This window comes from Xiphophorus hellerii, chromosome 22 (assembly GCF_003331165.1).
Source record: "Xiphophorus hellerii strain 12219 chromosome 22, Xiphophorus_hellerii-4.1, whole genome shotgun sequence".
NCBI lineage: Eukaryota > Metazoa > Chordata > Actinopteri > Cyprinodontiformes > Poeciliidae > Xiphophorus > Xiphophorus hellerii.
This window is the reverse complement of record NC_045693.1, coordinates 16,475,851-16,539,694: the sequence shown is the minus strand read 5'-3', so window position 1 is coordinate 16,539,694 and position 63,844 is coordinate 16,475,851. Positions and strand designations below refer to the sequence as shown.

Below are 63,844 nucleotides of genomic sequence, written 5' to 3'. Positions count from 1 at the left end.
TATTTGTGAAAGCAATGAAAAAAGCAAAACATAAGGTGGTAACATTGTGGTGTAACTTTCACAATACAGTTGTTATAGTATTGTGAAAACCTTTAAGTCTGAGCTTATATTTAAAACAAATTCTATCATAGTGATATAGGAAAAAGAGAATATTAATCTAGAAATGGGCTAATATCTGGAGTAAAGCCCGTTTGAAAATGGCATGTAAAAATGTTAGGGCTCTGATAAAGAAGAGCACACCTCAGCAAAAATTGCCACACATCAGAGTTTGGCCTCCCCTGAGAGAGCTGCTCTCTTTCTGCTTCCTCCAGCAATAAATCAAAACCTATATGTAATTCTGTTCGAGCTGCAGCTCCGGGTGATGCAGACTCGTAAAGCTACAGAGAGTCTTGAATCCAGCATTGAAGGATCCAATGACAAACAAGAGAATCATATGACAGAGAAATGACATGCTTACAAGATGAGGTATTTGACAAGGAGATGGAAAGCTTCACTGTCATCTTTGTTTAAATAATCCCCTCATTATTACAGAACCCTGTTGTTGCTATACTCACAACTATTAAAAAAACACATAAAAACCACTGAAATCTGAATTAATGTTGGCATTTTTATACAAAGGTTGAAAAAGAAGCAGACATATGGTCCAAAAATTACATTTATTTCTTTGTTACATTCAGGTTTGAGTAAATAACTGCTCAGTAGAAACTGTCTTTATACATAACCATTTAGCCGGAGATCCAGCGCACATAAATTACATCAGCTCAGGCTGCCCAGAAAAACAGCTCTCCAAGGCTAATATGAATTGCAAAACAGTCTCTCCCTTTTCACGTTTACATTTTTTTTCTCATAACAGAATGAAGGTAAACAAAGATAAGAAGTGTAAAATGATAACAAGGTCTGACCTTAATTAAACATACAAATTGGATGATAAACCGGGGTTGTATCCTGATCATGATCTCAGCTACTCAAAACAAAACACATGCAGTCACAAGGTGCTTTAAACGTCATCAGCAAGCACTTCAGCGCCACCTTGTGGTAAATTTGCCACTTCAACCATCCCATCTAAGCTATTAAAGAACGCTGGTTTTAAAACACAAGTGTTTTTATTTCTCTTCCACTGTGTTTAATTTATGTTAATTCACAAGATTGTTGCTAATGAGAATGAGAGATTATAGAATGATAAATCTAATATAAGTCTCTAAAGTTCAACATAAAAAAAGAAACAAGTGATTTCTACACATATGGATTCTGGTGTTATTTTTCTTTTAAATGTTTGATTTGTGTGGTGTTTGCTCCACGTAGATTTTTAGCAATATTTTTATAAAGATGTGGATGTGGAATTTATTCCACATTTTTCTTTTTTGCTAAGAAAAGCACATTCTTCTTCTGTCATTGGCTTACAAACTTACAAAGACAATTTTCCATTATTTACAGAAGAAACTTCCTGAAAGTCACCATAACTGTGATGAGTTATTTACTCATCACAGTTGAGTGATGAGTTATTTACTCATCACAGAAGAAACGTTTTCCATTATTTACAGAAGAAACTTCCTGAAACTCACCATAACTGTCTTTAATCCAGGAGGTACCCTAAATATAGATCACAAATCAAGCCAGTGGTCACCTCCACTAATGTTATCTGTCAAAAATCACACCATCAATGGAAGGAGATGAAAAGTGGAAAAGTTTGGGAACTTATTAGAGAAAATAAGTGTCAACTCTCTAAGATTAAGCACATTGGTGGGGTTTGATACATTTCAGTTTTTATCTGTTTGTATTCATAGCAGCTAGAGATAAAACAATACTTAGCTGAAGTCCATGGATCCATTCTGTCTTGGGACACCAATATCTCCAGAGGGGAATTGTTGACAAACATTGTGTGTTTCAATGATTCTTGCATGTTTTCACTAAAGATTCACCTGCTAGCTGGAAGCACAGACCAACTGGAATATCTACCTGATACACTTAAGTCAGGAAGCCAGTTTTCCCTTTCAAAAGCTAATACAGGGGCTGTGAGTACCTCGCTGAACAATTTAGACAAGTAAAGCCAGTAGACTGACTTTAACCCCCCTCACTGTCTCTTTCCTTGTATAAAGAACTGACAGGTGAAAAGACCTTTCAGTCCGGATTTGAATAGTTTTGTAGAAAGACCCGTAGGGCAGGGGTGTCCATACTTCTTCTCATGCGGTTCAAAATTGTCAAGGAGAAGGTATTCATAAGCCAAAAATATATGTATTTAAAAAATATTTTAATCACATAAAGCTATTGTGATATTTTCCCCACCAAGTTTTACAATTGCATGCAATTTTTAATAGCCTGATTTTTTTTTTTTATCAAGAAACATGTGTACGTGTCTACAGAGATTTGCTTGTTTGCCTTATTAGGGGAAAGGTCTCTATTTTCTTTGGACTCGCTTGAACAAAGCAGAAAACAATTCAGTCTGTTCTCAGCAAAAAGAAAAGTATTTTGGTCACACTTTGTTTGAGCTTATAATGCAATCAATTAACAATGAGTTAACTATGTTACCACGTTGGCATAAAAATCCTGCATATATCAAACATAACTTAAAAGAAATTTGACTTTCAAATTTTACGCCTCTGTCTCTTTAAGAGGCTCCTGCTCTTTCCTGACCCTCCTTCAGTACGACACTGCTTTTCATCATGCCGTTTACAACCGATTTTAGGGGCATTAGACTGAAAATTAGTTTGTCTGATGAACTCAGCAGATGCGCATGAAAAAATAAATAATAAAAACATTATAACGTGATATAAAGCTCCAAAAAGTAAATTTTACATAATATCGCCCCCCATTTAAATTTTGAAAGAACATTTACATTTGTATATAATATTTTGCCATAATTAAAATTAAAAATAAAATCGGTAACACTTTATTTGACAGGGTGTGCATGAGACTGACATGACACTGTCATAAACATCGACATAACACCTGTCATGAACATGAAGGAGTCTTTATGATTGACTGTTGTCATGAGTGTGATTCGGTAAACAATGACACATGCAAAGTTGCTTTAAACGTTGCATTCAAATTTCATTAAAAGTGCCAACTTTGTATTATTTTGTAAATAATGATACTTTAATGCAAAGTTGGCACTTTTAATGGACTTTCAGTGCAACTTTTAGAGCAACTTTGCATTAAAAGCGTCATTATTTACCAAATCACACTTCATGTCATAGACATTCATAAAGACTCCTTCATGTTCATAACAGGCGTCATGTCATGTTTATGACAGTGTCATGTCAGTCTCATGCACACCCTGTCAAATAAAGTGTTACCAAAAAATCTTAACTGCATCAACCCCATGTACTGGAAGATTTGCATAATTTTTGAATTGCAGTCCAGGGGCCACAAATGGCCTCTGGGCCACACTTTGGATTCTGTTTTAAGACTTTAGGACTCCAGTGAACCACACTGAGAGCTATTTTGGATTAAACATTGAAACAATGGTGAGCATCTCAGGAGCTGGAGGCCAACCTAAATTTCTGGCTGATTAGAAATAAAGGAGGACCATGTTGTTTTTAAACTACCATAAATAAAGAATGTTGTATTTTCTAAGTTTATCTCTGTTTGAGACAGAGAGTTGTTCGCCACTCTGAAACAACGTAAGAGCAACACAGGAATAAATCAGCGAGCAGAAAATTTTTTACAGCACCAAACATATTCTTCTGCAATGCATTAAGTGTGCAAAGATGTAAGCAATTCCCATGAAAGCAGAAGGGAAACCCATGTAAAGTAAACAGGTGGAGGAGAGAACTATCCAAACAGAAGTGACTGAGTCTTATTTTCTTGGAGGGCAGGGGAGGGGGGTTGAATGGAAGTACGTGCTAAATGACAAGAACTAGAGGAGTTACTCATAAAGTTTGGTTGTTTGGTTTAGAAAGGCTCTCTGAGATGAAATGTTTTCCCATATTTTCATTTATGTTTTTGTTTTAACCAAAATAAAACAATGCATCCGAATGAGATAGCCATGAAGACTGCACTTGTTTTCTAGAAAGATTTGTACTTTCTGGAATATTCTGGAATAATCTGTCCCTGCAGTCGCTTTAGACTTTATTTTAGATTCACCATAAGACTCCTTGTTTACTTCAGAGCCGTTTGTAAACGTGCAACTGAGCTGGTTAACATTTGCCAGTAGAAAGGCGGAGCCCCCCTCCTTCTGTCCATTAACAAAAAAACGGGCTCTACGTGCAATACGTGCCTCGCGCAACTATTCACAACAATTGATTCATCAGCTGCGTCTTCCACCGTGTTTTTCTAGTTCTGCTCTGTGCTGACTGGATTTCAGTGTTGCGAGATTTACTCTAGGCGGCGTCTGTAAATTCGCTGTCCAGGACGGATTAATGTCCAACTATAAAATGATCAAGAGTTCAACTTATGAGAATGAGATTTGTGGGGCTCGTCGCTTGCCTCTCAGCCGTGGGGGAGGGTATCTCAAAGGGATAACAACGGTAACCAGGCAGGATACTGCGCTGAGGACGTGAGCTAAAACCTCATTGGCTAAGAAATCAGATGGACGGGGCTAGCGTGCGTAGGTATTTAAAGCTTTGTCCCATTGTTAGAGAGTGTGTTTCCCAGCTGATCCGACTCAGGAGCAGGAGAAGGACCATCTGTGACAGCCACCATCGCACTTCTTTCTTTTTGCTCTTTTTTTTCTTGTTCTTTTGGGAATAAGGCATTTGTTTTATAAATGTCTTTTTCTTCCAACCAAAAGGGCAGGAGCTCCCAGAGGCTGTCCTGGAGCAACCTGCTGCAGAAGCTGACTGAGCTGAAGGGGCTCAATCAGAGGCCCTCAGCAGGTCAGTACTGCAGGAGTGAAACCGGTGAGTATGTTTAGTTTTCTTTATTATTTTCTGGAAAAACACAAAAGCAGCAAAATGAAAACCTTTTGCATCTTTAAAATTTTTTATTTCAGACTTGAACTATTCTGCATATAAATGCAAAGCAAACTGCTCCTTGGGGTCAATAAAAATAAAGTTGATCTAATCTATTTTTATCTTTGTTCCAGGATCTGTGGCAGACCTATCCCTGTCGGAGTCCGACAGTAGCTTCTTCTGTTACCCCCTCGAGGAGACCTTGGCTGCAGAGGTGGTGGGCACAATCACACGAAGCCTTAATAATGCGTCACCCATCCTGTGCTGCTCCAAACTCATCCAACCCGACCGTCTAATGTACAACATCAGCCGAGAGCTGCTCCATCTGGCAGTCAATGAGCCCTGCGGACTGAGGGGGGCCATGATCGACCTGTGTGTGGAAAGGGGGGATCAGGGATTGTTGTGCACTGTGGATCAAATAGCAGTAGATGCCAGCCTGGTCCCGACCTTCCATGTGACCCTGGTTCTGAGGCTCGAGTCCGGAGGACTGTGGCCCAGGGTGAAGAAGCTCTTCAAAGGTGGAAAGCCTCCGTCGGCAATGTCTCTGAGGCACCACAAAACCCTGAGGCTGAGCAGGAGTTTCAGGGCCATCAAGAGGAAACTGTACAGCTCAGAACTGCTGATTGAAGAATGCCGCTAACCCAAGAGCACTTATGTGCCTTTCTAGACGAACTGAACTGCTTTTAATCCACCTTTACTGCAGATTCACTTAAAAAGACCCAACAACTTTAATTGCACTGACATCAAGGTCCTAAAACAATTGTAATATGTGGTAAATCGAAGGACCAAACTATCTCATGGCAGCTACTCGCCTGATTGCAGGTGTCTGAACACGAGTCCTTTTTCTTTTATATGAATGTGGATTTCCACTTTTTAAAGGGAATGTGTCTTCTAGTATTACATATTACCTGCCTGAAACTGTTTTGTATCTTAAAAGATTATGAGAGAATAAATTATTTTCCTTTACTCTGTGATGCTTATTTCATTTCTTTGTTCACACTATTTTAATTCAGGATTTACTACATTATATTATAGGGTATTTCCAATGCTTAGTCTCCTTTGTTCCTTTCCGTCAGGTGGAAAAATCAGAAGCCTTCAAAATTCACTTAGCGTACATAATTTTGAAAGGGTTTCTGCAAATGTCAAGACTAAAGCACATTTTATATTTAAGAACTCACTTAGTACCCTATATTTACTTTGCAGAATACTTTTATTTATTGAAAAACTGAATAAATAAATGAAAACAAATAGGACCTAGCATTGCAGTTCTGGTCACACTTATGTCTTCATCTTAGTGTCCCAAGGATTACATTTGGGAGACTAAGAACATTATGATCTAAATTTATATAAATAAATCTGTCATACTATGGTGAATTTAAGCATACTCAAGTCTTAGAACCTAAAAGGACAATGATTTAATTTTATAAACCAAATATTTAAGACTGACAACCAATGAATGAAAAAAGTATATTTAAAACCCAATTTAATAAAATGCAGGTCCCAAGTTCTAAAACTTCAACTGTTCAAAATCTTCAAATGAGTGATCAATTTTTAAGGACTATTATGTATTTCACAAGTCCAGTGCCATTTTATGGGACAATCAAGTAACTTTTACCTTCAGCTCTTAATTTTTTTTTTTTAATCAAATGTGACTTAAAAACAAGTTGACTTTGTAATTTAACATCTTGTCTCTTTAAGAAGCTCCTGCTCTTTCAGAGACTCCAAAGTTCCTCCGTTGAGCCTTTAACATCGTTCTTAGAAACGTACTGAGAAGTAGTTTGCATGATGAGCTCAGCAGATGCGCAGTTTCACCAGGCGTTTGCTAACTACTGACGCCGCTGGACTTAAGCAATAAGAGGGGGAGTCGCGGGGAAATGGTGCTCTGTGAGACCGCAGCTCCAACGAAGAGCTGTGCGTGGAAGGCGAAGCTCAGTGAGAGCAAGCGTTTAGGTAACCCATAATGGTTGCCATGGGAGATTACAGAATTTCTACAAACATGCATGAAAGAGTCAAGCCAACTATCCAGGTATGTTTATGATGAGGGAATAACATTATAACATCAAGTAAAAAAAAAAAAAAATCTATTTTACATAATACCCACTAAAAAGTCTCATACATAGATTTTGTAAAAGAGAGTTTAAAAACAAGACACCAGTCAATCATTGGACAACTTTTATTCAAATAAATGTATAGAATTTTAGGTTGTTAATTTAATAAATATGCTTTCCTTTTATTTGTGCAACAATTGTTACTAGTTATGATCCAACAGGCTACAAGCAAATTCACAAAACAGTTTTGTAAATGACTACCATCCCCTGCACTGTTAAGTAAAATGAGTATTTACATCGGTAAGAACTATAAAAATGACAAAAACTTTTTATTCCTCACGAGTGGCTCAGACTGTCTTATCTGTGAAGAAAGACCTTCAGGTTTCTTCAGGAAAAATAAAAAATAAAAAGATCAGGACAGAGGAAGCTAATCTCAGCAGCCTTCTTTATCATTCAAACAGATAGCACGCTCAATTTCCGCCATGACGCCCGTCGGACTCTCACCACTGGTTGAGACAGGAGAGGAAGAAAATGTCAGCAGGCAGCTCGAAGCTTCTCGCAGCTCTACAGGAAGTGGATGTAGTGGCAGGGAGGCCCCTTAAAGAGGCGCCTCTGCACACAGAGTGTAAGGCTTGTTAATATTCTCTTGGTTTGCTGCAGAAATATGCTCCAATTAGAGTGGGCTCAGACACATTTCTTCCCAGTAGATTCAAGTACCGATGAACTATAAAAACAGAGACACCAGCAAGAGTTAGATAATTACCTTAAAATACTGATCTGGAATTTTGTGACAACAGCAATGACACACATAGGCAAAACAGCTACAAAAAACATAAATAAAATGCCTTTTTTTTCTTCCTACCACACTTTTTCCTTCCACTCTGCTTTCTATGAACATGCTTAGAGATAATATTAAAGGGTCAGTTTCCTACAATGACCTTTCAAGGCTTGCACTCCATGTGGAGGGTGTCAATGGACAACGGTCAAGGCAGCAGTCTTTACCATGATTATGTAGGTCTATAAAAATAGTGTTTTTATTTGTTTTAATAAAAAAAAAAAATCTAATTTCTCTTGCTGTAAGACAATTATCAAAATGAACAGAAAGAAATACTTTATATACATTAACATATGTGTTTAAAGAATCTAAATAAGTTTTACTTGTTTAGTTGTACTGTTAAGACAAATTCATTTTCAACGATATTCTATTTATTTAAAGGCAGCTTTAACAAGCAAACATCTGGAGTTTTATCCTTCAAATAGCAAGACGCTACTTTTAAAGTTTCATAGGTTTGTAAACTTATTACCTAAGTCAGAAGTCTGTTTTTCAGAACAAAAAACAAAACCCAACAATCACCGTTTTGCAAAAATGTGACCCTTGCTCAAGATCCATGAAAGTGACGTATCAGGTGACGTTTTTCCTCCAAAAAACAGAGCTGACCCTTCAGTATCAGGAGTCGGTTCCTGCTTGCAGCAGCATTAACACGTTAATAGAAAAAAAGCTGACTGAGGTGTTTCAGTTAATTATGGTGAATGAATAAAATAAGGAAAGGCAAATCAAAGAAGAAAAAGCTTCTGAGTAACAAGAAAGTGGGAGTAAAGTCTGAGTAAAATTAAAAGCTATTTCTTAGAAAAAAAATAATAATAATGTGAGTGAGCATACCCATGTGTGGGCAAGTCTCTCCTAGCCATCCAGTATGACCTGAATCTCAGATAGTCTGGAACAGCTAGGGGTCCCCATTCTCTGGGCCCTTTGGTACAACTCTGAGTCCCCAAAGTAACGAGCACGATACAGCAAGCCTTCCTCTGAAAGACAAAAACAGCATGTCAAAGGTCAAAGGTACAATACTTGGTCTAACAAACCAAGTGTCCAAACCTAGTATTTCAATATAGTCATATTCCAACAGGCTAACCTGGGGAATGTAAAAGACTTACTCTGCTGCTTCTCCTTCCAGCAGTTGTTTCTTAGGTTAGAGATATAGTCTTCTTCTACACTTCTTTCAACAGTCTTCAGGTTATTGCCTGTAAATTCTTCATTGAAACGGTCCCCCACAAAGAAAGGCACCTTTAGGTGTGGCGTATGCCTTTTGTGAATATGTCCGGCTGATCTGACAAACGGAAAGCAGGGAAGGTCAGACAGATGTTGAAACACTTTTGGCGTAACCACAATCCCCCTCCCCACCATACTTACGGACGATAGCTAAGGCTGTACGGAGGCTGCGTGACCATCAACTGACTGAGAGCAGAAACAACGATGAGAATTAAGATGGGCATGAGCTGGACCAGCAGAGCGAAGCCGCCCTGTTCAAAGAGAAAAAGAGATGCCGTTTAATGACAAAGTATACAATTATTCAAACTAGGCGTTGCTAAGGTATCGCAAATCCAGCTTACATCTCTCTGCTGTTCTCTTCTTTCTTGTCTATTCTGGTGTGCAAAATGCATTCTTCCATTCCTGTAAACATGGACGTTACCTGAGAAGAAAACAAACAAAAAAAAAGTTGTTGAACACAATCACGCGACAGACTGGCGACCTGTCCAGGGTGTACCCCGCCTCTCGCCCGGAACGTTAGCTGGAGATAGGCACCAGCACCCCTCCCAACCCCACTAGGGACAAGGTTGTTAGAAGATGGATGGACATAATCATTATCTGACTGAATAATATTAAATATTCCTTTAAAGAAATCTACAAATCTACAGGACTTCACTGCAACTTTTGGGATACTGATTTGAGTGAAATACTGCATTGCATATTTAGTATTTTGTTGTATATACAGAACACGCTGCACATTTATTCTGCATACAGCAGAACTGTAGGCCAACCAGTCATTATACTTTAAATATGTAACAAAACAGAATAGGCCTGTCATGATAAATTTTGCTTGACATAAAATTCTCCCACAAATTATTGAAATAGATGATAATATTGCTATTTTGAGACAATTTCAACTAACATAATGGTAATAGCATTATAATGCAAATATATCCTCTCAAAGATCAAGAAAACCATAATTTCTAAAACACATGACACAAGAACTGGAAGACATTTTTAATATCCAAAGGGTCTAAACAAACAACAAAACAAAAATGAAACTAAAATAAAAACCTACACACAACCGAAACAAGAAATAAAATAGATTATTAAGTCTCTGAAAACAAAATTTCCCTTAGAAAAACATTAATCGTTGGTCTCAGATGGGGAAAATAGGCAAAAGTGCCAGTTAGGATTTTTGTAAACAAAAAGTGCAAACTAACAACAGAACACTGCATATGAAAAACTCTGACTCACTACTCCTAGCAGGAGTCTCATGCTATCAGACCAGGTGCCTGATGCAAGAGTTCACAGCTAAGGCAACAAGAAGAGGAGTCAGTCAAGACTGATGCACCAGAGCGAAGCCTTTTATCACGTAGTCTGGTAGAAAGACAAACAGGAAGAGAATGGCGCAATTTGATTTGTCACTTATTGTGACAGGCTGAATCATGCAGCAAAGTTGTACCAAATCTCTGAGCTGTAATTATGTTACAAAATATTTTTTAAAAAAGTATTGCTTCAAAAAAATAAAAAATAAACAAACAGCAAGTCAAATGGTTCTAACTATCCTCGTTCGTCCAGAGAATGTTTGATAGTAAAAGCTAACAAAGCTCATTAAAAAGATAATGGTATAACGAACACTGACATCATTGCACTTTGTACTGAAGATGCCTCTTACTTTATCCTCTCACTAGAAGTCAAGCGATATGTTATCTCCCTTAAAAGGGGCCATCATACCAGTGACCATATGTAACTTTGTCAGACGTTAATGCTTTACTATAAAGATCAGGAAACAAACAGGAAATATAACCAGCAGTTCTCCAGCACTTCAGCAAGTTTGCTGCTATTTAACTAAAATCCTGAACTCCACTGACCGCAATAGGTTTGTTCAAATGCACTGATTTAAACCAATGTGATGATAGCTTTAGACACAGACTTTTTTTTTTTAAGAATGACACCTATAGTCTCACTTGATTTGATTTCACTTTGAAATATTTTGTGGTAGAGCGTCCAAATACAAAAACAACTTTGTAACTTAAAAACACCTGCTGCTTATTGCGGGGTAGAGTTTGACTGTGCAGCACAGCCATAACACCTGCACTTAGAGCTGTCATCATGTGTCATTAGTGAGTGTAAGCAAGTTCTTATTATGTACTAAGAGACGTCTAGTACCAAACGGATATCATTTTTACGAGGAAGAAACATGTTCAAAAATGTTTTTTTGTTTGTTTTTGGAACTGTTTAGTTGTAATACCCCACTGCCCAAGAACACAATAAATTTAGAAGCAGCCCTGTACATCCCTGGCATGTTTTTAATATAATTTTGCCTCCACTTACTTGTTGGGAAGCCTCCACCAAAGAACATGTTAAAAAGGTCCTCAGGAGAAATGTCTGCTTCAAAATCGTGATGATGTCTGTGTCTGCTTGGTTGTGTTCGCTCCTCCCCATACTGGTCATACTGTCTTCGTTTTTCAGCGTTACTTAGAACAGCGTAGGCGTTGCCAATGGCTGGAAGAGACACACAGAGGAGTTGTTAGTACAAGCTCCCAGAAACGGCACAGAAAAGACATGGAGACACGTAACTTACCTTTAAAAGCCTCCGTAGCTCCAGGCGCGTGATTTTTATCTGGGTGAAATTTCAGGGCGAGCTTCCTGTAGGCCTTCTTAAGGTCCTCCTCAGAAGCTGACTTTTCCACTCCCAGAATTTGGTAGTAATCTTTACAGCTCTTAATCCTGAATTAAACACAAAAGTCTCTGTTACGACATGAACGGAATTTACTTTGAAACAAACAAAAGAAAAGAAAGGAAAAGTGCAGGGGTCAGGGACAAAGCAGCTCAATTGACCAACTAAGGTGATGGAACCACAAGGGGTGTTGCAACTACTCGGAGATCACACTTCAGTTTCCATTGGAAAATCCATACTGGGATGTTGCAAAGAAGAATTTAGCTGACAGTAAAACCTATGATTCAGGAGGAGCAATCTGGCTGTCTTGACCTGGTCACTGAATAGATAATCTTTGACTTTGCACAGAGTAGAGCTGATTAAGGAAAAAAAACAAAACAATGATAATCATGTTCACAGGTAATTCATAGGTTTTTGTTGGGTGTGAATAGAAGCAAAGTCTCAGCTCAGTGTTAATTTCCATCATCTGCTCCTTTTATTTAGAAACATTTGAGAAGTTAAGACATTCCACTGCCTACAGGTAACAGATCAGGAAAACTTAAGTTATAACATAATGTTAAGTTACCGAAATAGATAGGACACGCTCAATATAATTTAGAGTCATCAAACATCGCCTTCTGTTGAATATCTTAACTGAATGAAATTTTGAAAAATGATTAGAGGTCTCTAACTTATCTATGTGAAGCTGACACCCCACCCAAAAATCCAGCAAATAGTCTGAGTGACTAGTGCTCTGTTTGTGCAGGTTTGTGCCGTTAAAATTTTTGCTTGTGCAGCTTGGTTTCTGAGATATTAAAAATGATTTTTTAGGTCATCCAGAGTTCACCATCCCCCCATCTTGCTCCAAAACAAACCAAAGTGGGCTACTTCGTTAGTGCTCCGTTTGTGCAGGTTTATGCTGTTAAGATTTTCGTTTGTGCAGCTTTTGTTTTTGAGATATTAAAAGTTAGAATTTTGGCCGATGACGTCACCAGCCCCCCATCAAAGTGTACTATTTTGTTAGTGCTCCGTGCAGGTTTGTGCGTTAAAACTACTGCAGCAAAGTTGTTTTCAAGTTGGATATTGGATACTAATGCTCCGCGCAGTGAGCAGCACCTGCCTGAAGGTTGATCCGATTTATGAATGCTAATTTCAGCCAGCTGTTCTCTACCGCTCCCTCCTCAAGCGCTCGGAGGTTCACTTAGGGACTGTCAACAAATTTTCGAACCAAACACTCCTAAGAAACAAATGTAAATAGATATCTTGCCTTGTGACCAACTGACACAAAATTCATCCTGTTACACAAGACGCACTGTTCTCTAGAGAATTTTTAAGTCATACTCAATATTTGTAATAATTGTAATATTAAAAAGTATATATTTTTTATATTTTTTTTCTTAACAAACCTGCACAAACGGAACACTAACCACTCAGACTATTTGCTGGATTTTTTGATGTGGGTGGGGTGTCAGCTTCACTCCGCTCTCAAAGCTCAGTCCTCCAGTTCTCCAACTGTTAAACGCATCCTGAGTCCAAAACAAAAATGTGTCCCAGTACCAACAAACCTTAATTTAATTTCCCTTTGGGATTAAAAAAGTATTTTAGAATTTAATTAAAACCACAATTTGGGTCTCCTCTGTCCTGTAAATGTCAAGATTGACTTCTTTTTTTTTAAAACTTACAGACAGATCTTTCTTAAATGATATTCGTGATATTTTGTGCTTTAGGATCGCAACCGTTCACATGTTTCAGAGTAAACTGAAGAACTAAATCATCCCATATTTAAAACTTTTAAAACACACCAAGTCTAATTTGGGAAACTGTGGCTGAGCGGTAGAGTGTTACAATTGGAAGGTTGGGGTTTGATTCCAGATTCCTCTCATCATATGTCCATGTGCCCCTGGACAAGGAACTTAACCCCAAGATGCCTACTGATCTGCCTATTTGTGTAAAAATGTGTGTTTGTGTGGGAATGGGTGAATATGCCTGTAGTGTAAAGCGCATAGAGAGGTCGGTATGAATGGAAAAGGCGCTATATAAATTCTGTCCATTTTTATTCTACATACATGATAGTGCAATCATTAGTGGGCAATCCTGGTCTCCAGGGCTGGTGTCCTGCAACTCTTAGATGTCTCCCTGGTCCAACACACTTGAATCCAATAGCTGAATCACCTCCTAAGTGCAGTCAAGTTCTCCAGAGTCCTGCTAATGACCTCATTATTTAACTCAGGTGTGTTGAAGTAGAGAAACCGGCCCTCGAGGCCTGGAGTTGCCCTCCTCTGAATACTTGTTCGGATGAAAAGTTTGACCTGAATCACAACTCTTTTGATAAAAATATCGCTAATATACCAGGAAATGAAGTTCAGCATTGTAAATCACTAACACGAGAATAAACACTGCAAATATGTCAACATACGTGTTAACATATGACCAGACCGCTTGTGGTTAAGATAATAACACGCATCGGAAAGAAAAATAAATGTGCTCTCACTTTCTGACCGCCTCCAGCTGCTCTGCTGTGTAAGATTTATCGGACTCCGAGGGGCCCTGAGACGCATTAGCTCCGTCTCTCTCGCCGCGGTGTCTCAGGCCGGGTCCGCCTCCGTTTACAGCACTGCCGTTCTCGTCTGGAGGCTTCCCATTCTGCGCTAATGACTCCAACAGGTCTGCAAGAGGGCGCACATTACCAATTTGCTGCCGTTTTAAGTTGCTTGCCTTTTGAGTTAATCCGCTGCTTTAGAACGCTAACATTTAGCATCGCTACCGTTACAGAGAACTTCAGCACCAGCAGTGAGTAAGTTAAGCTCGATTTAAGGTTACAAACAAGTAAAAATATTAAATAAACAATTGGTGGTAGCTTTAAAAAAACTACAAGTACCAGTTACGGCCTGTATCTATTAATGACAGCTATGTTAGCATTAGCTTGTTCGGTCTGCCAGCTCTGGCCCTCCACATTAGATAGCGTCGCAAACAGGAGTTTATTCGACTTACTTTTAGCCTTATCTGTCGGAAATAGGCGCTGAGCCTTCTCCAGAAACTTTCTGGCTTTGTCCGGCTGATTATTACCGATTGCATTTAATGCTATTTTAATGCAACGTTCCGCTTCGTCCTTGTTTGAGTCCATCGCGACACAGCGGAAATGTTTACTTGCCCCGGGACGCAAGGAAATGACGTCGACTCACCTTCGGTCTGGGAAAATAGACGTAACAAAACGTTGTTTATTCCATACTGAAGTGTTTTTTAGTTAGATAATAATAAAAAAACCCCAATTAACTAACGCATGAATTAATTTAATGCATTAATAAATAAAGCATTTTTTTTTACGAAATTCTAGCTGAATTTCTTATCAAAATAACACTTATCAAAATAAGTGTTCATAAGTTCATAAGATTGAGTCATGTACACCTTGGAGTTAAGGGTGATCAAATTAGCTGCAGCAAAATGAACTATCAAAACAACTGTTGAAATGACAATGGAGTTTGTAATGAAAAGTTTTTTAAAAGGACAAAAGGTTTAATCACTGATGCCCGTGTCACAATTTTTTTCCATCTTTTAATATGGTGAATGTGGATATTTTCTATTTCTTGCACTGTTTTACAAGAAACAGATAAATTGAGCAGATAAAATCTTATATAGGCATATGCGAATTTTAAAGGAAAAAATACAATTGAAATTCAAATATACATTGGGCTATTTATATTTATTTCTAAAGAATTGTTGATCATAAATTAGAGTTGAAGTCTCTTTAATTTAACAACGTAAGACTATTTTACCAGGAATAACACGCGCGCTGTTTTCCTTTTTTGCTCATCGTTCACACTCCAGTCCAGTAGGTGGCGTTAAAAGCGCCAAAAGGTGACTTTCAAACAAGAAGTTAGTGTGGATCTGAAGCATGTTTTCCAAGCTCCCGAGACTCTGATGCAGTTCTTATTGTGAGTTTTCAATGTTTCATAGTCTCGCACTTTTCTCGGAAACATGTCTTTAACCGCGAAATGCTGCAGGTCAGTCATGGCTTTCAGACCAAATATATTTTATCCGAGGAGATCCTGCGTGCTGTTTTCAACTAGCGTTAGTCCGGCTGACGAAGGGACAGCGGGGTCGGGGTCGCAGAAACGACGGAGAAGACGGCAGAAGAAAGCGGCCTGGACCGACGACCTGTCCTGGGAGGAGAGGCTGGCCGATGCGGTCACTCCTCTCTGGAGGCTGAGCTATGAGGAGCAGCTGGAGCTCAAGCAGAACAATCATCGGAGGATCCTGTCTGAACTCTCAGGATCTCTTTCACCTGATCCCAGGTCAGGTTTACCAGCACCTGCCTCAGCTAAACTCAACTTCCCTGTCCTGCCTGTTCTGCCCTCCCCAGTCAGGGATGGCTACCGCAACAAATCCACGTTTTCAGTCAACAGAGGAGTGGATGGGAATCCAAAAACAGTTGGATTTTACCTAGGGACGGCCAGTCGGGGAAACATTGTCTGTGTGAACGGAGATCACCTGCTCAACATGCCGGAGAAGCACACACTAGTAGCCAGATGTTACCAGGACTTCATCCGCCAGTCCTCTCTGGAGCCCTGCCTGCTGTTCCACACCGGGGGTCACTGGAGAGAGGTCACCGTGAGGACCAATGCGCAGGGACACACCATGGCTATAGTGTATTTCCACCCACAGATGATGACCGCAGAAGAAATGGCTGTTCATAAGGCTGAGCTGGTGGAGTATTTCTCAAGGGGTCCTGGGTCAGCCTGTCAGCTAGACTCCCTGTTCTTCCAGGAAAGCACCATGACTCGCTGCACGCATGAGGAATCCCCGTACCAGCTGCTGCACGGTCAGCCATATTTGTATGAGGAGGTGAGATATTCTGGATTTACCCAGAATCTGGAAGTTTACTGCTCAAACTCTGCAGTTCCTTTCAGAAGTATCCATAACCCTTGAACTTTCCACATGTTGGCACGTCTACAACACCCAACTAAAACATGTTTTAATGGGAGTTTATATAAGTTTTACATAATGGTGAAGTGATAGGAAAACAACTCCTGGTCAAACTGTTATAGAGAAGGAAATACTTGAGAAAATCACTAAATAAGTTTTCCTGAGCAGCCTGAATATGTTCATAATGCAGTATACTCAGATTTTCTTATCCCTTAAAACTTAAATATGTACAGTCAGTTTTTTTTACTTTGTCATTTTGCATAGTTGTACAAAATGCTCAAGGCACAAAATTAAAGATGTTTCTTATTAAATTAAGTACAAGATGAGTGTGCTTCAACCACAAATGGACATCATCTCGTCTTATCATTACATCAGCATCCTTGCTAGCTGATTTGGCAGGTGTCTATACTGTATAACCAATTACACACTGGTGGACTTTGAACTGGGCAATAAATCCATTATAACATTTTATTGAGGGAACAGAAAATTCTTATATCAGGTTTCAAAATTCAACAGTAGCTACTGCAGAAAACTTAAGACTCTGTACGTTTAGATTGCAGGTCCATTTTCGACTCAGGTTCTCTTATACTTATTAAACACTGAAGAGAAAGTATTGTCCGATCTGATGTGTTTCTGTTCTTGTATGTATTTTGCAGGTCCTGGGCTTCAAGTTCCGCATATCTGCCGATGCTTTCTTCCAGGTGAACCAGGCAGCTGCTCAGGTGCTGTATAACACGGTCAGAGACCTGTGTGTCCCAGGAGCAGCACAGTCAAAAACAGGAAGTACTCTGCTCGACGTGTGCTGCGGCACAGGCGCCATCGGCATTATCTCTTCTCCCAGAGTGGACAGGGTTATCGGTGTTGAGATCATAGAGCAGGCGGTGAGAGATGCCGCACACAACGCCGCTCTCAATAACGTAGAAAACTGTGAGTTTCTCCCTGGTAAAGCGGAGGTGGTGCTCCCTGCTCTCATGTCTCAGTTGAGCTCTGCACCCGGAGTCCTTACCGCTGTGGTGAATCCGTCTCGAGCGGGCCTCCATCCCAAAGTAGTCAGAGCGCTGAGAAACCAAGAGGCTATCCGCAGACTGGTCTATGTGTCCTGTAAGCCGGACGGAGAGGCGATGAGGAACTTCAAGGAGCTTTGCTGTGCTCCTAATCAAGAAAAGAAGCTCACAGGAGACGCTTTTTCTCCCACTCTGGCTGTCCCTGTGGACATGTTCCCACATACTCCTCATTGTGAACTGGTGCTTCTGTTTGAGAGGTAGCGCGTGTCATTTTTTCGTACTTCCTTTCTTAACTAGCCTGACTGGATTAATGGTAGATTATGGCAGATGAATTTATTGTTACATTATTTTAATATGTATGTTTTCAGAACTCTGTGGTGATATAAAGATGCTTTAAATTATGTTTTTAAATGAACATGTTGCTCAATGATCAATGAACAAACATTGAGCAAACATGATAATGTTTGCTCAATGTTTGTTCATTGATTTGGTTTTATTGCACATGTAAGCAAAGACAAGTACGGTGGATTTCCTTCTTTTTATTTCCAGCCCGAGCTTCAAAACTGGCAGATATCAAATAAAAATGAATATATTGTTTAGGTTTTTCATCTCATATTTGTGATATAACTTGCAATGTTAATATTCATGTTGTCTCAGCTAATATTCAGGCTAACAACATGTGAGTTTTTATCCTTGATTTAAAGGAACTCCGTGTTTCAGTTGTTTAATAGTTTTCTGGAAGGTTGTTCCAGAATTGTGGTTGATAGAAACTGAATGCTGCTTCTCCATACTTGGTTATGTTCATGCAACCAACAGTAATGGCGTTAACAAATCTTAAAGCTGATTTAGCTCTTAATGTCTTGTTTTTCTTTAGCCTCACTAATGCAGCATTAGCAGCAAATATGCAATAAAGGGAATAAAATGGCATTAAACCCTGTTTCAGTCTGCTCCAGACAGGCAGTACCCACATTTATACAATAGAGGGTGCCATTACCTCTTCTCCAGATTCTTTTAGTCACAAGACTCGCATAAATCATCTGATTTATGATTATGAGCTCATCCCACTTATTCCAGTTCACTAAAGGTCAGAACACAAGCAGGGTACAGTAGGAGGGCAACAGGTGTTCTCCAGAGGTTACCTTCGTTTATCTGAGGTCATGTTTCTGAACTAAAGTTGCCTTGTTTTGCTGGATGAACGTTTTCAGTGTCAGCATATGGAAAAAGGACACGGAAAGGGACTTTTTGAAGTTTGCATAAGCACTGGCAGAGTAAAGGTTCAGAATAAGTCAAGGCCTAGAGAATCTTTGTAAGGTTTAGCATTTATGGATATATTTCTTTGCATTTTTTAAAGTTGCATCATGCAAGGCAATGTGTATTTTTTTTTTCTTGGTTGCAAGGTTTACACAAACTATTTTAAGTTCAACTGGAAGGTAAACCGAATGGAACCAAAATAACACGTTTTCCACATTCCCCATGTATCCCAGCAAAACATTTCTGAACTTTATATTGGGAAAAAAAAAGCCAAATTGATCTGTGAACAGGGATAAATTGCACAGGTATAATGTCATGCAACAGAACTCATTGCTGGATGACATCATGGTGTGAAATGGAAGACCTTTGTTTGCAACCTCTTGCAATGATTAATCCTGACAACATCAGCCGGAGATGCTCGAGAAGATTGGGTAAGAGCTCCAGGTTATATAAAGATTTAGTTGGAGGAAAAAAAAAAAGTTAAACATTGGTGAAACAAACAGCCAATAGAATGCTGATACCTGCTGACATATTTCTCCAGCAGGATGTTGGTTTAAAACCACCTCAGGGCAAGAGACGAGTTGCATCTATTACTGTTGCCTACATCTGTCCTGGTGCAAGAAGAACAAGCGGTAAGAAGTTTCTCCAATCGCAATCATGTTAACAGCAATTTCCGTTGTTCTAGTAACTGCTCTGAAATATGTATCTTATCAATGAACTTGAGTCTGAATGTTTATTTTCTCCGTCGCTCATTATCGTCCAACCTTTCTGGAAAGAAAACAATAATATAACATTGTGGCAAAAGACATTTATCAGAATCTGTTATTGCTGTGGCATATTCTCACCCTGAACCTGTTGGGGAAATCTTAAATATTAATTTACTGATTGAAACACTGAATGTAGAGGCATTTAGTGTTTAACTGTGGCCTCATCTGCTTCTTTTACCTTTTTTTTTTTTTTTAGCAGTGAGATGAAGCCATTGCGGTTTAATGCAATACTTCAGTCTCTTGGTCAACCCCTTTTGACTCCTCTCTTACAAATCGTATCTGGCCTTGAACAGTTTATGGTGAAATTATGGTCTTTTCTCTTCTGGATTATGCCTGCAGCTTAGAAAAGCAGCTGTAATGTTATCAGAATGTTTCTCAACATTTAGTGTTTTTTTTTTTAAGGTTTCTTCAGTTACTATTAAATCAGATGTTATTGGTTAGCACTTACTAGAGTTTTCTAGATGCTGACAGATTTCAATAGATTTTTTGGCTTTTATGCTTTTTTTTTTTTAAAGTCATTTTTTTTCCAGGTGTTTCAATATTTACTCCCTGTACCGTCATGTCATAACAGATCACTTCATACATGGACTAATTTGTGTTTATTCCATTTATGGACTGCTTTAGTTTTCACATCCATCTAATGTGAATTCCAATGGAAATGTTAAAAGTGTATTTACTGGGGAAAAACTTTGACATGTACAGTGCTTGTTTTCCGTTTTGTGTTGATCTTAAGGAAAACATCCTGTTTAAGTAAGACAAATGCGTGTTGGTCTTCATAAGGCAAGAAAAAAACGACAACGTTTTAAATGATCAAGCCATGAATTTCTATTTCCCTCTTGAATAAATGTGACCCACTTCTTATTAGCCACTTTTCTGTGTGGGGAAAAAACAAGAGAACATAACATTCAAGTAACAGGTGGGAGGATGGTCTACACCATTTTTACACATTTTTGTTTGATGTGCCAATAAATATAAAATATATATTTCCTGAGTTGACAACTAGTGCAAAAAATTACAAAAATATAAGGAAAGAGTCAAGTAAAATTGGTGAATTATAATAAAAAAAAAAACATCACAGCAACACTGGCAAAAATGACGTAAAAATCTACTTATAAGCGATGGAGAAGTCATTTATAATAATCGGGCAGAAAAACATTGACTGCAACGAGAACGTTCCTGTTGACGGCTGGTAGTCCAGCTGCAGCTGCCCGCTGTGGGCGCTGCAGGGTACATGAGCGCAGCTGCCAGCCGCCGTGCCTTCCTCTCTGTCTGTCCGTCCGTCCGCATCACGCTGCGCAGCGCATCAGACGGAATAACACCGTCCCCTTGTTCTGTTCGCGCTGTGCTTCCCCGCTGCAGAAACATGACCGAAACCAGGATTCATCGCGCCGACAAGCAGCAGAACGGAGACGCCATGGCGGAAACGTCGACCGTGGACGATGTTTTTGACGACACCTACAGAGAAAAAGAGGGGAAGAAGCCGCCCAGGATCCTGGTGTGGAGAAACATCATCCTGATGGGTTTGCTGCATGTCGGAGCGCTTTATGGACTGGTTCTAATCCCTTCCGCATCGTGGTTAACTCTTGGATGGAGTGAGTATTTGCTGATTTTTGTCTGAATAGAATGCGTTGATGCTGTGTGAGCACTGCGAACCACAGAGCATACTGCCTGAGGGGATCAAGCCTGTGGGAATAATGGAGAATGAGTCACTCTGGCCTAATTTTAATGAGAGGGCCTGTATGAAGGTTTTCAACCCACTGATTATCTATCTATCTATCTATCTATCTATCTATCTATCTATCTATCTATCTATCTATCTATCTATCTATCTATCTATCTATCTATCTATCTATCTATCTATCTATCTATCTATCTATCTATCTATCTATCTATCTATCTATCTATCTAATCAATTTAATTTTCAGTCAGATGACACCTTCAAATGGCACCTTGAGTAAATAAAGCTAATATAATCTATTTCCAAATATAAAGGCAATCACCTTTGCACCTCATGATGTTACAGCTAGTTGTGTTGTTTTTGGAGGGGCTTCTTTGGAAAGTTTTCTAAGGTGTGACCAAATAATCTCGGGGTGACACACCTAAACTCAAGGCCAGAACTGATTTTCTGGACTTTAATAAAGCTGTTATAGGGGGGGAAAGGGCAGAGTTAGAAATGGGTGATAGAAATTGGCATCCGATGCAGGACATTAAAGTGAAAATGGAATAAAGGTTGCAACCGATTGAACCATACTCTCTCCTGTCTTAAATTAATTTAAAAAAATAATATCTATACGGAAGACTGTGGTTGAATGACTAGAGATAGATCTTTATTGTTTTGACTGAATTTTGGCTTGGTGCATAGAAACTAAACTGAATCATTGTAGATTTTTGGAGGCCTAACCAAAAACATTCAGGATACATTTTGGGCCTCTAGGAAGTGGACTCTCCTTTGCTTGAGCCTGTAAACTGTGAGACACAGTTTACCTAAGAATAACTTTCATTTATAGCATGCCTCTGGATCAGCAATAGATCTTAAGAACAATACATGCTGACATCTTTGTGTCTGACAGATGAATTTAGCATGCTATCAATTAAATGTAGGTCTGGACTTTGACTGGGGCATTCCAGAACATGAATATTACTTGATCTGAACCAGCTTATTGTCGATCTGACTGTGTGTGGGGTCGAGGTCCTGCTGGAAGGTGCGCCACCGTCCCAGTTTAAAGTGTTTTTCTACAGCCTGTAGCTTTTTTTCCCCTGGTTTTTAAACATACTCTATTCAACTCTGGAAAGCTTCCCTATCCCTTGTGAAGAAGCATCGACATAGCACTGCTAGTGGGGATTGTATGTTTCCTTCCTTTGTAGCATACACCCATGACCATGAAGCAGCACTGGGCAACCACGCACTCACACATCCATGACTGACCAACCAATGGTATTTGCACCATTGACTTGGATGAATTTTGTTCAGTTTTCAGCACACTGGCCTGCAAAACAATTTTCCAAAATGCTTGAGACTGTGATACATTTCAGAAAAATCTGTATATTTGTGGCTTTGGGGTGAAGACACCAAATTTGCATCTAAGTTTCTTCCTCATTTGAGCCCAAGTTGTAATATCTTCTATTTTTTCAAAGCTAAAGAAATATTTCAGACAAAAGTTTCTCAAGGTTGGCATAAGAAAATTCATACAGGGTACACCGGATGATTGAAAAATCTTCACTGCACAAACCTTAAAGATTCCCTTCACATTTTCTATAGCAGTCCAATCCCCATGCTTCTGGAATGTCTCGAATTAGAAATATTTTAATTTCTGTCGTCCAAATAGTTTGCTGATTAATTTGTGACCTATATATGTGGACTGTTGTGGCGTGACTCAAGTCCCCCAACAATCTCTACTCTGTTTCTAGTCTGGCTCTGCATTTTTTTTTTTTTTTTGCTGGCTTTTCTGGGCTTAGCTGCATATTATTTCACAGGAGAAGACAAAGCACAATCACTTCCACTCAAGACATCCCATTGTGAGACTCATGGCACTGCCTCAGAATGCTCGTTGCCAGTCAGCCCCCAGATCTCAGATCCTGGCTAGTCCTGTCTAGGCCTCACAGAGACATGCATTCACCAGTTTTCCAACAGCCAAAGTGTGAGGGCTGACCTGCACACTCCCAATGTTTCTCTAAAGAAGCAGAGGGTTATGAAAATGAACATGGTAGCCTAGTGAGTCAGGTCTCATGGGTGTAAAATTCATCTGAAGTGGAGACAGTTTCCCTGTAAGATACCTCTCTCTTTCTTCCAGCTGCTGTGTGCTACATGATAAGCGCTCTTGGTGTGACTGCTGGTGCACACAGATTGTGGAGCCATAGGTCCTATAAGGCTTCTGTTCCCCTGCGAGTCTTCCTCGCTCTTGGCAACTCCATGGCATTTCAGGTAAAACACGCAAACATGTAAACATAGAACATTCAACCGTGGTTGCAAGTCTTTGCAAAAGACTTGTTTTTGTTTTTACCCCTTAAACCTTTTCACATTTGCCAAGTTACAACTTCAATGTATTTGATTGGAACAATGTGTGATAGAGCAAAACAGCAAAACAAATTAGAACATAATTGTGAAGTGTCAAATTTCTCTTGATCTAGAGACTGACTGTGTTATAAATTTTATTTTTTCAAAAAAAAGCTCAGGCTGTATCAAAGAGGATATGGATAAGTCTTTCTCAGATTCTCAAGTGGTTGTAGGTTTGAACTTTGAATCAACCATTCCAGGAGCTGGCTGTGCTTTTGCACTAAAACATCCCATTGACTATTTTTAGTTTTTCCTCCCTGGAAGGCTGGAAGGTGAACCTCGACCTTTTGCTGCTCCTAACAGGTTTTGTTCCATGATTGCTCTGTATTTAGCTCCATTAATATTCCCATCAACTCTGCTGAAGAAAAGCATTTCATTGCCTGCACCGCTTTTCATGGTGAGGGAGCTTTTTTTTCCCCCAACAAAGTCAGTTTTTCATCCCATATAACAATTTGCATGTAAGCCAAGCAGGTTTGTTCTTTTCTGTCCAAAACATCCATATTTTTGCTGTGTCCCATACATGGCTTGTAGGCAAACCTTTCACAGGACTTCTTGTAATCTTTGTTCAACACTGTATTCTTCTCGCCACTCCACTCCATTAAGGCCTACTTTATGGAGTGCACAACTAAGACCGTCCTGTCAACAGTTTTTCAATTTCTTCAGCTTCTCCAGAGTTAAAATGATTAATGCACTCCTTGCGCTGCCTATCTATTAAGGTGGACAGCCATATCTTGGTAGGTTTGTATATTCGTTACATGTTTGATGACAGTTTGAACAGTTTTCTGCTTCAGGCTCCTCTTCTTCATCAGCGATCTCTCTGTGCTCCTTGGTTTTTAAAAAGCCGTTTGACCTTTAATACTGTCTAAATAACCACTGGCGCATTTTATTTATACTGAAATGAAATTACATAAGTGGATTCTGTTTACTAATTAACTTCTGTAGACAAGGGGTTACATTGGAGTTTATTTAGGTGTATCAGAGCAAGTAGGGCTGAAGAAAATTGTGGGCGTCACTTTTGAATTTCCCTTTTTCATTCTCTTCACAATTATTATCTACTTTGTTGGTATGTCACGTAAAATTTCAATAAAATACGTTCAGGTGAGCATAACAAAATGCAATAAAAAGATCAAAGGGTGTGAATAGTTTTACAAGGTGCTATACAGTTTAACTCGTCTGCCATAAAAAATGTTCTGAAACAGCTTTATCATGAAGGAAAAAGTCCGTGGTTTTCTAAGCGTTTAGTATTATCCATGGAAGACATGGAAGGACACTGCATTTGTTGTAGCATCAATATTTCAGTAAAAGTTCTTGCCCTGTGTAAACCCTCATGAATCTGGTGGTCTGAGATCTCCGTGTGTATCTGTCAGTGATTTTCACAGTCGCTTTTTTTTCTCAATGTAAAGAATGACATATATGAGTGGGCCAGGGACCACCGTGTCCACCACAAGTACTCAGAGACAGACGCAGACCCTCACAACGCCAAGCGGGGTTTCTTCTTCTCCCACATCGGTTGGCTGCTGGTTCGCAAACATCCCGATGTCATCGAAAAGGGACAGAAACTGGAGCTGGGAGACCTGAGGGCGGACAGAGTGGTGATGTTCCAGAGAAGGTGAGGAAAAATTCAACTGTTGCGACATGCAGCCCCCTGCCAGCAGGAGGCAATACTTGGTAATGCTTTTAATCCACTACAACCATTAGCGATAAAGATGTATCGTACATTTATGCAATGCAGTATGATGTTGCAGTATGATGTTACGAATGATGTTGTAATTCATGTGACAACTCTTTGTCTGGGTAAAGTGACCAATGTGATAATAGTGTTATTATGACAACATTGTTTCCACTGACTGGACATTTGTCCTCATCCTTGGTCAGTTGGAAGCAATCCCACAATTTCAGTAGTTTTTCAGCAATAGCATAGTAGTATAAATGTTGTTCCAGCCACTGTCTCGGGTGGCTCTTATACTGTGGACTAGTCTTGCAGTAGATACTTTTGTGGGCATATAAAATTTTTCTGCTCTTATGATACTTAATAGCTTCACATTGTTCCAGATTTGCATTTTTTCGACATGCTTATGTGACGCTTTGTGACTTTTGATGTTATCTCTTTGCTCTCCTTTAGGAACTACAAGCTGTCTGTTGTGCTGCTCTGCTTCCTTGTCCCCACGTTGGTGCCCTGGTACTTCTGGGGCGAATCCTTGGCTGTGGCTTATTTTGTTCCTGGACTTCTGAGATACACTGTGGTGCTCAATGCAAGCTGGCTGGTGAACAGCGCTGCACACATGTGGGGCAACAGACCATATGACAAGACCATAAATCCAAGGGAAAATCCACTTGTAGCCATTAGTGCCATAGGTGAGCATTCATTAATTATTTTTAGCTTTTCAGTAATGATTTTGTGTCTTGATGCGGCTGAAACACTTTTAGGTTGTCTTTCAAAGTCACCCAGGCTGGGGCTCTGCCAAAAGCGTTTGCATGTTGTCATTTGCAAAAGCAGAAGCTTTTCTTTTTAGCTGTAGCTGAACCAGCTATTGAGCTCAAATGCGCAGGAATCTTCCTAGAGAATTTATTAATAAAAAGACTTTAACCCCTTTTCAATTGAAAAGTTCTTTGTGTCAGGATTTTTTGACTCTTAAGATATTTACATTTGAAGGAAAGACACTGTCAATGGTGAATTTTCAATAGTGAATCTACATTTGAAAAAGAAAAGCATGAAGATGTTTCAGTAGTCCAATCAGAGACTAAACTTCAACCCGAGTGAAATGCTGTGATGTGACCTTCGCAGTGTTGTGCAGAAACAAAAGTTAGCAGGCCTCAATGAACTGAACCAACAGACAAAATTCCTCAACAACAATGTGAAAGACCAATAAAGTCAGCAGTTTTTGCTGCTAAGAGTGGTTCTGCAAGCTAGTTAATGGGTTTTTACACAGCTCTTTCATTTTGTCCTCATCTGTCCTTATCAATAACACCAGTGGAGTGGGCTATGCATTTCTGTACATTTGACGTTTGTAAAACTTGGTAAAGACCAGATTGTTTTCTTTATTATGTTCTAATATGTAAAGACCTTGGATTTAAATGGGGTATATTTTTATTATAGTTTTTCTTAAAAATAAGAGCTAGAAGCTCCTGCATCACAACGACAAACTAAAGTGAGCACAATGTGACGATAAAGGATAAAGGACGGCAGAAGCACTAATTGAAATATTTATATGCAGATGTGCAACTGTGAGATTAATCACAAAAGTATTTTCACTTCTGACAGAGTTACCAAGTCATCAAAGTGACCATCTGACTTCACATTTATCTCTCATCACGCTGGAGGAATCTTTGCTGGGAGGGTCACAGATTAACTCTGAGATAGTCTAAATCTGATGTAATATGTGAAATTAGATTTGGGAGGCTTGTGAACATCGTTATAAAACAGTCCACCATTTTTGGCTTTCCAGATTCTAACTTAACTCTCTGAATTGCTTCAAATCATGCGCCACATGGTGCATTTTACCCTTTCTTATTATTATTATTATTTTTTTTACAAATAAATTGCATTGTTCTTGACCTTATTTTAACCTAAATTGTTTGCTAATAGACAATGATTCATACAACAAATTAGCTGAACATATCAAATAGACTCAGGAGACAATAGACCATTATAAACAGGAATATCTATCCTCTGATGTTTTTAAAATCCTTCAATTGGATTAAGCTGCACAGCTTCAGGTCCTTTTTTAAAGGCGTACTCAAGGCGTTGTACAAAAAGACCTTTTTCCAAGTTCTTCACCGACTGAAAGATCTGTGGGGAGCACATCCTTTAGGTAATGTACAGGAAACTGGATAGAGTGGCAATAAACCAATTAGCTGAATGAAACCTCTAGCATCAAATTTAGTCGTCTACAGCATTAAAAGATTGAGCTATTATATGATATCATTTGTGTTTTCTCCCAGGCGAGGGCTTCCACAACTACCACCACACATTTCCCTTCGACTACGCTACAAGTGAGTTCGGCTGCAAGATCAACATCACCACCGCCTTCATCAACCTCATGTGCGTCTTGGGTCTGGCCAACGACCGCAAGAGGGTTTCCAGAGACATGATCGCCGCTCGCATTCAGCGAACAGGTGACAGCAGCTACAAAAGTGGCTGAGTACCGGGGTGAAGCCGCGCTGCAAACTCCCAGAGTGAGCCGACACGACGGACCGAGACAGAACGTAGCAACAAGTGCAGCAGCAATTTCGCTGGTGGCAATTACCATGCTTCTTTGTGAGACTAATATCGGCTTCAAAGAGCTGTTTCCTTTAAAAGTTGTGAACCTCTTTTAAGTTTTGAAGTGTCTTCACCAAGTGTTTTTTGCAACTAGTAGAGATTTGACCACATGTGCAAAACAGCTTTTTCATTATAATATTAAAGTGTCATTAAGAGAATGGATGTATTATTATTTTGTTTTTGGACCAGATGAAAAACAATATAAACAAAAATATATAAATATAAAATGTGTGTAAGTTATGTCTATAGGCAGTAATTAATTACAGAATGATTTTCTGCACATTATATTTCTACATTTACTTGCTGGTTATTAATTGTCTTTGGCACTTTGGAAGCTTTATTAAAACCTTTATGGTTTCTCTGCAAGCAAGAGTGAAGTCACTTTGCTTTAAGTCAGTGGTGCTTTGGTGCGCCCGAGAAGATGTGGATTTTTAGCCTGTTTTTTTCCCCGCTTAGTTTTAATTTGCTTTTGGTGATTTAGTCTGACTAACCAATAGGCTGACATGTTAAAAATTAAAGTCAGCTCAACCAGGCCTCCATTTGGCTGTTGCTTACTGTGGCCATAGAAGAAGACCGTTCCAAAGTACCATGTGGGGATGCTTTGACATCCATAGTGTCAATTTTTCTTCTCATTAAGGAATACGTTAGCTGACGTGACTCATTTTTGCTCTCAGTTAGATAAAAAGCCACATCAGACTACATATTTAACTCTCCCCTGAGAAGTGGACCTTTCTCTTACATTACCAGAAAATACTCTTTCAGTTATTAATGTTCCCCATCTCAGTCAGATATTCCAATGAGACATGGATGAGATGATTTATTCTTTTTCTCATATGTTAGAGTATGGAAATGTTTGGCCCAAATGCCTTATGAAGGTTGTGCACCTCCTTAAAGCTCATAGTGAATTATACAAATAAAGCAGGACCAATTATTAAGTGTTTGGTTTCTTTAAGCTTTTATTCTGCAATTATATCCCCTGTCAGCCTAGTTTGTTTAACGTGATAGACAATGAATAATTAAAATAATCTATTTAAACTTTTCTTTCACCAAACAAGAATTTGCCCGAGAAACAAATAAAACTTTTTATGACATTTTTGAAAGTACCATTGTAATTTTTGTCAAATTTTCTCTATAACAAAGCAACACTTGTATTGTGTTGGGAAATGGCACTTTTATTTCAAATGAATGTTTTGTATCTACTGTATGTAAGGTAAATAAACCAAACTTTTATGCAGCAAAATTGTACTTGTTTTTTAATGAGCCTATGTATTATTTTTTTTTTTTTATATTCTGAACAGGAAAAATATTTATACACCCACTCCATTTCTCGGAAGCCACAGATTAAAAGTGAGTATGTAAAGGACCCGGATTCCTGCATGATGGAGATGACGGCAGAAGCTCAAGCGTGAGACAAAAGAGAGAGTGAGGAAGTGTGTGTGAGGACTGGGACGCTAGCCTCACACACACACAGCGAAGGGCATACAAAAAAACCCATCCTATCACCTGATCCACATGAGCGTCATGCACATGGCCACAAAGCCAGCAAAAGTTTGATGCACACAGTTATGTTTTGACCCCCCAAAAAAGCCATTTGTTCAATATAAAGAGGGGGAAAAAAGAAAAAGTTGAATAATTATAATGAAGATTAAAAAAAAAAAAAAACTCATTCAAGTGTGCTCAATTGTCCATAAATTAAGGTAACCATTTCTCAGTGTGGGAGGTGAAGGAGTTTGAATCTGCTTGTCACCTTGCATCAGCTCTGTTTGAGTACTCTCCGGCACCAAATCCTCTCCAGTTCTCGGTATTTAAGCCTGATTTGCTCAGAGGTGGGCAGAGGTGGAAGATAATTCCCTTGCTGGGGTCAGCAAAGAGGCTTTGGGGTTTGCTATCAAGACTGTCCAAACATCTGAAGAATTTTTAATCTTGCTCCATTTGTTTTGGGACTTTATGGCAAGTGGGCAGTACTGCACAGTCCATCCTCCCTATGGTGTGAGAAAGCAACCCAGCCTGTTTGCTTTTTGCAACAGTTTGGTCTGCCAGTTTGTGTTTGTGTAGCTGTAAATGGCAGCTACCAGCCTGAGTCTCGTCCAAATCCACTATAAGTGGAGTCACCACTGCTGACCTCTGTCACCCCGACAGTGACATCAACCCCTCCGCTCATTGGCTGCTGAATGTCATACCACCCTTTTCATGCCATGCAATACCACTGGCAATTCCCTCAGGCAGACAGTTTCAGAGGGATACTGGTGAACTTGTGTAAGAAGGTTTGCCAACTAATACCTGTCAATGTGAGGACTCTAACTCACAGCAGAATTTGAACTGCAGTTTTACAATATAGATGTAAAATAGAGTCCTGATACTACTATTACTACCACTAAAAATAGTAATAGATATCACTGCTTCCTTCAAGAAGGTCCTGAGTTTAAATTCTGGTGTAAGGCTTTTCTACATGGAGTTTTTATCTTCTCCCTGTGTGTGCATGGGCTCTCTCTGGCTTACTCCCACAATCCAAAAACGTGACTGTTGGGTTAATTGGCCTGTATAAATTGTCCTTTGGTGCAAGTGTGTGCGTTGTTGTCTGTCCTGTGTGTCTCTTTGTTGCCCTGTGATTGACTGACAACCTGTCCGGCATGTACCCTGCCTCTTGCCCAGTAACCTCTGGAAATAGGCACCAGCTCCCCTTACGACCCTGCAAGCACAAGCATGTTTAGATAATGGATGGAAGGATACACTATTATTATTGTTCCATTCATCCACTGGGTGTACCCTGCAGGGGTTTGAGCGGGGCTGGTGCCTATCTCCAGTGGTCATCAGGCAATCATTGGGATACGCCGTGGACAGGTCATCAGTCCATCACAGGGCAAATAAAAACAATTATAAACAAAGTCATGTTGTTAATAATTCTAATTATTTATTCAATAGAGGGGGGGAAAAAATAGTTTTTTAATTTTTGCCAAAAACACCGGTGCCAAAGTAAGTGGCATCCCTAAGAATTCACATAGAATAAGTGTGTCTTCTTAAATTATGTAGAATAGTCTGTAAACTTTTACTGGTAACATCTTCTCTTTTCCCGGAGTGTAAATATGATGTGACACGGAGGCGTTTTGTTTTATCTAATCTTCAAAATGGAAAAGAGAAAAGATCAATAGTTGCTTGCCTAAACTTGTCCTTATCCAAGGTCAGTGAATTCAAAATTTTTAAACATCTGGAACTGTGGCAGAGAAGACTAGGATCCATATTTTATAAGAATCAAATATTCTTACTTGTTTATTGTAAGAATAAACAAGTAAGAATATTACTTACTTGTTTCCTTTTTTTGCCACTTATGTTGAAGGACTAATACGAGACTACACTCTTTAAGTAAGATACAGAACTGAAAAATAATAAAAAATGAAACTTTATCCAAGAAAATAGATTTTTGATATGGATATTGCTCTTATTGATTTAATATTAAAGTGAAACTAATGTTGATTTTCAAGAGATAATTTGTTGGCTATTCTGTCAGTTCACTATCTATTATGGTTCATCACCCCTTCAGATATTTGTGTGCGTAAAAATTGAAAGAACGTGTGAAAAATAATAACAACAACAATAAGGAAAACACATGGAACCATCTGGGAACGAACTGGTCTATTGGTGACTGCAAATAACACTCTAACATTAAAAATGGTTTATTGAACATCTTGTTTCTTTGTTCTGCTGCATTGCCATGTTTTCCATAAACTGTGCTCCTCAGTTCACTCACCTTCCCTTTGAATCACTGCCATAGCATCTAACCCAATCTTCTGTAACTGTCAAGCAGCTGAGAGGATCTTTGACCTTTGACTATTTTAATGCACATTCATACATGATGTCTTTTTGCCATTTGAGAAATTGGCATTGGTGCCAAACAAACAACCTTATTTATAAGGTTGCTTTTTTTTTTTCAACAAAGACCGCATGGGTCTTTCTTATTTTCTCTCATCTTGCTGATCGTCTCTCCTTAAACTTTAATCCACAAACATCACCTAGAAATCCCCCATCACCACCTTCCAAATAACCTTTTTCTCTCTCTCTTTCTCTGTCTGTCTAATCCTAATTTGCACGCAAGAAGTTTGCAAAAGGCCAGCCTGAGCCGAAAGGAAAGAGACCTGGAGGTCAGACGAGGTTACTGGGGAATAACCCTTCATCCAGTCAGGAAAGGATCGTCTGGATTAGTGATGGAAGTGGTTCCATATCTGATCATAGCTCGGACTTCGCTCTGTTCTACTTCACTTTTTTATGAGAGAGCTCAAAAGAGGCGCTTTAATACATTTGAATAAACTTTATTTTAAAAAAAACACTTTCAATATAGGTTTAATTACAAAAGAGTAACATTTTTTTATTACTATGTATTTGTCTTCTTTATAAACCGCTTGCTTGTCTCATGGCAGGACGCAAGAAACCATCCGCTCAGGTGCTGTCTGACACGTAAATATGCGGAAATATTCTTTTTTTCCCGGCAGTTTATTTCGAGATATAAAATACCTTCTAGCAAATTTGTGTGAATAACAGCTCCCGAGTTTCGGGGCGATACGCCCTGATTTAATCACCTTTGTTAAACCTCAAATTACTTCCTAATTACAAATTTATAGGCCTCATCATTTCCTTTTCGCTGTAATCTACTAATCCTAGCAATCAGCTCTGCGATAGATATCTTAAGTAAACTTTTTTTTTTTCATGAGCAGAATTTCGCAGGGATCAGTGTTACCCTTTTCCTATAGGATTAAACTGATCTTCCTCTGCTGCTGAATGGAGGCAGGGGAGCCATCGTTGCCCGGCCCTGAAGGCCCAGGGTGCCCTTTTGATCATTTCAGTCTCTCCTCGGTGCAATACCTCTGATTGGCCAGAGAGCTAAGAGGGGGGAAAATCTTTAATTAAGCAGATAATCTCTTGTTGGGACGAGAGGGGCTCCATTTCAGAGCCCCCTCCTTGAATCCTGATAGCTCCTGGTGGAGTTCCATGCGCTCAGTCTCCCTCATCCCTTGTTCTGTCCACAGCTGCGCCTCACCTGTCAGGATGTTCGTCCACTGGGAGGTTTTCTTCTACGTTTTTATTCTATTGACTCACATGAGGTCGTACTGCTGCTGGTAAGTTTATTTTACTGTGTAATGTTATTATGTTTTTCCAATCATCCAAATATTCATTTCCATTTAGTGTACTGGAGACATATATGGGTTTTGGATGCCAAATTGTCGGAAATTAGATAAAATCATCGATTCTATTTGCAGGTAAATACAAAAACTGAACAAATTGTTTTGGGGTTTGCCAGATTGTAGAATACTGTTTCCGTGGTTGCATGAAAAAAAAAAAAAGCTATAGAGGTCTATAAATACTACATGTTCTGTCTACATTGTAACTTCTCAGAAACGTTAGGAACTAAAATATAATGATGTAATATTGGTTGATCTAAACAAATAAATATTAAGAAGCATATTTTGATTGATTGCTAATAATTCAGTCCAAGTTGAATAATGTTAGGTCCTGTGCTTTCTGCACTTGTCTCGATATCATTTTTCCTTAATTCCAAGAAGGAACGGCTCCTTTTCATTAGATTTCACAAATAGAATAAAAGTTTCAAACTGATTTTGTGACCTCAAAATACCCGAAAGAATCTCTGTTTGGTGTTGAGTAATCAGTCTAAGGTCTGACCAATAAAAGTACTGAAGACTTTGAAGCAGAAATAAATTCAGTCCAGGCTCCTTAAAAAAAAAAAGTAAAAAATTATTCATTTAATTTCACACAGAATCATAAGCTACTCACATACCAGCTGCAGTGATAATAAGCAACAAGACAATTAAATGGAGGCACAAATGAAAAGTAATTCTCACCTTTTCCGTTTCAAATTTTTTACCTCTTGGCGACTCAAGCTTGTGCTGCCCTGAGCGGAAAGCCATATCAGCTTCCTGGAACTTCAAATGTTGGTGAAGTTTTCATCTTTACAGTTTTTGATCCTCTAATGCACCGTAGGATTTGAAACAGTTTGGATTTCAGAAAGTTATATCACCCATATCCAAGCTACTTCTATTGTTAGAGTTGCTTTCTATGTAGCTTATTTTGATGATTTAATTCTATATAAATTATATGTGAACATATTTAAGGATATATTCATCATTATTGTAGTCCAATGCAATGGCATTTGTTGTACAGTGGTGCTGTGTAAATAATACATCAAAGTATTTAGTATGTAAAACCAACAAAATCTTTAAATTTATACTCCATTTGGCCATATCTGATCTATGTGACCTCTTCAATGCAGACTTATGAGTATTAGAAATACATTTATTTGCAGCTATCAAATATAATTTAGATTTCAAGCCATTATGAGTACTTAATAAAAAAACCCCAATTAAATAGAAACGTCGCCTTTCTCTAAGCGCTTCCTAGAATCATCTGAGCTCATTGCTCAGTGTTGTTCACCAAGATTTGGATGCCCACATGGTGTCACAGTTTCACGTGTCCTGAAACACACTAATGAGAGATACTAGTGGAGGATTTTGTGGTGGACACTGGGCTTTCCCGACTGAAATAAGCTGTCTCCTTTTCCAGGTCAGTGAATAATTTCCTGATGACCGGACCCAAGGTAAGCCAGGCTTCTTTTGATCTTCCCCTCCTCTTTTTTTCTCTGGAGAAAGAGGGAGTTAAACCTCACTCCTTGTGTATTGACAGTCTCTGGGTACCTGTCTGTTTGCAACAAAAGCTCTAAATCAGTGATATTCTTGGCCTTTTGTGATTTTTTTCCCTCCCCTCTTGGTACACTTGACCTTATTCAGAAGCGCTGTGTATGTCCGAGGGTTGAGTGTGTTAAGAAGTGAGGGCAGGCAGCACTGTTGTGGGTGGTCATCATTAGCGAGCCGGATCCCTGTGAAAGAGGTGGTACTCCATCTCCCTGAAGGCCACTTGAGACATATTAGTTATATTATCATTCATGCAGTCTGAACAGGCTCTGGAGCAGCAGGCGAAAGCCAAGCACAGAGTGCAGGGCTCTGACAAAACGCATCAGATCATAGTAGAAAGATTTTTGTGTTTGTCATATTTTCTCTCTCTTTCTCTCTCTCTTATAGTTTTATTCCTTATTCTATAAAAAATGTCCTGAAGGCAAGAGTGTTGCTTATAGTTTTGTCTTCACAACATGTGACTTAGCTTAAATATTTCATCGAAGATCTGATTTGAACTGCTAATTATTTTCTCTAAGGCAAACGAATGAAAATGTAATCTGAAACTTATCTGAACTTATTAAAATTGCAAATCTAATTGTACTATGCTGTACATGATGTAAAGCTTAGAAAAACATAAAGCCATAAAGTAATTCCTCCTTAAGGAGAGAACTTTTGTCCTTCACAAGCATTAAGTTTATCAGGTTCCTTAAAACTGCTCCACTGGGGGATTTTTCTGCATCATTTACTTGTGCTGTTATTATTTGGGTGCAATATGTCATGTCTGTGCTGCAGGCATACCTAATCTACTCGAGCAGTGTGGCAGCAGGGGCTCAGAGTGGCATTGAGGAATGCAAATACCAGTTCGCATGGGACCGCTGGAACTGCCCTGAGAGAGCTCTGCAGCTGTCCACACACAGCAGCCTGCGCAGTGGTGAGTGCCCACAGACACTTTGGACACTTTAAAGACCAGCTCCAGTGTCTCTGTGGAGCAAGGAAAATGGTGTGACTGTATTTGTGTTTTTTTTAATGATTCTATGTTGTTGTTGTATTTTCTGTTATTAAATAAAAACGATTTGCTTTGTCAAAATATACGTTTTAGCCTATGAGATCGAGTTATTGAGAATTTGAAAAACACATTCACTTCTGTTTCTAAATTCCTTCACAGACACATGTTGTAGTCCTGAACAGATTGTAGAAAGCTTACCAACAATAGAAATGCACCAAATGTCCAAAGTTGGAATAAATATTGACAATACAAGGCTTCAATTTAGTTAGTTCTTTTTCTGGAAAACCTTAAAGAGCAAATAATATTTTAAAGACATAAAACGTATAAATATGGAAAGTCTGAAACGTCAATCTGAATCGGCTTTTTCATGTTTTTTGTAGATTGTGCACAGCAGAAAAAGTTCTATACGTGAAGGATTAGCCTAAGTGTAATTTAGATCCAACGTCCAATGGACTATTGTACATATGACTGTTTTCCTGAAAAATGTTGAATGTGCGAGAGACAATATAAAAGGATGGAGTGAGCACTTATAGCACAAAGATCTTGTATACAGGAAATGTGGGGAAGCTAAGACAGCTAGCTTGAGCAGGGAGTAAACTAGACCACTGACAATTATTGTTAAAAGCATAAGGTTGATCAGGAAAGAAAATAATTTGCTTTACAGCTGTTTTTATGGTTTATGTAACCTATGTCATTACAAAACATCTGTTGATGTGTACAGATCACATTAAAACAAAAACTTCTGTTTAGCTTCTACACCGATTTTATTTCTCCACATCTGAGACAGGTTAACTAGAGTGCTTGACTACAGTCTAATTTTATGCCAGTATTTCAAAATTTCTTTTGCCCGTCACATGTGTAGCGTTATACTGAAGTCTTTTTTGGGGCCAAACAGCTTGTTGTTGTAGTAAAACTAACTGTAGACAGATCTACTTAGCTTGAGTGACTTACGTTCTTAGAATAACATTGAGACAGTTTTATTACTGCAGCTCAACCCTTCAGAGTAAAACATGGTTTGATTATGTGGTGACAAAATAAGGTTCCTAGCATGGTTGGACCGAAGTTGAACTGTTGATGTGTGTTCATGTGACCGAGCCGAACTCTTGTGAAACCCCTTGTGAAAATCGACTATTGCGAGTTCACAGGTTCAGATGAGGAGGAAGTATTGATTGACTTGCTGCAATGTCTCATTTTAGTTTCCATGATATTGGGAAAAAAAGTACAGAATACATTGGTGGATTGTTTGTCTGCTTTATTGGATCAGAAACGAGCAAGAAGTTTTGCATGGAGAGGGTGGTGAAAGGTTCACCAGAAGTGTTGTAGCAAGAAGTGGCAGGTGACGTGGCTGAGAACAAAATAACATGATCTTTGTCATGCAATGATGCCAGTGAGAACCAAACTCGCCAGTTCTGTAATCTAATGACAACGTTGTTAGTGGAATTTGCTGAAGTATGCCTGGGTAAAAAAAACCCAACAATTCTGCTGAGAGCAGAAATTATATTTATCAGAATGTTTGTGTTTCAAATGACAATTTTTGTCAAACGCAGTCATTTTTCACAGTGGTTACTTATGGACTTACCACAGAACACTTTCCAAATCTCAGTACAGGTTCCCTGTTTGCTAGGTCTCTTTCTAAGGACAGATCTCTACTCATTGATTTACTCAAGAGATAAAGCTTCACTTTATGACCTTATATTAGAACTGGACACTCAGCTATGACTATTAAAAGTGGACGTTGTGTTCTGCAGTAATGCCCAGATTTGAAATCCCAAACCAGGGAATATTCCTTCGTAGGCTACTTTGACTGTATTCTTGTGTTTCTCAATTTTAATTGACATGAAATAACTGTATATTTTTCATCAATAGGAAATTATAAACAGGACATAAGACAAAGCTTAAGGATATCCCTTTGACTTTAGTTCACCTCTCTTTCACATTTTGTGACTTAGAAATGACACATAACAGCTACAACAACTAAAATCTCATAATTTCAATCACTTTTTGTTTGTCACTACAGGAAAGGCTGAAAATTTGGAGTAATCACATAATAACACAAACTATATGACTTCTGGCAAATAAAATATGTGGCACAAATGCCGTTGATGACACTGTAGGAGGCAATTTTCAAAGACCTTTTTCTGCTAACAGCAAATCGAGAAACTGCATTCGTCCATGCCATCAGCTCTGCTGGGGTTATGTACACCCTGACCAGAAACTGCAGTCTCGGAGACTTTGACAACTGTGGCTGTGATGACAGCAGGAATGGACAGAGAGGTCAGAGACTGATAAACTTATACATTAGCTTGAAGAAGATTTGTGTAACTTAAACTAACAATGATTTATATTATTAATTTTCTTTCACCTCAGGAGGTCATGGCTGGCTCTGGGGTGGATGCAGCGATAATGTCGGCTTCGGTGAGGCCATCTCCAAACAGTTTGTGGACGCGTTGGAGACTGGACAGGATGCTCGGGCGGCCATGAATCTTCACAATAACGAAGCTGGGCGGAAGGTAGACCTCCGTATTCACTCCATCACTTTAAAAATCAAGGAAGTGCCCACAGCTGGGATGCTGAGTGAGCCTTAATCCGAACCAGGTTGTAAACTGCGTGGTAACCTGGTTGAAATTTTGCAGATCTCTTATGGCACTCCAACAGCACGCACAGCGTAAAGCATCCTTTGAATCATTTTTTTCATCCCTTCTCAGCGTTACACTGAGTGTGCCACCCAAGCATCCCTTTCAGATCTCTATAAGTGAGGTGCCACTCGTCCCCAATAATAACAGTGTGTTCGCTGTACCAGAAGGGCCTATTTACCAGTGCTGAATGCTCTTTATGACAATACCTCAGCTCAAGAATCTCAGGATGGCTGGTGGAAGCTTAATTGGAGATCCTGTGGAGCCAGACATTGCAAAGCATTCTGTATTATCCCACTTCCTTAAAATAAGTGTTTTAGTTTTTATTCTTGCAATAAGGATCCCACATTTATGTTGGTCTTTGTGTGGCCCCGAGGGAGCCTGAGGGGACCACAGGCGTGCAGCTGAAGTGCTCTTTGTTTATGGTCCCCCCTGTCGGGCCCTGGGATCCTTATGGCACCTGGAGCATCATTGTAACAGAAAAAAATGGGGACAGAAAGAAAGAAAAAACCTCCTTTTTCTTGTTCCTCAACTCAATGGGTCTCTCCGTTGGGTCCCCACTCACAGGAAAACATGTTGACAAGGAACATGCTAAATAAATAGTCCTATTTATTCTAGGCGGGACAATGGGACTCGATGTGAAACTTTGATTCAGCCTCACCTCGGTGTAGAGTTCATCGCCTCTTCATGAAAAGAAAGCGCCCTTCCTTTTTAGCAGACATCTGTTTTGTGTCGGGTAAAGTCAGGAGACACAGAGGATGACAAAGACACTTAGTTCATAAAGCTTTCACTCATGTCGGAATCTTTAACAATACAGTTAGTTAATTTGACAAGACATCAATCAACAGACTCGAGCAATTCCAGACTCACTTGTATGCCTACCTTCATCTACATGAACTAGACGTCACACTGAGATATGAATCTGTACAGTACCTTCCAAATGTATTCCGCATTGTCTAACAACAAAATTCGATTGATTTAATTAGAATTTCATGTGACACATCAATCCAGAATTCAAAAATAAAAATCTGAAAAATGCATTATTAATTTGTATTCACCCCCTCTGAGTCAATAGTTTGTAGAAACAAGTTCCTCCTCAATTATGGCTTCAAGTCTTTTAGAGAATATATGTACACTGAAACTTTTGCCCATTCTACTTTCGAAAAAAATCTTAATATCAAGCACATTGGACTGACAGCATCTGTGACCATCAGTTTACAAGTCTTGGATATTGAACTGGACTTTAACTGAACTGCTGTAGCACACGAATATGCTTTGATTCAAACCAGTTCATCCCCTTATGGCTTTCTTTCAACAATGTCTTTTTTTTTTCTTTATCCAAAGCACAACTAATAGTTGTCCTGTCAAAGGTTTCCCCCACCTGACCTTCAGATCTCTACTCCTTACTCACTCTGTCAGTTTAGTTGGAGGCTCAGGTCTTGGTTGGTTTACAGTTCTACCATAATGTTTTCATTTTTAGAAACATTATGGCAGTGGATGACAGTAACACTGGGATGACAGTAACATAACCCAAACTTTGCATATTGTTCCATAACATAACACCTCTTTAAACATCTCCACAAACTGTCTGCTGTGTTCCTTGGTCTTTATGATGCTGTGTGTTCACTGAGGTTCAAAACCTCTGTGTCCTTAACTGTACGGCTATATTTTCACTAAGATTAAATTACACACACGTGGACTGTAGTCACTAATTACATGACTTCTCCAGGTGTTTAGTTGCACTGAATTTTATTTAAAAGCATCTGATTAGAGGGGGCTAAGTGTAAGTGAATGACACTTCCTTATTACTTGAAAAATATATTAAAACTATTCATTCTTGTCCCATCTTTTCACTTTATGCACTAGTTAATGTTGGTCTATCACAGTGAATTTCAATAAAATATTTGGAAGTTGATGGTTGTGAAATGGTAAAATGTGAAAAGGTTCAAAGGGCAGGAATACTTTTACAAGTCACTTGACATTTATAAAAAGAATCACATGTAATTCCTTGTTAAACATTGTTACTCATAAAGTTAGATTAAGCTAGTATGTCTCACATCATGAAAGGATTGCGACGATGTGATTTATTCTGGAATAAAGTGTATATCTTCTTAATTTTCAGAAGATGTAAGTTTCTTCTGAACATCTCAAAAACCTCAGTAAAAATAAGTTTTTACTAAATTATTTCATCTTTATGGGAAAGTGTCTTGTGTGAAACCTAGTGGACCTGAGGTGCATAGTCCTGAAGTTAGTGTTTTCTTGATGCTGTTTGCAGGCTGTGAAGGGGACCATGCAGAAGACGTGCAAGTGCCACGGTGTTTCAGGAAGCTGCACCACTCAGACCTGCTGGCTGCAGCTGCCAGAGTTCAGGGAAGTGGGGAACTATTTGAAGGAGAAGTACCACAGGGCCCTGAAGGTGGATCTCCTCCGGGGAGCAGGAAACAGCGCAGCCAGCCGCGGCGCCATTGCAGAGACCTTCAACTCCATCTCCCGCAAGGAGCTGGTCCACCTCGAAGACTCGCCCGACTACTGCCTGGAGAACCGCACCCTGGGCCTGCCCGGCACGGAGGGCCGCGAATGTCTGAAGAAAGGCAAGAACCTGAACAAGTGGGAGAAGCGGAGTTGCAAGAGGCTGTGCGGAGAGTGCGGGCTGGCTGTAGAAGAGCGCAAAGCCGAGATGGTGTCGAGCTGCAACTGCAAGTTCCATTGGTGCTGCGCGGTGAAGTGCGAGCAGTGCAGAAAGACGGTGACCAAGTACTTTTGTGTGAAGAAAGGAGGTCAGAGGGGGAGGAATGAGAGCGCCGCCATCCGCCGAAAGAACCTCAGGCTCAGGAAAAAGCACTGAGCATCCCCATCACTCGTCCACATGCATTCATGTTTTCCTGTTTCTGTAGCTCAATCAAACATCTGGATTCTGCAGATGACGTGTTCTGGACAAAACCTTCCCATTTCATCTTCACATTAAAGATTTCTCACAAATGAGCACAGAAGTCTCATGACAAAACAGGCAACTTCGTAGATTTTTTTTTTTTTTTTTTAGCATAAATGTATTTAAGATATATTTTTATATTTTTTTTTTACCACATTTTGAAAAGTGACATGGCATTGAAACGGTTCCCACTGACATTAAAATTCTTCACATTATTTATTCTTCTACTTGGGAAAAAAAACATTTGATAGATAATCTGGTGCAAAACTTGTTCTTAAACCTCTCGCAGGAATCTGTTTTGTTCTGAAATTATTTTTGCGAGAATGCTCGCAACGGTTTTAGTTTGTATTTCTGTTTCCACCATCATCTGGCTCACCCCTTCTTTCCGCTCTTGATGTATAACTGTACATAAAATGAAGCACTTTGTACTGTATATTGTTAATTTATTGCACAGCATTTTTTTTCTAGTTTTGCTTAAGTGTCCTTTTTTCATTCTCTTTCCATTAAAATGTAATGAAAGAATAATAAATCCTTTAATCGTGCATATAATTCAGGCTGAAGAAAGTGCTCATCCTTCTTTAACATACTCTTTGTGACATGAATACTTCATGGTTCAGAGCAAACAGACTCACTTTTTCACTCTGCTTCCACTGTGGTGGACCAAAGAGAAAAGAAAGCCGTCGAGCGAACTCTCCTTCATTCACGCCTTTCTCAATTACACCCCAACAAATACCTCCCGTTCTCTCCTTCATCATGGTAATCCTCGCTGAGCGCTTGGAAGTTTCTTCACTGTTTAATACTAGTTTAATTAACTTTGTCCAGACAGAGCAGGGTCGTGGGGGAGGAGGGCATGAAGCAAGTTGCCCCTAAAAATCATTCTGCCTCTAATTTTGTATGCTAATCTCCTTTTTCACGCTGCGCCTCCTCAGGAGTGGGGGAAAGAAATGTTGGGAAAACTTTGGGTCTGCCTGTGCAAAGGCTTCCTGTGGCTGTTTTCTTTCTGGGCCCACCTATTTGGATCCTTTCACTCCTCTAGGGCCTTCCTTTGCTCAATTTAACAATGAATGCAGAGCTAATCAGCTCTCTCGGAAATGCACCACTGTCGAAGAAGGTAATCCCTTCTTCTGTCCTCTCAATGGGCCGTCGCCTCTTAAAGAACTTTGGGAAAAGGCTTTGCACAGATTCACACTGTTCCCTCAAAAGAAGTTAGTTCAAGTATTGTGCCCAAACAAGTGAGTTTTATAAACACATGCTTGCCAGGACACTCACCCCACCTGCGAGTAAGAAGTGCCAGTCCAGGCAGACCTGCACATGGCAGCCAAAGCTGAGACCCTTCAGATAAGAAGGGGGCATGAAAGGGGAGATTAGAGCTCCCATTGAGAGGAGGGCGTCCATTTCTGTACCTTCCTCCTTTTACACAACCAAGTGTCAAGGAAACACCTTGTTGACATTTTATTTACCAAATAATGATCATAATTGGAACTCGTCTTTCCCCTGATGACCCCTGTGGGCCGGCTGGATTGCTCTGCCAGGGAAACAACAAAGAAACCATGTAAAACGTAAAAAAACCCGGTTGTGTAAGGGAGGACAGCAAAGGAGCCAAAACGTCTTTCAGTGCCAATGTACAACTGAAGTTAGGTCAGACATTTTAGATCAAACTTGTCAAAGGTTTTGTAAGCTTTGCACGTCCTCTGTGTTGTAAAAATATTTGATCCCTACAAGATTTATTTTGTTCTTGGTTTTTGTCATTAGCATGGTTATGCCATTCAGCATACTAACTTTAATGGATGACAAATAGTAAATACAAAAATGATGATTTAATTTATGAAGGGAAAACACCTGTTTAAGATAATCTTGCCCTCTGTTAAAAACCTGATAACATCTTGTGCCATAATGTTGGGAGCAGCATTTACCATCAAACATTTACAATAACTGATAAAAAGTCTATTACTGAAATACCTTCAGAAAACCTGAGGAATGTATAAAGCATGATCTTGCTTAAACATTCCAACAAAGCCTGTTTCATGGGAAGTGAAATATTTTTAAAAATTGTGTTTTAAGGCTTTTGCACATAACAGTATATCTGAAATCATTTTGTTTTTAGCCTCTGGAAAATGAGTATTAATATCACCTGTTAGTGCTGAAATCATTTGTTGACTTTATCTGAGATGAAAAAGGGGCCATAATCCCACTGTTCCAGATAATACACACTAGCCACAAGTCTTTCTTTTCTGGTTTCTCTAAAGCTTTCTTCTCAGTTTTGTGTGGTGAACAAGTTGGATGAACATGTAAAACGGCACATAACGCCAATCATGACTCAAACGCACAATCTACCCCCACGCAGGGAGTGACACGACCTCTGACCGTGGGGCCAAAACTTCCGTCTACCAGGCCGACTCTGCCATGTCCAATCTGTGATGAAACGTTTGTGCAAGGTGAAGGGAGGAGAGGTGACAAAACCAGAGGAACGCCGGGAATTCAGGCAGATGAGTGTGCTAACAGATTTGCGATGCAATTTTAGCCTAACATGCAAAGAAATAACAGATGTTAGGTTATTGTCCTACATAGTTTAGAATATCTTAGTGACACTATAAAATATCAAATGTTTGGTTTCATTTCCATAAATCTTCCTTTAAAATGTAAGGTCACACTAAAAAAGCCAGAACTTTGTATCAGGAACTTGTATCTTTCAGCTAACGGGTGATATTTTGTGTGCTAGAAGCTGGGAAAAAGACTCATAATCCCTCTCAGAATCCTTGACTAATGGGATTTTTGACTTGGAGGTTTTAGACCCACAACACCTAAAGGGGGCGAGGGTCAGAGTGAATGTGAGAGAAAGCAGATGAGTACAGATGAAAAGGCACCTGAACAAGCTACAAAATTCAGAAAAAGTTGGGTGCCACTTCTATTTCTCCATTTATGTAACTTTGTGAAATTCCATCATTAATAATGAAAAGCGCTTGCTTTTCATCTGTTACATAATGCTTCTATGGAGCATTCAGTGGCTCTCGAATAGATGCTGTTTCAGCAGATGGAAAAGGGACGGCAAAGGTAGATAGGTGTATTGGAATCTGCGGAAATGAGATCTAAGCTTCTTGAGGCTCGCTGGGGAGTCCTACCTCCTAGTTACTGGTATCTCCAAAGAATGGGGGCGAGAGGTGAGGGTGAAGGGGATCAGCTCTGCTCAGGTCACCTCACTGATCTGCACAGGAAACACCGGGCATGGGAACCCAACAGGGAGCCTCACCCGGTGCCTGCAATTTAAATCTGCCCTTAAGTCCTTATTTAAGAGAAAACACACATGACTTGACAGGAAATGCTGCTGAATCACCAAACTGAAATGGGGCGCCGTGTGCTTATTCCATCCCTTAAAGATCAAAACTGCAAAATGGCAATGACCAAAGTGACTGATAGGAAGCATCACATCTACATCAAAGCCAGGGTGATATTTAAAGCAAGTCTTCATCAGTTAATCAGTGCACAGGAGCAAGGTACAGAGCGTACTCCTCTGTGATCACATGAACAGCGATTGAGCAGTAATGGCAGGGCTGTGATGACCACGAGTAAATATTAGTCCAAGATTTCAAAGGTATTTGCTTAGCTTTTGTTATCCAAACATTTTCATCCAGAAATAGACAAGCCGGGTTGCAACCTAGCATTCGAAATGATTAAAACAAGATAACGTGCTGTCTCATGTGATGTAACTCCATAATTTTATTACCTTATGTCCTGCTGGATCAATTAAAATGAGTGTTGGCAGGCTTGTGCTCCTGGAAAATTGTCAAAGCAAAATATTGGTTTTATCTCTAGAGTATCAAAATTTTATTTTATAAAGTCAACTATATTTGATTATCTTTTGACCTACTTGGAGCCTCATTTGTCTGGATAACAAAGCATCTTCTCTACAGCTCATAAGATGTCACTGCTATTTGCATGTTGTGAGATTTGATTGAGATCTCCTGCTTTTGTTACAGTTCTGTTACAGTTTTGTTCGGTTTGTGTTCCCTGTCCCCTTTACGCTGCTGCTTGTGCTAGGGACTTCAGTGAGATTTTAGGCAAAGCAAGTTAATTTGTGCCTTACGTGATGGAAATGTGAAATACAAACAAGCAAGAAGCATTACATTGCAGTGATGGAAAGCGGTGAAAAGTTGGAATACTTACTACAATTAATGTTCCAGTCAGTAATTGAAGGTAACGCTAAACAAATTGGTTTACACCAACGCAACTTGGTACAAAATTTTGATTGGAGAATTATATTTTTTTTCCCAAAGAAAAGAACTGAAATGTGTGACAATCATTTTTATTCCACCCACTTTATTTTTATATCCCTGGGATCTACACAGATCTACAGCTCAGGTGAGGAAATCTATTAACACAACCATTGCAGTGCAAAATCACAAATCAGACCTATATTAAAGAAATTTATTGTTGAAGGAAAGCCTTTAGAAGCCGTTTTTGTAGATTTTCACGTCATTCAGAGGACACACTGGACCTCATAGGAAGCTACAGTTCAACTCCCTTTACATAAAAAACACAAGGTGTAGGGGAAACACACACTTTGCATCACCCTGGCATGAACACATAATTCCTACAATAACATTTTGGATTTTCTTCATACGAAAACTGACCAGAGTTTAAGGAAAGATAAACAGGTTAAATGGATCAAAATGCTTTTGTTGTGAAAGTACTTTGTAATGAGACAGTAATCTCCAGACTTTCCCAAAATTAAAACTTTAATTTTAGGCTGTCGTATTTTTTTCAAAATTAATATGTAGAGTTTGTTTATACGATTAAAGAGATTTATTTTCTTGATTGTTCTGCTTACATGCATGTACAGGACACAGTTTTACTGTCAAAGTTTTTCAGATTTAAACAGTAAACTTCGCAGTCTTTTTAAGCTAATTTTAAAAGTATAAATACACAAGTTCCATTTGAAACATGGCAAAACATGCAAACCCTCACCCCCCAAAAACCAACCAAAAAACAAATTTAATACTTTCCCAGGCTTAGTGACCTCACAATGGAAGTATATATCATGCCCCAATATTTTTAAAGACTTCAAAGTTTTATGAAGTAGAGTTATGCCATTTATATTAAATAAAAGTATTCACTTATATATTATATATCTTAAGTTGAAAAGAAATCTTTAGTTAACCAGCACATTGCAATATTAAATTGTGATCTTGTGGTAACTAATAAGGAAAAACAAAGAAATTGCTCCCTCTTGTGGCAATAACATGCTTTTGCAATATGATCTATAAATCTATAGATCAAATTGCAAAAGCATGTTATTGTCGCATGTTGTTTTCCCTCTGATCTATTTATCTATAGATATATAGATCATTATGATGATCTATATATATTACAATAATATATAGATCATTGTGATATATAGATCAGAAAGCTTTTAGGAATTAAAAAAAGCTTTCGTTTCTAGGTAGTTGAAAGCCAGAAAGTACAGAGTAAAGGAAGGACCATTTTAAATATATACACTGTTTGAGTGTTATCTTTCTTCGACAGAATAACTAAAATAAATTAACTTTCCATTGTATAATTAATTCGGATGAACTTGAAAATATTTCGCACCAGTTTACCCCGGACGCTAGGTGTCGCTGTAGAATATTCTGTGCCTGAATTAATCAAAACGGCTTCCTGCGTATTTTGTATCCCGTGTAGTTTTGTTTGCTCCCTGCCTGTCACCACAGCGTGTAAACATTCATGCACGGAACAGGTCCGTGGTGAAACGCTCACTGGGCGGTAAGAGCCCTCTCGTTTTATTTTATCCCTCAATAAACCTGAGCAGGGAGGGAGGCTGCCCAGGTAGTTCCGCTGTATATTTATATGAATATACAAAAAAAAGAACGGAGAAGCTGGTGGACGCTTTCATTGTGAGGTGGATCGAGGTACAGCAGCTAAAGCGGGGCTCGCCGAACCACTATGGCAGCGGCGACTGTTGTGGAGGTCGATGCGGCGACAAGTGACGACGGAGCGGCTTTCTCCGACGTCCACAGCCGGGAATGGGATGAGTCCCAGCTCCGAAAATACTCGTTCCCCACCAAGCCCATTCCCCGGCTGTCTTGCACGGATCCCAGAGCAGAGATGCTTATAAACAACGAGGTAACACAGCTGCAGGGTTAGGTTACTGGAACTTTATTTTCATTTAAACAAATCTTCTTTTCGTTATAGTTTAAAGAATCGTCGAACATTTAATGTTGAAAAATGCAAACGTGAACTTGAAAAATAAGCCCGGCTCAAAATAAAAATTATAAACACGAACACTGAGGTTAATGATAGTGAAAGTAAGTTATCGGAGAGCATAAGAAGTATTTTATTTCCTTTTCTGATATATACACAATGTTTCTATATTGTCTCGGGTTATCTTTTATTTTTCTGGTATGGTTAGTTATATATAATAAAAGAAAGCTAAGAAAGGAAAAATGCCACAGCTTTCCAGACTTCCTCATGCAGTTTTCTAAAAACAAAGAGTTTTTTTTAAAATCTACATTTAGATGACCTTTTATGTGTTATTTGACTCTTTACGTCTTGGGTTTATTATTTTAGAGGTCTGTACTTTTATTTTCTTGTTCAGAAACTGAAAAAGGACATTTTATTCCTTTTTTTGTCTCAACCTCTTTAGGTCAACAGTTTCAACTGGACCTGGCACACTTTAACAATTACCTGGTTTTTAATGCTAAACAATATATAAAAGTAATGGCTTTAAATGTTTTACAAACAGAATATAAACCATACAGAATCTGTCACGGAAGACAGTGGTCTCCAAAGCTTGGGACATAACTAACATTTATTCATTCATATACTGTAAGTCTAACATGAGATAAATATGAAAAAAACCCAGCAATTTTTAATAGATATGAACTACATATTTGCTGTTGCTCCTGTGCTATGTCCTTGTGTAACTGACTTACAAAAAAATAAATCAGTAGTTGGGGTCACAAGTCTTGTATGTTTTTATACTTATGGGTCAAAAGCTGTGTAGATTTGAGTTAGAAAATTCAGTCAGAAGTATTGTTTTAGAATTTGGAGAACAAACTCCTCCTGTGCAAAGGAGTTTATGTAAATGGTTTGCATTGTGCTGTGTAATTCGTATAAAAACCTATTTTATTTCTCTGTTTCTGGTTGCCAATTTTCAGACTGGAGAAGTAAGAAATTGTTTACAGTGAATAAGTCTAATTTTAAAGCAATATTAAGTAGTACTTTTACTTTTATTTCATTCAGACAAAACTGAAGCCCGTTGAGTATCTAGGTCAGCTAAATCTAGAGTATTGATCAGCGGCTTGAGTGCACCTGCTGACTCCAGTGAGACACATAGATGTTTAATCCTGAAGAATTTACATAGAACAAAAAACTGATCTGAGAAGATTTTTTACTACTTTCCTTAGATCAAATAAGCCAAAAGAGTCATTGGTAGCAAATGGAAATGCTTGCTTTTACTGATGAAAGTGTTAAATATGAAATAATTCTAAGTGGTGTAGTAAAATTTTTTCATAGTAACATTTTAGAGTAAACACAAGCTAAAAGTTTCAAATATTTTTTTTTTTATTGCTTGCCATTTTATACCATGTTTTTGTCCTGTTTGTTAAAATAATCCTGCTGTTTTAAAACAACGTTGCGTTAACAGCTGAATGAGTTGACTTTTTTTGTACATGAGGGAAGCAGGTGACGTCGTTCTTTTAGCCAGCTGACTAGCAGTGCACATCCACAGACGGAGGCTCTTTGGATGTACACTGCTCTGAAACTCTTGATTTCTCCAACTCATTACAAGCACGTTAAACGTGTAAGAACGAAATAGGACATTTGAACACAACAGACATCCTTCATATTACTGTTTGTTTTCACTGCCATTTGTTTTAACAGAAATATTTTATGTGGTAGGTGTGTCTGTTCAGGACAGACAGCCTTTGTTTACATTTCCCTTTGGGTCTTTCATTATTCATGAATGTGCTGCTGTTTGAGTTTCAAATGAAATTTAGCCCATTTTACCTGTCTCCAAAAGCTTCCAGTGACCTACCTCTCATTTATTTAAGATGGTGGTTTTCTGGTCTTCCTTTGTTTTTTATGATTCAAAGCTAGGAGAATTCTGGCACTCTGCTTTGATGCAACATGATATAGCATTATGACTTCATAGTGAATTCTCTGCAGAGGACATTGTTCTCTTAGGATTTTAAAGAGAGTATATTACTTGATTAAAAAATGAAGTGGCCCAGGTTTGTCGCCCAAATATTCACAAACACCCTGGGCTTCCATGAGCTGTTTGCATTGTCCCAAGGTTTATGTGTTGCTTAAGATTTCATCTTTTGTGTAATCCAAATACAGACAGAGATACATGTTGTAATCTAGAGACAGTAGATCCGGCATCTTCTCAAAAGGGAGCAGGTTTCCTTTTCCTACCCTGCTTTATATGGCTCTGTTACACAAACCTACTACAATGTTCATCTCCTGAGAACTATTTTACAAGAATAGTTTTAATCACTGCGTAAACGTGAACTCCTTTCTAAATGACCTTCAAAAACTGGCTCAAGTGATGCAAATACAACTTGAGCTAGTGCTGAATGTGAGCTTTTCCTGTGTACGTCTGTTGCTGACAGATGTGTTAAACATTCGCCTTTAAGTCCTTCCTGTTGGAGATAGTTTTCAGATGTTCATACCCAAAACTTGATGGAGTTTAAAAGGCAACATGACTTTAAATATTAGTTGTAGATTAAATGACAGATGTTAGGTTTGATGAATGGAATATTAAAGCTAGAACTTATGTCGTTTTGCCTCACGTGTTCATTCATTCAGCTATTTCGTTAATAATTAAAAGCAGGTCCAAATTGATTATCAACTGGAAAGAAGGCTTCTTTGAACACCTGGCTATTCTGCATACAGGTTGTATAGATGCATCACATTAATACTACGAGGCTCATCCCTGCGTCATTTAACCAAGACTGATAAGTCGCGGAACATAATCTTTTACCACTGCAGCTAATGATAAGCGGAAAAGCCAAACTCAACGCAGACCGGTACGCTTAAACAGTCCTCCAACCACATCATCTCCTCGCAGCCGCAGAGTTCAGCGTCCTCCGATGAAAGTGAAACCGAGAGCCAGCTCAGGCAGCCGAGCAGCGGGAGCGCGCACAGCGGGAGCGCGCACAGCGGGCTACGTTCGGGTTGTCACGTAGGCCTCCGAGCTGCGGGTGTGTGCGGTCGTGCGCGCGACTCACGTGCACGCAGATCGCGAGATATTATTTTAAATCAATTTGCACTTCCTTTGCATGATTTAAAACATGTACATGACTCACTGTGTGAGACGGTTTTGCAGCTTTGACGATGACTCTTCTCATTTTCTGCGTAGGATGCACAACATCAATTGCATCAGTTTTTTTTTTTATCAGATTATTGGGAAATTGACAACGAAAAAATAAGCAGCAACACATGAAATGCTTTTGAATATTGCGCTTTTACAATCCATTGAGTAATTGACATCTTTAAAGCAATGTTCACTGTATTTTACATGTAATATGCCCTTTACGTAGGGTTTCCTTGCTGCTGATTTTAATTAAAAATGTGTGCCAGGCAGGTACATTAGAGTTGCAAGTAAAATAATTTATCCTGGGAGAGCACCATACAAGCTTACAGGTACTGCAGTGTCGTATCTACAGCATTTTAAAAGCTAAAGTTCTGGGACAGTTCTTGCCCCTTAGCTTATTTTGAAACCTGGAAAAAGTTTTTGAGACCAAATATCAGAAGGAAATAATGCTCAATTGCCCCCAAAAGATAAACTTTTAAGTGATCTACCTTATTTTTTCGGTTAGCATAAATGTGACTTGTAAAATAAATGTTACTTGAAAGTTCAAGTTCATTACTATAAAATTTTATTTTTTTTGCATGAATACCAGGCACAAAGAACATTCAGCTTTGACACACTCTAAATATGATTAGAGCAAAAATGACAGCATGCACTGGTAGCTGATTGGAAGAGTTTTGATCTTGCAAGTCAGTATTTTTTTTTCCCCATATTTTGTCTTATTCCATGCGTTTTTGACATAATCACCGAGTAATGATGAAAATAAAGTGCGCTAGTTATCACACGCCACCCCCAACAAAATACAGTCACGTTTTCAAAAACGTCATTATCTGATAACGTTGTCGTGATACAGCATGTTGTCCTTCAATAGATTTACTGTAAGCAGGTTTATTTACTGTTAACAGAGTGTGCTTCAGATTCTTTCTCATATTCAGATGATTGAAAAGTATAACATGAAATTACTGTTAGAAGAGTTGCTATTTCTGTCATGGCTACACTGACAACAGAAACATGTATGTAAGTATGCCTTAAGTCAAAAGTAACTAATTATGAAATGCGGCTAAGAAAACAACTTTAAATGATCCTTAATTAGATCTTCTTAGCATTGAGGTGTACAGCAACCACCAGTCTTTGTTGTAATATTTCAATAAAGTATTCCTGATCTTCTTCCAGGAACCGGTGGTTTTAACGGACACCAACCTCGTATATCCAGCACTAAAGTGGGACATCCCATACCTCCTGGAGAACATTGGAAATGGAGACTTCTCCGTTTACAGTTCAGAAAACCACAAATTCCTCTACTATGACGAGAAGAAAATGTGCAACTTTATGGACTTTGTTCCCAAGTCTCGTCGAATGGAGATGAAATTCTCTGAGTTTGTGGATACCATGCAAAAAAGAGAAGAAGAGGGAGGAGAGGATAGGTAAGTTGTCAGACATGATGTGAGAAATGCACATTTCTGCTGTTTTAACCTCCAAAAGTATTGAGGACAAGATATGCCTGTGACAGAACAAGTGACTAAGCAGTTATGTGATGAAGGCTTATTTCTGTAACCTGACTGATCTGGCAGCTCATACTCAGATCAGATACCAAAGAGACATCTGATTTTAACTCGCTGACCCTTAAAGTAGCTGTTATTTAGTATAATTTCCACTTATATTAATGCAATTTTTCCCCCCCAAGTGTTTGCAAACTACAGGCAGTGATTTATTTATTTATTTTTTACACTCTTGTTTGCACCATTTTTAACACCAGCAGGACCAGGGCTTGTTTTTCAGCCCTCTGTATGTGAAACTGCATGACTCATACTTAAAGCATGTCTCTTTCCTCATGTGTTTCAAGAGTCTATTTGCAGCAAACACTGAATGACACAGTAGGAAAGAAGATTGTTGTTGATTTTCTTGGTTTCAACTGGAACTGGATCAACAGACAGCAAGCCACGCTGAACTGGGGACCGCTGACGTCCAACTTGCTGCTGGTTGGCATGGAGGGTGAGCCTCTCATTTCCTTCCTATAATCCATGACACATGATGGCCTAAATGGCAGAATACTAGAATTGCAGAATAATGGCATGCATGCCCTGAATAGACATGGTGTATTCAGGGTGTGTACTCATCGCCCTGAATACACCATGTCTGTGAAACATGGTGGTCGTAGCATCATGTGCTTTTCTTCAGCTGGGACAGGGTAGTTGCCTAAATCTGATGGGAAAATGGATGAAGTTAAATGTAGGGCAGTCCTGAACAGAACAAGTTAGACATCCACCTTCCAGCATGACAGTGACCCACAACATAAAGCCAGATCTAGATCAATTATTTGTCTCAGAAGAACTCAGTTCTGACCTAAAAACAATCCGTGGCAAGACTTGGGAAAACTAATTTTTGCTTCTAATTCTCTCCATCCAGTCTGACTGAGATGTGCAGAGCTGATAGAGACAGTCACTCAAATGTGTAGGTGAAGTGAAAGGTAGTTTTTATTTGTAAAAAAAAAAAAAAAAAAATTAAATAACATAATCCATTTTCCTTCAGCTTCTGCTCCATCACACAAGATGCCAAAGACATATCTATTTTACTGTTTCCAAGCCTCATAGGTTTTCTTTTTTTTTTCACATTACTGTATATGTTATCATTTTCTCAGGCAATGTGACACCAGCACATTATGACGAGCAGCAGAACTTCTTTGCACAGATAAAAGGCCATAAGAGATGCATCCTCTTCCCCCCAGACCAGTTTGAGTGTCTCTATCCTTACCCTGTCCATCACCCGTGTGACAGACAGAGCCAAGTAAGTTAAGCTGCTTACTTGATTTAAGGTTTGGCAAATTTTGCTAATAGGCTTGTTCATATTTTTTCACCAACTTTCTTTCTATTTTAGGTTGATTTTGATAACCCTAACTATGAGAAGTTTCCAAATTTTAAAAACATTGTTGGCTATGAAACTGTTGTGGGACCTGGAGATGTTCTCTACATCCCTATGTATTGGTAAGATGTGCTTCCTCTTAATTAAAAAAAAAATAATAAATGCAATATTATGGGAATAGAAGGTTTTCTCCCTTCCACCATTTTTTAAAACCTTTTGATCTTTATACTTTTAACCATCAAAGAGTTCAACCATCAGTGCATCTACTACTTTATCAACAGAATATGCAGCACTAGATGAAAATAGATTTCGCTTTGATTGCATCCTGTAATTAGAGTCTGCTGCTTCCAGTGATGTTACCTGAAACTGTATTACACAAGGTGGAAGCCATATACCAACTCTGTGGAGAAACACAGCTGAGCTCACTAAGCACACACTAACCTCAGAAAGCCAGTGATTCTGCACCAGATGAGTGTGGCGTTTCATTTAGCTTTTCTCAGGAAAACCAGATGTATTGCATTCCCACATGAAGGAGTTTTTAGGTGCATAGAAAACATTTCTGAGAATGTCGGGGTGGAACACCCTTAGCGCAGTCGACCTCCAAATATGTGAAAATATAATTAGCACTACCTTCAGGTTGCTGTTTTAGCAGGATTGTGCAAACACCAGGCAGTCCGAACACTAAGATATTGTGCAAAATGTTAAAGCTCACCTGTCCTCTTGCAGTCCTGATTTGTCTCCTGTTGCTAAAAAAGAAAACTTTATTTTGGAAAAGTTGAAAAATGTTTGAACATGTTCTGTTTTCAGATTATTAAAATTAAATAATTGTATAAAATCTTGGTAAGCAAATGGTAAAAATTTTCCAGTATTTTTACGTTTTGTTGTTGATTAAAAGAAACTCTGCACTTAACCACACACTTGGATTGGGTTTTGCAACCTGTGATGTAAATTTCACTTCAAAATAAAAAAATGACGTGTTTCCAGATTTTAGTCAGTCATATTTTTCTTGTTTTTGAAGGTGGCATCACATCGAGTCATTGTTGAACGGCGGAGTGACTATCACGGTTAACTTCTGGTACAAAGTACGTATATTTGAATCATCACATTACTGTCGCATAATGCGTAACATTCCCACTACACTTTTTTTGAACCTGTTTCTCTTTTATTTAGGGAGCTCCAACACCGAAGAAGATAGAGTACCCTCTGCGAGCTCATCAAAAAGTTGCCATCATGAGGAATATTGAGAAAATGCTTGGAGAAGCACTTGGAGATCCCCATGAGGTAAATGCTTAGTTTTAAGCCATTCTTGCTGTCATCAAAAGAAGCTACAGCTATCATCTGAGCTCTGTCTGCACATGAATGTCACATTGTCCGTTTCTAGAATATTTAAATAGGACCTATATTTAGGTCACTAGTTACATTGGAATCCCTCAGGCACGCTGACCCTCCCAACAACCCAGTTACTGTGAATATTCATGGCTAACTTGATTTTTGTACTGTGGAAATGCCGTTTAGAACAGAGAGTTACATCACATGTAACTCTATGATCGTCCTGCTGTGAAATCCTCTGTTTTCTCCCCTGCAGGTCGGGCCGTTACTAAAAACAATGATCAAAGGGCGATATGACCAGGGCCTCAGTTAGAGCTCCAACGTTGCAACTGCTGAATGGACTGCTCCACAAACTGTTTGCATGTGAAGTGTGTGTCTGTGGGTTTTTTTTTCTTTCTTTTTAGTGTGCATTCTGTCATTGGAGCTAAGCGCCAGTGCATGGCCGTAATCAGCCATAATGAAATAATTCTGCTTCGGTCTCAGAACGCCGTTATTTTAACAACTGCGCCGAGTAAAGGGAGAAAAATGAATTAAACCATTAGGATTTCATCCAACTTGAAGATGCTTTTTTTTGCCTTTGGTGAGAAGAAATGAAGACATATTTCCTTGAATCAGTGTTTCCTTAAGTCTTACAATTTCTGCTTTTGGCCTTAAGTTTTAATATTTGTGTCTGTGAGGAAACAGTGTTTTGAGTACTTGTTGTTTAGATGAGGGGTAAAATATTACAGAGAACATATAAAGAGATACTTTATCTATAAGTAATAAACTTATAGATATAGATATAGTAATAAACTTAATCAATATTAAATTCTCATCACAAAACAACATTAGAAATGAGTGTTCTACGGTAATTTATCTACATTAGGTAATTTCGTACTAGTGTGCAGTCATTTATTAGCAAGACTGGCCATGATTTCAAAATATCAAAATCAGTTGCTATATAATGATGATAAATGTATGGCTGTGAAACAGAGGATGCAGCTGAAGGTATATGAATAATTTTTATAAATGCTTAACCTGTTAAGCAAATGTTGTCTTTAATTTGTATCTTAAGTGCTTTATTGGATTTGCAGCCAAAAAATCCAGTAAGAGGATTGCTGAAAATAAGTGTTGCAACTAGTACTATCAACTAGTACTAGTTTCTCTTAAATTGTAATTACACCAAGTTAAAAGGTACAAATGATAATTCTATTCTACCAGTCGACTGAACTAGTGAGACCAAGTGCTGGCATGAAGCTTTGTAAAAGCAAATGTTGCAAAGCTTAAAGCACCATCTAGTGGTCAGGTTTGAAATAGTTTGTTAAGCTGTTCCATTTTTTAGAACAGGAAACTAGAAATATAATCAGTAAGCAACATTTAGGCTCCATTATTGTTATCTCTAAGTTATCAGTGTTCTGACATGCACTTGTTTTGACCTTTTTTTCCCACAGCCTGTGTAAAGGTAAATGCTAATCAGCCTTTAACTTACTGCAAATGTCCCTTTTAAGGTCTCTAGGACAGGTCGATACAAGAGTTTCTTTGCTTCAATCATTTCTGAGCAAGTTTTCGATGCTTCAGGTCCGAGTGAAACAAGAAGCAGAATATTATTTGGCGTGCCAAACAAATTGAGCTTCATGTTCAGAAAGTTGGTTGACAAAGATTTTCTTCTTGTTAACTCACGATGTGCATCAGTTAACAAGACGCACATCATCTTGTTAACTGATGGTGAATAGAGTACTAATTGCACTCTATTCAAATGGTTTTAATTCTTGTGTAAAATTTATCTGGGTGGGTTTTTTTATGTGAATTGTTTACTGAGTGCATTTGCCTGATACATGGCAAAAAAAGGAAGGTGATTTTAAACTTTTCTATATTATGGTGAATGTGTTTGCTTTCACTTTGGCATTAAAAGGTTTAAATGTTAACTTGTTACCGTTTCCTTTTATGTCAAGTTTATTCAGTAATTCAGTTTTCAATATATATATATATCAAACTTTTCTTTTGTAAAATTGAGGTGTTTTAATGGCTTTTTTGTGGCCTTAATCAGACAAGAAAATGACACTAGATCAGGAATTGAATCCTGAATTAGACCTGTCAAATAAGAAATGAAGTATGTTATATTTAGTTTGTAAAAAATAAGTTTTGGTTGTTTATTTGGTATTTTAGATCCAGCTCAAGAACTGTTCCAGTTCAACCAAAGTGTAAAGTTGGCTCTAGGACAAACTGTTAGTAAAATGCTTCTTTGAACTTTTGAATAACTGCACCTTTAATCAGTGAGTCGAAAGTCAAAATACTGATTAGAAGAATTTCACAATTATGGAACAAATTCTTAGAAACATGTTTAATACAAAACTGCATTTATTAAGCATTAGTAGGTTTTTGTCATTTAGAAAATGGGAGGAGGAAAAAAAGATTCTGGAAAACAATTTTTCCAAACTCAATTTTTGCTTTGAAAATGAAAACGCAAAATCCACACTTTCCAAGACTGCGTATGAACCCTGTCAGATGGCAATATGCAGACTGAAATGGTCCACTCCAATTTACCTAAATAACTTGTATTGAGTTCTGTGAGAACGTAAACAGGAAGCATATGGTACTCTACAAAATGTATTTACTATAAATTACCATAAGTTTTTTGAAGCCATGATGGAAAAGGAGAAAAAGAAAATTAGTTAACAGTTTCAGATAAGTCCGCTCCATGCTCTACATAACACCATTGCATGATAAATATAACATCACATCATCTGAACACCCAGTTCTGTTATACTACATTCAGGGAAACAATATATCACAGGTTTCAAACAGCTGCGTATTACTTACAACAAATAGGAGCGAAATATAAATACTAAATCCTGGAAAAGAAAATCGGGTCAGCTTATTTGTCCTAAATGTACAACTAAGAATAAAAACGATCACTCATTTTTACAACAGTCTCGGGTGAAGCAAAATTCACACACAAACACAAATGAGATGAGAACCACAGCAGTATTATGTTTACCTGAAAGCACACAACCTTAAATCTTCAATAATGCAATCCCGTTTCCAAAGTTAAAGATAAATAAAATAATGATTTGCAAACCCTGTAGAATCCCTATTGTGCAGATCTGTTTTACGTTTACCTTCTGTTGCACATGAATCTGCTTAGAGGCCAACAACTGGCTGTTTTGAGCAATTATTCTAGTTTTACACCCTTCACTGTCAATTTAGAATTACCTAAAATATCTCAAAAATGCAGCATCTTTGTATGTGCATCATTTTTGGATCTAATTTACATTTTTATTTAAATCTACAAGCATAAATAATTCTCCCTCATTGTTGCAATTTCTAAGTAAATAATAATAAAAGCAACAGTTAAAAATCGCTCAAAACAAACCTGGATCACTTTCACATAGCAATTTCCTTTATGCAACACATACAGAATTATCAGTTATGATTATTCACTATAGTGGATATAGTGAATAATCCTATATTCACCAGAAGAAGGTCCTGGGTTCAATTCCTGGCCCAGGATCTTTCTGCATGGAGTTTGCATGTTCTCCCTGTGCATGCATGGGTTCTCTCTGGGTACTCCGGCTTCCTCCCACAGTCCAGGTTAATTGGTCTCTAAATTCTCCTTAGGTGTGTGCGCGCATGGTTGCTTGTCCTGTCTGTCTCTGTGTTGCCCTGCAATGGATTTATGACCTGTCCAGGGTCAGTAAATGGCCGAAATATCTTGCTGGAGATAGGCACCAGCACCCCTCCTGACCCACTGGGGACAAGGGTGTAAAGAAAATGGATGGATCATTAACTGTAGGCTTGAGGCTAAGGAAATCTGGTAACACTTAAGCATGTAGTGTGCACACAAAGACCGAAAGAGATGAAATTTTTGCCAGAGAGAAAGTCAGGAATGGAGAAAACCTTCCACAGACCAATGTATGGCTACAAGAAGCAGCTCACTGAAGTTATTTTAGTCAACAGGATTAAGACTGGCAATTAGGGGGTATTTCCAACAGTATTTGAACATTCTTTTGGAAAGGGCTGAAAACTGAATGGGGTGTTCTGTTTCTCACAATTGCATATTATCTAAAAAAACAAAAACAATAAAGATCATTTGAATGAAATATGAATATCAGATATGATATGTCATTTCTGTTTTAAAGTAAATAAAACGCTTAGGGCAAGTTTGCAAATCATTGCCTTGTACATCTTACGCAGCCAACCAACATTTTTTGGAAACTTAGTTGCAATGGATTTAAGATTCTGCATACTGAAACATTTATATATCAAAAATAAATATTCTGGACTTTAAAATGAAGCCCATCAGGTTCATATTTCACTATTTGGGGGATACCCACAATCCTGTATTTTGATATTCTACACAAAAAGGTGTTATAGCATGTCCATCTCTAGAAAAATGTATTTACTGTTCAACAAACTTAGGTATTAATTTAGCTTTCTAGTAAATCCTAAATTACTTCAAGAATGACTTGTTTTTAAATATTTGTCCTACATTGCAAGAAATAAATGAATCTGTCAGATGTAATAGTTTTGGGGCAGCACAAACTACGCTGAACCTCAAGGCTTCAACAAAATTTATGAATCTTGATGAAAACTTAAGGAAAAAATAGACTAAGACCTGTAATGTTCACAACAAACTTCAACAGCACCACTTATTTACAAAGATGATGAAAGAAGTGTACACAAGTTAATATTATAGTCATGGATCCACATTTCCCCAAAAAAGAAGAAAGAAAAAGAGCTGTCAGTGCGACATCAGACCTGCTGAGGTGGCCAAAACAAATCAGATAGGCTGTTCATTACACAAACAAGAACACAACCGATTGATTTAAAAGAACAAAAAGACAAAAAAGATTAAAAAGCAACAACGGTGCAACTTCAAAACAACGGCTTTATCCAAGGCATGATGGTTAGTAACGTTTTAAAAATAAGCCACTGCCACACTGAAAAATGCTTCCTAATACCTGGGGGTTTGAGGGAATACATCAAGTTTTGGTTAAACGAGTTGGATAAAGAAGAAGTAGTGTAAACAATGCGGTTACTAGCTGCTCGTACAGTGCTGTGCTCGTCATCAATGGAACCTGTACTTTCGGGCCGGTTTCAGGTTGACGTAGGTTTTCTTCATGTCGTCCGTCTCGTTTTTCTTCACAAGTTGATATCTCTCTCCTTTTGTTGTAACTACCTGGTTACCATGGTAGCGAACAAGCTTCTTTGGAGCCTGATGAAGGGGGGAAAAAAAAGGTTTTATTGCACAATACAAAGAATTGTATTAAAAGGGAATATACCCAGAATCGTACGTCTTTGGGAGCAACGGGTCGATGGGTTTTGTTATCTTCCTCACTGTCCACTAGCATGTACCTGTAGAATTCAGATGGAACACGTTGATTAGCTTGTGAGGATACTTCTGTTCCACAACCATAATATTAATAGTTTCACTTACTTCTCCAGGATGCTCTCTTTAAGTTTCTGGTCTGCAAGTGAGGAAATGCTCTTCCCTTGGTTTACCTGAAGCGTCAGAATAAGATGGGTTTAGTCGTTTATGGTTCCGTGTAGACGTACTACGTGTCTCTTACCACTTTTTACTTACGCTACAAATAGAAACGTGAATGGATTTCATGTTACGGACCGTATTGCATAAGTAAGAGTTCAAAATTTACATCCTGATTTCCGTTGAAATTATTGAGAATATTGATATTCCAGCCAAACTGGCTGATGTTGAGCAACTTTGCAAAGACGAATGTGAAAATCTTCTGCCTCTATATGTGCAAAGCTGGCAGAAGCCTTTCCTAAAAAAATATGCAACTGCAATTTTGGTGAACGAAGGACAACTCAGTGGGCTAAAGGTTTCTTTGTGTCTTTTTCTTTCATCTCAACATTAAGCACAACTTTTTGTTGGTCTGTCAGAGTGGCAATCAAATAACAGGACAGAATCAATAGATTCATAGGATATGAATACTTTTGCAAATTGTTTCTCTGTGACAGAGAGGCTTACATTAATAGGAGTGGGGCTGAGCTGGACGTCCCCCTCTATGATGAGGCGCACTGCTTCCTCCATGTCTCCTTTGGCGATGGAAAGAGCGCTGCGAGCTTCGGACAAACTGCACTTTGGGAACATCTCCAGCAGGTGCTGCTCTTGGGACTCCCACTCAGACGCTGACAGCTAACAAAAGGCCATATTCATGGTTTGAATTTGGATAGTTAAAATTAAAGAACTATTTTAAAGCTTGAAGAGGTCAGTGCTAATGTGTGTTGGCTTGTTAACCTTGGCTGTAGCGCCCTCTGTCTGTGGCTTAAGGCACGGAGGTTCTTGTCCTGGTTCTGGCTGACTGGTCAGGGCATCAAGTTTCAAAGAAACCTCTTCTGTCCCTGTCTTAGGCACACTGTTTTCTTTAAAATGTAACATATGATAAGGTTTAACGCTTTGTTTGTAAAACAGGCTTGCCACAAAGCTATCATTTAGAAAAATAAAAACTAACACTTACCCGACGTCCGAGCAGTGGCCAGTTTTGAAGCCAGACTGAACATCATTTCACAGACTTTGACACTAGGGCGTAACAAAATAATCTTTAATCAACATCAGTTGACAGCAGTACAGCTGACCGGTCTTGCTTTTGCATGATCAGAACAGATGTCGAGTGTGGCCGTGTTACCTGTCTATTTCGGCAAACCCGGGTATGTAGGCTTCCAGCATTTCTCCAAAGACCTCCACATCAAAATTCTCCTCAACGCTCTGCTGGGACCCCAGGTCCTCCAGGACCCCAGTGATGTACGACAGAAGAACATCATCCAGTGTGCTGAAGAAAAAAACCTAAGTCTTAGTTTACAAAAAAAAAACCCAAACCCCTCAAATTTAAACTTTCAAATCTAATGGAAAAAATGTAAAACTTCTTGAGTCTGTTTGAGAAGCTTTGTGAAAATCTGTAATTTATAGTGTATAAACTATATTTTTTATTGTGAATGTTTTAAGATGAGCTCACAGAGTGAATAAAAATTTATTTATAAGGTTACAGCTTTTGCAGGTAGTAGTACTCCCAAATTTACTCACTATAGCTCTGGCTAAAATACCATCACTGTTTTTGCAATGTCTCCCATCACATGCAAGAAGTTGTTGGTAAACTGGAGAGCTCATTTAGCAACGTACTGCTGAATCCTCGGTGCACAAAGCCGCAGATCCTTCCTCACAGCAGCTGTACTGCAACTGCTCCCAATAGACTTAATAAAGCTTTATAACTCTCCTGTTATTTGCAGTTTTTTTTACTTCTTGTAAATTGTCTGTCATTTACACACAAATAGACATGTGGATTATGCACATGTTATTCTTTAAATTATCCTCCTCAGCTACATTTCTTTTAATAAAATGCTATTTTTAATAACTGTATAGTATTTTTGTCTTATGTTATAAATTTGCCCGTCCTGCAGAGTATTTAATTTTTAAAAAAACTTTTTTAGCGCATGCTCCACTTAACTTAACGTGTTGCTGTGACACCTGACTTTCCCCACAGAGGGACAATAAAGGACATTTCTATTCTATTGCAATAAACATTTGAGACACTTAAATCTGCCAGATATCGTCTTCAAGGGCTGGAAAATATAATGTAATTGGCCACATGCATATTTGGGATGCTTAGCCTGAATGCACTACTCCTGGTATATATTACCCAATCCAAATATTGCATCAACCCACTCAGTCCTTTGTAATTTTTCACAAACTGATATTGTGACGACGATTAGAATTCAATGTATTCTCTAACTCTGCTAAAAATATTCTACGGTGTTTTAACAAAAAATATTGACGACATATTTACTTACATTGCGTATGAACTTCAAGTGTCCTACAGACGCTATACTATTGCAGATATGATACAAGTTAACCAAACTGTTGTTGTTTTCCCAGTTCTGATAAAGTCTATGGGGTAACCAGAAGCTCCTGGAAAATTGGCATAAACCAGCACTGCAAAAGGACTATTTTTTGTTAAGAATAGTAAGTCTGGAGAGTCTTCCCACCTGAGATCTGCATCAGGAATGTACGTCTGGATAAATTCGTGCAGGGCACTGTGGATGATTTTGTGGAGGTCCATGCTGTTCTCCCGTGCTATAAAGCGACATACAGGTTAGCGGGCTGCAGCCGATGCACAGAAGATGATCAGAGTATTCATGTTGCACAGCAGCCACCGACAAATAACCAAGGTTCGCGTTGGTCATTCAAAGCTGCCACTTATCTATTAAGTATGGTTGCAGACTAAGACTTTAATGGAGGTGTTACAAACCCCGTCTTCCCGAAAGCTTTGTTATCAAAGTTAGGAATGTTGACGCTAATCCTCCAGCTATCTTATGTAAATGTTATCGAGCAACATTTGAATAACATGATGACCTCTTTTGTGTTAGCTTTGTTGTCTTGTTAGCACATTAAAGAGCTAATGGTCATTACAGCGGCTACGTTATCAAAAGATAAACCACTTACAACAGGTCTCTTTAAATAATATAAGCATATTAATAGTATTGCACTCGTCAATGTCATGCAAACAACGTACTGTACGTAAAAAAAGCTCAAGATTATATAATAGACATAACGGAGAACTAGCACTGTTAGCTAACAAAAACAACAAGCAAGCAACCTAAGGAATTGCAGTTGCCTTGGTAACTGTAATCTGGGTTATTTAATACTAAACGATTTTGACGGTGTAAAACTCACCGTGTCAGAGATTATGGATACATGAAGTTTGCAGTTTCCCCCAGATTTGTTAAAGGGGAAGATGGACAGTGCAGAGGTTATGCAGGCTCGATGTATCTCGTTAGCCCGCACGATTCAAAACGTCGAATACGTCACTTCCTCTAAGTGTAAACAGCGAGGCCTATCAGAGATAGGCTAAAGGTACGAAAGAGACAGACACATGGCTATATAAAAACAAAGCATAACTATCTGATATGGTTGAAAGAAAAACAAAAAATACTCAACAATAATCTATAAACAAGGTGCTCTTGAGGTGTAAAACTGAGTATCTGAATGCCGAGGACACTGCAAACTCTCTTTTTTTGTTCTGAATTACCTGGAAACAATCATGGCACACAAAATCAAACCTAAAGACATCAGAAAACTTTGAGAAATTAGATGACAAATAGCACCTTTCTTTGAGTGTTTTCAACTTTTTGTCATGTGATACGTAAATCAACAAAAATGATGCATAATTGTAAAGTAAAAGAAAAACAAAACAAACAAACACAATCAAAGCTCTGGAAATTGTG

General features: G+C 38.7%; 7 protein-coding genes across 9 annotated transcripts; 5 read left to right on the top strand and 2 right to left on the bottom strand.

The window, feature by feature from the left end:
• The first annotated feature begins 4,153 nt into the window (after window positions 1-4,153).
• LOC116712690 (DNA damage-inducible transcript 4 protein-like) lies at window positions 4,154-5,855 on the top strand. 2 transcript variants are annotated; one of them, XM_032552506.1, is made up of 2 exons: window positions 4,154-4,814; window positions 5,024-5,855. In XM_032552506.1, the coding sequence occupies exons 1-2, from the start codon at window positions 4,706-4,708 to the stop codon at window positions 5,527-5,529; spliced, it is 615 nt and encodes a 204-aa protein (XP_032408397.1). In that variant the 5' UTR covers window positions 4,154-4,705; the 3' UTR covers window positions 5,530-5,855. The 2 variants fall into 2 exon arrangements, with proteins under 2 accessions (XP_032408397.1, XP_032408396.1); XM_032552505.1 differs by having other exon boundaries at window positions 4,202-4,838.
• Window positions 5,856-7,044: 1,189 nt separating this feature from the next.
• dnajb12a (DnaJ heat shock protein family (Hsp40) member B12a) lies at window positions 7,045-14,781 on the bottom strand. The gene is made up of 9 exons (XM_032553173.1): window positions 14,617-14,781; window positions 14,117-14,291; window positions 11,551-11,696; window positions 11,301-11,471; window positions 9,326-9,405; window positions 9,126-9,235; window positions 8,870-9,042; window positions 8,598-8,740; window positions 7,045-7,661 (listed from the first exon to the last, which is right to left on the bottom strand). Exons 1-8 carry the CDS (start codon window positions 14,747-14,749, stop codon window positions 8,619-8,621), a joined length of 1,110 nt encoding a protein of 369 aa, XP_032409064.1. The 5' UTR covers window positions 14,750-14,781; the 3' UTR covers window positions 7,045-7,661; window positions 8,598-8,618.
• Window positions 14,782-14,892: 111 nt separating this feature from the next.
• trmt2b (tRNA methyltransferase 2B) lies at window positions 14,893-18,408 on the top strand. Of its 2 annotated transcripts, none has more exons than XM_032553171.1 (2): window positions 14,893-16,233; window positions 17,205-18,151. In XM_032553171.1, the coding sequence occupies exons 1-2, from the start codon at window positions 15,601-15,603 to the stop codon at window positions 17,811-17,813; spliced, it is 1,242 nt and encodes a 413-aa protein (XP_032409062.1). In that variant the 5' UTR covers window positions 14,893-15,600; the 3' UTR covers window positions 17,814-18,151. The 2 variants fall into 2 exon arrangements, with proteins under 2 accessions (XP_032409062.1, XP_032409061.1); XM_032553170.1 differs by having other exon boundaries at window positions 15,176-16,467; window positions 17,205-18,408.
• A 541-nt stretch (window positions 18,409-18,949) lies between these two features.
• scdb (stearoyl-CoA desaturase b) lies at window positions 18,950-29,119 on the top strand. Its single transcript, XM_032553172.1, has 7 exons — window positions 18,950-19,234; window positions 19,345-19,435; window positions 20,930-21,162; window positions 23,362-23,492; window positions 25,028-25,233; window positions 25,747-25,979; window positions 27,567-29,119. Exons 1-7 carry the CDS (start codon window positions 19,114-19,116, stop codon window positions 27,764-27,766), a joined length of 1,215 nt encoding a protein of 404 aa, XP_032409063.1. The 5' UTR covers window positions 18,950-19,113; the 3' UTR covers window positions 27,767-29,119.
• A 3,691-nt stretch (window positions 29,120-32,810) lies between these two features.
• Window positions 32,811-41,683, top strand: wnt8b (wingless-type MMTV integration site family, member 8b). Its single transcript, XM_032552536.1, has 6 exons — window positions 32,811-32,993; window positions 34,453-34,486; window positions 35,355-35,493; window positions 37,717-37,842; window positions 37,936-38,078; window positions 40,477-41,683. Exons 1-6 carry the CDS (start codon window positions 32,866-32,868, stop codon window positions 41,044-41,046), a joined length of 1,140 nt encoding a protein of 379 aa, XP_032408427.1. The 5' UTR covers window positions 32,811-32,865; the 3' UTR covers window positions 41,047-41,683.
• Window positions 41,684-46,800: 5,117 nt separating this feature from the next.
• On the top strand, window positions 46,801-56,538 carry hif1an (hypoxia inducible factor 1 subunit alpha inhibitor). Its single transcript, XM_032553325.1, has 8 exons — window positions 46,801-47,247; window positions 51,611-51,861; window positions 52,281-52,429; window positions 53,076-53,221; window positions 53,312-53,418; window positions 54,315-54,378; window positions 54,467-54,577; window positions 54,882-56,538. The coding sequence occupies exons 1-8, from the start codon at window positions 47,068-47,070 to the stop codon at window positions 54,936-54,938; spliced, it is 1,065 nt and encodes a 354-aa protein (XP_032409216.1). The 5' UTR covers window positions 46,801-47,067; the 3' UTR covers window positions 54,939-56,538.
• A 2,620-nt stretch (window positions 56,539-59,158) lies between these two features.
• cuedc2 (CUE domain containing 2) lies at window positions 59,159-63,418 on the bottom strand. The gene is made up of 9 exons (XM_032553326.1): window positions 63,294-63,418; window positions 62,606-62,693; window positions 61,252-61,395; window positions 61,084-61,145; window positions 60,864-60,988; window positions 60,594-60,761; window positions 60,042-60,106; window positions 59,899-59,959; window positions 59,159-59,819 (listed from the first exon to the last, which is right to left on the bottom strand). Exons 2-9 carry the CDS (start codon window positions 62,677-62,679, stop codon window positions 59,673-59,675), a joined length of 846 nt encoding a protein of 281 aa, XP_032409217.1. The 5' UTR covers window positions 62,680-62,693; window positions 63,294-63,418; the 3' UTR covers window positions 59,159-59,672.
• Between the last annotated feature and the right edge of the window lie 426 nt (window positions 63,419-63,844).

Coding starts and splice junctions, on each gene's coding strand:
- LOC116712690 (XM_032552505.1), top strand. CDS start 4,706: ATGTCTTTTTCTTCCAACCAAAAGGGCAGGAGCTCCCAGAGGCTGTCC. Junction 4,839..5,023: donor GTACTGCAGGAGTGAAACCG/GTGAGTATGTTT, acceptor TCTTTGTTCCAG/GATCTGTGGCAGACCTATCC.
- dnajb12a (XM_032553173.1), bottom strand. CDS start 14,749: ATGGACTCAAACAAGGACGAAGCGGAACGTTGCATTAAAATAGCATTA. Junction 11,697..14,116: donor CAGCTGGAGGCGGTCAGAAA/GTGAGAGCACAT, acceptor TGTTTAATTCAG/GATTAAGAGCTGTAAAGATT. Junction 11,472..11,550: donor AGCTACGGAGGCTTTTAAAG/GTAAGTTACGTG, acceptor TGTCTCTTCCAG/CCATTGGCAACGCCTACGCT.
- trmt2b (XM_032553170.1), top strand. CDS start 15,601: ATGTCTTTAACCGCGAAATGCTGCAGGTCAGTCATGGCTTTCAGACCA. Junction 16,468..17,204: donor AGCCATATTTGTATGAGGAG/GTGAGATATTCT, acceptor TGTATTTTGCAG/GTCCTGGGCTTCAAGTTCCG.
- scdb (XM_032553172.1), top strand. CDS start 19,114: ATGTCATGCAACAGAACTCATTGCTGGATGACATCATGGTGTGAAATG. Junction 19,235..19,344: donor GAGATGCTCGAGAAGATTGG/GTAAGAGCTCCA, acceptor ATATTTCTCCAG/CAGGATGTTGGTTTAAAACC. Junction 19,436..20,929: donor TGGTGCAAGAAGAACAAGCG/GTAAGAAGTTTC, acceptor TCCCCGCTGCAG/AAACATGACCGAAACCAGGA.
- wnt8b (XM_032552536.1), top strand. CDS start 32,866: ATGCGCTCAGTCTCCCTCATCCCTTGTTCTGTCCACAGCTGCGCCTCA. Junction 34,487..35,354: donor TCCTGATGACCGGACCCAAG/GTAAGCCAGGCT, acceptor TCTGTGCTGCAG/GCATACCTAATCTACTCGAG. Junction 35,494..37,716: donor ACACAGCAGCCTGCGCAGTG/GTGAGTGCCCAC, acceptor TTCTGCTAACAG/CAAATCGAGAAACTGCATTC.
- hif1an (XM_032553325.1), top strand. CDS start 47,068: ATGGCAGCGGCGACTGTTGTGGAGGTCGATGCGGCGACAAGTGACGAC. Junction 47,248..51,610: donor AGATGCTTATAAACAACGAG/GTAACACAGCTG, acceptor ATCTTCTTCCAG/GAACCGGTGGTTTTAACGGA. Junction 54,379..54,466: donor CGGTTAACTTCTGGTACAAA/GTACGTATATTT, acceptor TCTTTTATTTAG/GGAGCTCCAACACCGAAGAA.
- cuedc2 (XM_032553326.1), bottom strand. CDS start 62,679: ATGGACCTCCACAAAATCATCCACAGTGCCCTGCACGAATTTATCCAG. Junction 61,146..61,251: donor GGGTTTGCCGAAATAGACAG/GTAACACGGCCA, acceptor GTTACGCCCTAG/TGTCAAAGTCTGTGAAATGA. Junction 60,107..60,593: donor TCAGCCCCACTCCTATTAAT/GTAAGCCTCTCT, acceptor CTGACGCTTCAG/GTAAACCAAGGGAAGAGCAT.